This window comes from Hyperolius riggenbachi, chromosome 5, assembly GCF_040937935.1.
Source record: "Hyperolius riggenbachi isolate aHypRig1 chromosome 5, aHypRig1.pri, whole genome shotgun sequence".
Taxonomy (NCBI): domain Eukaryota; kingdom Metazoa; phylum Chordata; class Amphibia; order Anura; family Hyperoliidae; genus Hyperolius; species Hyperolius riggenbachi.
In genome coordinates this window covers 195,635,330-195,707,418 of record NC_090650.1, presented here as the reverse complement: position 1 = coordinate 195,707,418, position 72,089 = coordinate 195,635,330, and positions in this window count along the sequence as shown.

The following is a 72,089-nucleotide window of genomic DNA, read 5'->3' as shown; positions in this document are numbered from 1 at the left end:
CCCCCACCCTCTGGAATGCCCTTCCACCACCCATCAGACTTGCTCCCTCTTTCAACACATTCAAGCAAGCCCTTAAAACCTACCTCTTTAGGATGGCCTACCCACCTCCTACCGCACAGTAACTCTCTAATGAGTATTTAACAGCCCCACCTAGTGTTTCCACACCACCCTTTAGATTGTAAGCCTCTGGTAGGGTCCTCCACTCCCTAGTGTAATCTACAGGATTGTGTGCTCCTGTCCTATGACAGCCTGTACTTGTATTACTGGGCCTACCTAACCAGCCCATATCACATGATCATGTATTTTGAACAATTTGCATGTTTAACTTTGTTCTATGTTGTATAACCTTATGTCTGTCATCCTTGTATCATTGTATATATTTATTGTCCAGCGCTGCGTAATATGTTGGCGCTTTATAAATTCAATAAATAATAATAATAATTGTCTGATACGAACGCTTGCTGTAGGCTCGTAGTAGCAAGCGCTCGCGTTCTCTGTTTCATGTTTGGGTGGTGGGGGTTAGTTAGGCGTGCTTGTCTCTGTTGCGCTTAATGTGCGGAGATCGCGCTGTAAACGCGTTCGCTGTTGCGAATGAGTGCGGTGTTCGTGTTTAGTTAGCGTTTGTTATTTTCCTTATCTTCTTATTGTATGATTTGCTGTGCCTTTGTTACTCTCGTGCCCTGTCTTGCTTTAACCTTGTGTCACCTCTGGCAATCGCCTCTCTCGCGATTGCGTTCCTACTTCGTTTTTGCTGTTGTGTGTGCACTGTCGCGGGTTGGAGACTAGATTGGTGCACACACATAAATTCTGTCCCTGTGCTGATTCTCATTTGCAATCGCTTCTCTTGCGATTGCGTTCTCACTTGGTTTCCTCTGTTGTGTGTCCACCGTCACAGGTTGGCGACTAGATTGGTGGACATACATACATTCCTCCTCTGTGCTTATTCAGTCTTGTGTTGCTGTTAGCAATCGCCATCCCTTGCGATTGCCTTCTCACCTGATCTTCATGGTTGTGTGTTCATCGTTGCTGGGTGGCGACTAGATTGGTGGACACACATACACTCTGTCGCTTTACTCTCTCTCTTTAAGGGCTATCTTGCTCTGCGTTCTTCCCTTCGTACAATTCCTATCTGGCGTCTGTGGCAGGGCAGAGGATCTGTTCCTCTGCACTCCACAGCTCCATCTGCCGACAGGAATCTCTCTCTACAGGTGCGTTGCACCTTTTGCTGGGTTCTCTCAAATTATACGCTTGTGGAGGATTTCCGCAGTGTCAGCGCGCGTGCTGTGCGCTGACCACGGAGAGAATTCCGCAATCGTTACAAAAGGTGCATTTTTTCAGTTTTGTATCCATCCCTAATTACAAGCCCTTAATTTATAAAGTAACAGTTATATACCCTCTTGACATACATATTAAAAGAGTTAAGTCCCTAAGGTAACTATTTATGTATTTTTTTTATTGCATTTTTTTTTTTTTTTTTTTTTTTTACAAAAAAAATTGGTAACAATTGGGAAGTGTGGGAGGTAATGAGTTAATTTAAAATGTAAAAATATGTCTTTGTATATAAAAAAATGCTTTTAAATGTAGTTTTACTATTTGGCCACAAATAGAATGATCGCGCAGCTTCTCATAGAAGCTGCCGATCATTGCTGCAGGGATTTAGATCAATGAATAGGAACTGCGTTCCCATTCATTGATCTCCGGGCGATTAAGCGGCCGCGTGCACGAGCACATGGGTGCATGCAAGAGCGAGTGGGAGCACGGACAACGGCGGTGGTGGCAGGTGTAAGTATATTTATTCCCCCGGCACGGAAATAAAGTTTGAAGGTGCGTAGATATACTGTATATGGGCGGCGAAGTGGTTAATATACCCTTGTGATATACATATTTAAAATAAGTTTAGTCCCTAAGGTAGCTATTTATGTATTTTTTTATTTGTATTTTATTTTATTTATATGCATGTAATTTATTTAGGTAACTATGGGAGAGGGTGGGAATTTTTATTAAAATAAATGAGTGGAAGTGTAATTTTACTATTTGTCCACAATATAAGTACGCTAACAGAAAGTAATGCGTGGACATGTTACTTCGGAAGTTATAGATGATCTCATTGATGCCGTCAATCATTGACACAGGGACTTAGAGTAATGAATGGGAACTACATTCCCATTCATTCATCTCCCCTCTAACGGGCGGCGGTGAGTACCCACGCGGTGCACGCGCGGGAGTAAGCGGTGGCTATCCACCTCAATAGACGAATATCTTGGTCCCTGTGCAGGAATTGAAGTCCTGCGGGATGTAGATATACCATCTCCAACCACTTAAGTGGTTAAAACAACAGATAAACAGGCATATTTGAAGGAGAAAAAGCCATTTTTATTTTTGTTCTCATACATTCCATCAAATTCCACCAATAATGTACGCAGCTAAAATTTACAGCGCAGCCATCGAGGGAAACACTAATGGGGTGTAGTTTACAGAATAGTGACATTTTGCAGGGAGTTTTACAACTTCAGTACATCCCAACCTTACTAAATGTGGCGTACACTGCAAAAAAACAAACCTGTCCCATTTGCTCTTTCAAAACTTGAAGTGGGAACAATATTTTTTCTGGCCCCATTATTTACCACAGCAACAGCCTAGCCACACAAATGAGCTATCATTTTATTCAGAAGGGGTAACCAAATTATCTATGAGGTAAATTTCTACAGTACTTTATACAGTGTCTGTAAAACACTGGGGTGTAGTTTACTTAATGAGGTAATTTTTTTGTAGGAATTTGACAGCCTCAGACTTCACTGAAAGTGTCTATGCTGGAAAAGTATGTAATTTATGCACTGTGAAAGCTCATTTATTGACATCTTTTTCTGGACACTTTTCACAACAGAAACAATGTAGCCACACAATTATACAGTAATGTAATTTTATTTAGAAGGAATTACTGAATCATTTTAGGGGTGATTTTTTACAATACTCTAAATCACGTCTGTGCAAAAAAAAAAAAAAAACAGAAAACTAGCATATCTGAATACAAAAACTGAATTTTTCATCTTGTTGTTATACATTCCATCAAATTTCACCAATAATCTATGCAGCCAACATTATCAACACACCCAATGGATGTATACCTCATGGGGTCAATTTTACAGGAATTTTACTATCTCAGTAGCTCAGCGCTTCAAGAGAAGTGATGTACACTGCAGAAAATAAACACTGTCACTTTTGTTCACTGTAAAGCTAAATTACACATTTTTTCACAGTCCCTACAATGTACCTTACATGTAAATAATTTGCAATTTTAGCATATCTGCATAGGAAATATATGGAAGTACATTTTGAAAAGATTTCATGTTTCAATGCAAGATATTTACATATTCTTGGTTAAAAATCTCAGATAATATACATAGTTACATAGTTATTTTGGTTGAAAAAAGACATACGTCCATCGAGTTCAAACAGTACAAAGTACAACTCCAGCCTGCTCCCTCACATATCCCTGTTGATCCAGAGAAAGGCGAAATAACCCTTACAAGGCAGGTCCAATTAGCCCCAAAAGGGAAAAATTCCTTCCCGACTCCAGATGGCAATCAAATAAAATCCCTGGATCAACATCATTAGGCATTACCTAGTAATTGTAGCCATGGATGTCTTTCAACGCAAGGAAAGCATCTAAGCCCCCTTTAAATGCAGGTATAGAGTTTGCCATAACGACTTCCTGTGGCAATGCATTCCACATCTTAATCACTCTTACTGTAAAAAAACCTTTCCTAAATAAATGGCTAAAACGTTTTTCCTCCATGCGCAGATCATGTCCTCTAGTCCTTTGAGAAGGCCTAGGGACAAAAAGCTCATCCGCCAAGCTATTATATTTCCCTCTCATGCATTTATACATGTTAATTAGATCCCCTCTAAGGCGTCTTTTCTCTAGACTAAATAAACCCAGTTTATCCAACCTTTCTTGGTAAGCGAGACCTTCCATCCCACGCATCAATTTTGTTGCTCGTCTCTGCACCTGCTCTAAAACTGCAATATCTTTTTTGTAATGTGGTCCCCAGAACTGAATTCCATATTCCAGATGTTGCATTACTAGAGAGTTAAACAGGGGCAATATTATGCTAGCTTCTCGAGTTTTTATTTCCCTTTTAATGCATCCCAAAATTTTGTTAGCTTTAGCTGCAGCGGCTTGGTATTGAGTATGATTATTTAACTTGTTGTCGATGAGTACTCCTAAGTCCTTCTCCAAGTTTGATGTCCCCAACTGTATCCCATTTATTTTGCATGGTGCTAGACCATTGGTACGACCAAAATGCATGACTTTACATTTTTCAACATTGAATTTCATCTGCCATTTATGTGCCCATATATAGTATACAAAATTACTGCTGCGCTCTCCAGACCTGTGCCGTCTCCCAATGAATATAATAGCCTTGTCCTTCGAACCTGTAATAAAAAGCTCACATAGGGCAATAACGTTCTAAAATTAAGTCTCTCCACTATCACACTCAAAGTCCACCAAGTGAAAGACTCTCCCTTCTGTGTTCAGTGATATCACTCTGTGTTCAGTGGGTGCCACTCCCACAGCAATACATGCCAAACCGCTCACCAGATATTGCCCACCTCGAATTGCAGGTGGAAACTTCGCTTTGGCCCACTGCCAGTCACTGCCTCACACACCATATCACTGTAAATCTTCTTTTAATCCAATAAAAGCATCTCCATAAAAAACACATAAAAAATAACATAGCGTGATATTGTCAAAATCTGTCTCCGGGCGCTTTAACAATTGCACTTACGCATCCCGGTGTTGTATCAGCATGTAACAAATTGCTCTGCCAATGCCCATTCGCTTGTGTGCGGGGTGGACGTCCGTGGTGATACCACTCAGAATCCTCCCTTTAGCCGCAGGGTGTACGTCACTCGTCCGCGCTGTAGTTCCCAACCGGCCGGTCAGCTCACTTCCTCGTGTACGTGTTGACGTCCGCTGTTAGCTCCGCAGTGATATGGTGTGTGAGGCAGTGACTGGCAGTGGGCCAAAGCGAAGTTTCCACCTGCAATTCGAGGTGGGCAATATCTGGTGAGCGGTTTGGCATGTATTGCTGTGGGAGTGGCACCCACTGAGCACAGAGTGATATCACTGAACACGGAAGGGAGAGTCTTTCACTTGGTGGACTTTGAGTGTGATAGTGGAGAGACTTAATTTTAGAACGTTATTGCCCTATGTGAGCTTTTTATTACAGGTTGAAGGACAAGTCTATTATATTCATTGGGAGACGGCACAGGTCTGGAGAGCGCAGCAGTAATTTTGTATACTAAATATCCTGAACTGGACTTTGTGTAGCGATCCCGGACACTGGTGAAGTCATTACATGATAATTTTGAACTGTGGTGCAGTGTTTATTAATTGATATGTGCCCATATAGCCATCCTATCCAGATCCTGTTGCAATATGACACTATCTTCCTGAGAGTTGATGATTCTGCACAATTTTGTATCATCTGCAAAAATAGCAACATTGCTCACTACTGCATCTACTACTAGGTCATTAATAAATACATTGAAGAGCACTGGACCCAGTATAGACCCCTGTGGGACCCCACTGCTAACAGTCTCCCATTTTGAGTACGATCCATTGACCACAACTCTTTGTTTTCTGTCCATTAGCCAGTTCCCTATCCATGCACACAGACTCTTCCCCAGTCCTTGCATCCTCAACTTTTGCACCAGACTTTTGTGGGGAACAGTGTCGAAGGCCTTTGCAAACTCCAAGTATATCACATCTACAGCATTCCCAATATCCATATCAGCATTCACTACCTCATAAAAGTTGAGCATGTTAGTCAAACAGGACCTGTCTTTAGTAAACCCATGCTGATGCTGAGAAATAAGATTATTTTCTACTATGAAGTCATGTATAGTATCTCTTAGTAACCCCTCAAATAGTTTGCATACAACTGATGTTAAGCTTACAGGTCTATAATTTCCTGGATCTGATTTTTTTCCCTTCTTAAATAATGGGAAAACGTGGGCTGTACGCCAATCCACTGGGACTCTGCCAGTTGAAAGAGAGTCACAAAAGATAAGATAAAGGGGTTTATCTATAACTGAACTTAATTCCCTTAGGACCCGAGGATACATGCCATCCGGGCCAGGTGCCTTGTCTATTTTTAATTTATTTAGTCTTGCCTTCCCTTCTTCCTGCGTTAAGTATTTAATATTACAATTGGAAGATTGAGACTCTTCTGCCTCTGTAATTTGCAACAGTGCTGTTTCCTTTGTGAAGACAGAAGCAAAGAAAGCATTTAATAATACATTTTTTAACAGTTTTTTGCTTAATTTCTATTTAAAACAAAATAAAATCCCAGCATCAATATAATTAAAGAGACTCTGTAATAAAAAAAGAGTCCCCTGGGGGGTACTTACCTCGGGAGGGGGAAGCCTCAGGGTCCCAATGAGGCTTCCCCCATCCCTGTAGCTGCAGGCAATCCAGTGCTGGCTCCCCCGAAGCGTCCCGCAATCCTCACTCTACAAGCTTGACAAGGCTTGATATATTTACCTTCCCTAGCTCCAGCGGGTGGTGCTGTTGCGGCTCTCAGAACAGAAATAGACGGAGATAGCCGATTCCAGTCGGGTCCGATTTACTGCACAGGCGCAGTAAAGCGGACCCGACTGGGATCGGCTACTTCCAACTATTTCCGAGACCAGAGCAAGGTAAATATTTACATGTTCGACGATCCTGGACTCGCAGCGAGACCACCATGGGACAGAGGAGGACGGGGGAAGCCTCAATAGGATCCAGAGGCTTCCCCCTCCTGAGTTGAGTACCCCCCAGGGGCATATTTTTTAAATACAGATTCTCTTTAAGTGGTATAGAAAAGACTAAGAATCAGATATTTTAACTCAAAGAAAAGCATTTCAAAACTATGAAAAATACACTGGTCGGTAAGGGTTTTTTTATATGTCGGTCTTTAATGGGTTAAGTGTCATTGACACATACCTCCAGTTGAAGCCGGAAGTCCGGTCGAGGACGCATGTGCTGCGTCCCGACCTCCATTACCCTCCTACACGTGGACTCGTTTGAGCCTTGGAATCCATCTGGCCACCAGCACACCAGCTTGTGAACGCATGTGCTGAGTCCCGACTTCCATCAGTTCCCTGCATGCGGATTTGGCACAGCTCCTGGATTCTATAACAGCCGGGTACACCAGCTTGATTATACAGGGGAACCTATCATCGCCATCACGGGACAGCAAATCCTTGGAACACGTAAGCCACATGCTTTTGGAACACCGGCTAATATATATATATATATATCTGTCAACTTTCTGCCCGCATGCAAGCAGGATATACAGGTTGCTTCAATGTGAACTTTACTTATTGGCAAGTGTTATCTTCAAGGCTGAACTGTTGCTTGTACCTGATAGACGCTAACTTGGAACTCTTGCTTTGCTAATCTTGCTTTGCATGGAATTGTGCTTCTTTATGCTCTCTGCTGCTGGCGAATTAGACTGCTGTTGTACAGATCCACTTATATAGATGTGTGATCACTAGACCCGCTGTGGCTGTGCTATCTAGTGGCATTGATACAAACTTATGTGACCTGCCTGAGGATTGCTGTTGATCTATCTTCCCTTGAGTACTCGAGTCTCACATGGATTTATCTGTGCATGTACATGCTAAAATATTTTTTCAGCTCAGATCTGTGATAATTTTTGTACAGCCGGAACATCTTCCTGTTAGAGCCTTTTAGGTCCTATCCTTTATTATCAGTGGAAGTTAGCCCCAAACAGTGGGGTTTTGCTGAGGGGGTTGTGAGTCCAGGTTGGGGAGGGTATGGGGGTGCGGGGTGGGCACATTTTTAATGATGTTTTAATGTTGCATATATTTGGATTAACCACTTCCCGACCGCCTAACGCACAGGGGCGGCCGGGAAGTGGAGCCCGCAAGGACCAGCTCACCCACAGAGGCGGCGGTCCTTGTAAGGGCATGGGCGGAGCGATCGCGTCATCCGTGACGCGATCCTCCGCCGGCGCCTGTCTCCGCATACCCACCGTAACATCCCGCCGGCCATACGGAAGCGCCGGCGGGATGTTAACCCCGCGATCGCCGCATGCAAAGTGTATAATACACTTTGTAATGTTTACAAAGTGTATTATACAGGCTGCCTCCTGCCCTGGTGGTCCCAGTGTCCGAGGGACCACCAGGGCAGGCTGCAGCCACCCTGTGTCGCACCCAAGCACACTGATTTCCCCGCCCCCCTGCCCCAGATCACCCACAGCACCCCTCAGACCCCCCCCTGCCCACCCCCCAGACCCCTGTTTGCACCCAATCATCCCCCTAATCACCCATCAATCACTCCCTGTCACTATCTGTCAACGCTATTTTTTTTTATCCCCCCCCCCTGCCCCCTGCTCCCTCCTGATCCTGATCACCCCCCACCCCTCAGATTCTACCCAGACCCCCCCCCCCCCCGAGACTCCCCCCTGATCACCTGTCAATCACCTGTCAATCACTCATCAATCACCCCCTGTCACTGCCACCCATCAATCAGCCCCTAACCTGCCCCTTGCGGGCAATCTGATCACCCACCCACACCAATAGATCGCCCGCAGATCCGACGTCAGATCACCTCCCAAGTGCAGTGTTTACATCTGTTATCTACCCTAAACACCCACTAATTACCCATCGATCACCCCCTATCACCACCTGTCACTGTTACCCATCAGATCAGACCCTAATCTGCCCCTTGCGGGCACCCAATCACCCGCCTACACGTTCAGATTGCCCTCAAACCCCCCCTTATCAATTCGCCAGTGCATTAGTTACATCTGTTCTTCCCTGTAATAACCCACTGATCACCTGTCAATCACCTGTCAATCACCCATCAATCACCCCCTGTCACTGCCACCCATCAATCAACCCCTGGCACTGCCACTCATCAATCAGCCCCTAACCTGCCCCTTGCGGGCAATCTGATCACCCACCCACACCAATAGTTCGCCCGCAGATCCGACGTCAGATCACCTCCCAAGTGCAGTGTTTATATCTGTTCTCTACCCTAAACACCCACTAATTACCCATCAATCACCCCCTGTCACTGCTACCTATCAGATTAGACCCCTATCTGCCCCTAGGGCACTCAATCACCCGCCCACACCCTCAGAATGCCCTCAGGCCCCAGCCCTGATCACCTCGCCAGTGCATTGCTTGCATCTATTCCCCCCTCTAATCACACCTTGAGACACCCGTCAATCACCTCCTGTCACCCCCTAGCACACCTACCCATCAGATCAGGCCCTAATTTGCCCCGTGTGGGCTCCTGATCACTCGGCCAAACCCTCAGATCCCCCTCAGACCCCCTTCCGATCACCTCCCCAGTGCATTGATTGCATCTATTTTCCCCTCTAACCACCCACTGAGACACCCATCAATCACCTCCTGTCACCCCCCTAGCACTCCTATCCATCAGATCAGGCCCAATACAACCTGTCATCTAAAAGGCCACCCTGCATATGACCAGTTCCACAAAATTCGCCCCCTCATAGACCACCTGTCATCAAAATTTGCAGATGCTTATACCCCTGAACAGTCATTTTTAGACATTTGGTTTCCAGACTACTCACGGTTTTGGGCCCGTAAAATGCCAGAGCGGTATAGGAACCCCACAAACTGACCCCATTTTAGAAAAAAGACACCCCAATGTATTCTGTTAGGTGTATGACGAGTTCATAGAAGATTTTATTTTTTGTCAAAAGTTAGCGGAAATTGATTTTTTTTTTTTCCACAAAGTGTCAATTTTCACTAACTTGTGACAAAAAATAAAATCTTCTATGAACTCGCCATACACCTAACGGAATACCTTGGGGTGTCTGCTTTCTAAAATGGGGTCACTTGTGGGGTTCCTATACTGCCCTGGCATTTTAGGGGCCCTAAACCGTGAGGAGTAGTCTAGAAAACAAATGCCTCAAAATGACCTGTGATTAGGACGTTGGGCCCCTTAGCGCACCTAGGCTGCAAAAAAGTGTCACACATGTGGTATCGCCGTACTCAGGAGAAGTAGTATATTGTGTTTTGGGGTGTATTTTTACACATACCCATGCTGGGTGGGAGAAATCTCTCTGTAAATGGACAATTGTGTGTAAAAAAAATCAAACAATTGTTGTTTACAGCGATATTTCTCCCACCCAGCATAGGTATGTGTAAAAATACACACCAAAACACATTATACTACTTCTCCTGAGTACGGCAGTACCACATATGTGGCACTTTTTTACACCCTAAGTACGCTAAGGGGCCCAAAGTCCAATGAGTACCTTTAGGATTTCACAGGTCATTTTGCGACATTTGGTTTCAAGACTACTCCTCACGGTTTAGGGCCCCTAAAATGCCAGGGCAGTATAGGAACCCCACAAATGACCCCATTCTAGAAAGAAGACACCCAAACGTATTCCGTTAGGAGTATGGTGAGTTCATAGAAGATTTTATTTTTTGTCACAAGTTAGCGGAAAATGACACTTTGTGAAAAAAAAACAATTAAAATCAATTTCTGCTAACTTGTGACAAAAAATAAAAACTTCTATGAACTCACCATACTCCTAACGGAATACCTTGGGGTGTCTTCTTTCTAAAATTGGGTCATTAGTGGGGTTCCTATACTGCCCTGGCATTTTAGGGGCCCTAAACCGTGAGGCGTAGTCTTGAAACAAAAATGACCTGTGAAATCCTAAAGGTACTCATTGGACTTTGGGCCCCTTAGCGCAGTTAGGCTGCAAAAAAGTGCCAATTATGTGGTATCGCCGTACTCGGGAGAAGTAGTATAATGTGTTTTGGGGTGTATTTTTACACATACCCATGCTGGGTGGGAGAAATACCTCTGTAAATGACAATCTTTTGATTTTTTTTACACACAATTGTCCATTTACAGAGTTATTTCTCCCACCCAGCATGGGTATGTGTAAAAATACACCCCAAAACACATTGTACTACTTCTTCCGAGTACGGCGATACCACATGTGTGGCACTTTTTTGCACCCTAACTGCGCTAAGGGGCCCAAAGTCCAATGAGTACCTTTAGGATTTCACAGGTCATTTTGAGAAATTTTGTTTCAAGACTACTCCTCACGGTTTAGGGCCCCTAAAATGCCAGGACAGTATAGGAACCCCACAAATGACTCCATTTTAGAAAGAAGACACCCCAAGGTATTGTGTTAGTAGTACGGTGAGTTCATAGAAGATTTTATTTTTTGTCACAAGTTAGCGGAAATTGATTTGTATTGTTTTTTTTCACAAAGTGTCATTTTCCGCTAACTTGTGACAAAAAATAAAATCTTCTATGAACTCACTGTACTACTAACGGAATACCTTGGGGTGTCTTCTTTCTAAAATGGGGTCATTTGTGGGGTTCCTATACTGTCCTGGCATTTTAGGGGCCCTAAACCGTGAGGAGTAGTCTTGAAACGAAATTTCTCAAAATGACCTGTGAAATCCTAAAGGTACTCATTGGACTTTGGGCCCCTTAGCGCAGTTAGGGTGCAAAAAAGTGCCACACATGTGGTATCACCGTACTCAGGAGAAGTAGTATAATGTGTTTTGGGGTGTATTTTTACACATACCCATGCTGAGTGGGAGAAAGATCTCTGTAAATGGACAATTGTGTGTAAAAAAAATTAAAAAATTGTCATTTACAGAGATATTTCTCCCACCCAGCATTGGTATGTGTAAAAATACACCCCAAAACACATTATACTACTTCTCCTGAGTACGGCAATACCACATGTGTGGCACTTTTTTGCAGCCTAACTGCGCTAAGGGGCCCAAAGTCCAATGAGCACCTTTAGGTTTTACAGGGGTGCTTACAAATTAGCACCCCCCAAAATGCGAGGACAGTAAACACACCCCACAAATGACCCCATTTTGGAAAGTAGATACTTCAAGGTATTCAGAGAGGGGCATGGTAAGTCCGTGGCATATTTCATTTTTTTTTGTCGCAAGTTAGAAGAAATGGAAACTTTTTTTTTTTGTCACAAAGTGTCATTTTCCGCTTACTTGTGACAAAAATTAATATCTTCTATGAACTCACTATGCCTCTCAGTGAATACTTTGGGATGTCTTCTTTCCAAAATGGGGTCATTTGGGGGGTATTTATACTATCCTGGAATTCTAGCCCCTCATGAAACATGTCAGGTGGTCAGAAAAGTCATAGATGCTTGAAAATGGGAAAATTCACTTTTTGCACCATAGTTTGTAAACGCTATAACTTTTACCCAAACCAATAAATATACACTGAATGGGGTTTTTTTTAATCAAAAACATGTTTGTCCACATTTTTCGCGCTGCATGTATACAGAAATTTTACTTTATTTGAAAAATGTCAGCACAGAAAGTTAAAAAAATCATTTTTTTGCCAAAATTCATGTCTTTTTTGATGAATATAATAAAAAGTAAAAATCGCAGGAGCAATCAAATAGCACCAAAAGAAAGCTTTATTAGTGACAAGAAAAGGAGCCAAAATTCATTTAGATGGTGGGTTGTATGAGCGAGCAATAAACCGTGAAAGCTGCAGTGGTCTGAATGGAAAAAAAGTGGCCGGTCCTTAAGGGGGGTAAAGCCCGCGGTCCTCAAATGGTTAATAAAGTGTTCCTTTTTGACAATAGTAATTGATTAGCTGTGATTTGTGCTCAACCGGGTCATACCCACTCTTTTTTCCTATCTCACTATTTTATTTTATTTTTTATATGTCGGTCTAATGGGTTAAGTGTCATGCAAATTAAATATTTTGTTTTTCTATTAAGCTCATGGATGGTATTGTGTCTTAGGGCTCTTTTGATCCCTGAAGATATTGAAGATTTGTCCATTCATGTATAGTGATTGGCGTATTTCCGAGAACTTTAACTATATAAGTGATGCAACATATGACATCATTATGCCGCATGTAGGTGGGGCAAAATGTAAGAAGGCGGGGTGAAATGCATTGCCGCAAGTCACTGTTGTCATAAGACTTGATTCGTGTCAGCAAGCATTGGATGTGACTCCATGTGGTGGTGACAGAAACGGTGAGGCCTAGCTTTTGGGACTCTGTATTGGTGTACACTACCAGATTACCGCTGTAACTACCAAACCACCACAATCAGTTTGTCTTTGGACTGCAGGCTATTGGCCCATGAGGAACTGCATTGGCGGAAACATCCTATACCATTACTGTTCTGAGTTGCACGTGGGAGTGATCCACCCGGATGGACAATAACCACTTCTGCCTATCTGGACGAGTATACTTGTCCAGATAAGCAACCGCTCAAGTCTAACTGGATGCGTATCCACGTCCAGTCTTTAAGCGGCGGGTGCGTGTGTGACCGTCGGACCCATTGGCTTTTCTATTTGGGCAATTGGGGAAGTCGCAGTGCCTATAATAAATGAACATGACCCCAATCAGGGGCCATGTCCATTCATACTAAAGAACATGAATGAAAGTAAAAATAAAAAAAAAATTAAAAAAAATACAGAGTGTTTCTAGTGCTGAAAAGTTAAATTACACACACCACCGATTTTTAATTAAAAAAATAATATAATTAATCCCTTCCAAAGCCTCCCTCCCCAGTTACCAAGCAAATGGATTAAAAAAAACAGTAAAAAACAATTCATAAATAGTTGCCTTAGGGACCCAGCTTCTTTTTTTTTTTTCTTTTAATATGTATGTCATAAGGGTATATTACTGTTATTTTAGTACATCAGGGCTTACAGTTGATGGGACACAAAAAAAACTTAAAACAGAAAAAAATACACCTTTAATCCAGACGCCATATTGACGCCATACATTATACTAGGATCGTAATTTAAATGTTGTGATAGCCGGGACTAATGGGCAAACAAAATGGGTGGGTTTTATTTATAGTAGCATTTCTTATTTTAAAACTATAGGGGATGGAATTCGAGAAATAGTGTATTTTTTTTTTTTTCGTATTTACCTACAAAATGCATAGAAAATAAAGTAATTTCTGAAAACAAGTATTGCTCACAAAAAGCTTAATTTTTGGCAGAAAAAAAAGATATAGATCATTTACGTGTCATGAGTAGTGATAAAGTTATTGGCAAATGAATGGGAGGAGTGCTGACAGGAAAATTGCTTCCATCACAGAGGTAAAACACCCGTAGGCTGAACTGGTTAATTACAGATTAGGTTGTATTCTTCTATTTATTTGTGTTCAAGGCCTTGAAACTTTTTGCTGTTTGCACCAATCATTGTTATCTCTGCAGACATTATCAAGGATTACCCATAATACTTGCCACATAGCCGCCAAAACTGTGGAGGAACTGTTATATTATGCAGTTGTGGATTTGCCTCTTGTTTGTGAGCTTTAATTGGGATGGACTGTCTTTTGCCAGGGTTAGAGGATTTGAGTTTAAAGTCCCTGAACTGAGATGTATAATCATTGGTTGTATAATCATTTTCATCTTGAACTGGTTAATCCATTATATCGGGTATGCTAAGTGTTAGGTGCTGGTTTTAAATGATCTTTTCTCTGTTTTAAATGTATGCAAGTACACACTTATTTTTGGGTTACTGTTCATCTGACCAGGTGTAATGATTGTGGAACTTTCTCCGTGATCAGCGCACAACGCCTGCGCTGATACGGCGGAAATCCTCCACAAGCGTATATTTGCAGGCACACAGCAAAAGGTGCTACGCACCTGTCGAGGGAAATTCCTGTCGGCAGATGGCGCTGGAGAGTGCAGAGGAACCAATCCTCTGTACCTCCACAAATGCCAGACAGGAATTGTACGAAGCGCAGAACGCAATCGCAAGAGAGGCGATTGCGAATGAGAACGAGCAAAGGGACAGGTTGTATGTGTGTGCGCCAATCCAGTCGCCACCCCGCGACCGCGCACACACAACAGCAGATATGAAATAGGAACGCGATCGCGAGAAGTGCGATCGCCAGACGTGACACAAGGCAGATCAGGACAGAATACGAGGTAGCAAAGGCACAGCAAATAATACAATGAGAAGATACGGAAAATAACAAACGCTAGCTAACCGTGAACACCGCACTCATTCGCAACAGTGCACGCGGTTATGCGCGGTCTCCACGTGTTAAGCACAATAGAGACAAGCACGCCTAACTACCATTAACAGACAAACATGAAACAGAGGACACGAGCGCTTGCTTAACGGTTACCTCACCGAGCCTCCAGCAAGCGTAGCAGACAAGACAGACACACGAAAACAGGGACAAGCGAGAGATAGGATCCACAGCACTAGCGAAAAGTGGCTAGCGCGATCCAGGTACAGAGTAGCAGAACAGAAGGATCCCCAACGCTAGCGAAAAGTAGCTAGCGCGATCCCAGGTGTCACGTACCTGGAGTTATGGAGACCGTTATGCTGAGGGCAGCAACTCCTGCAACTTACCAACCGAAGGCCCTGAGCTGGGAACAGGGTACTCCGGTTGGCACGGGGCAGAAGTGCTCGCAGAACCAGTAGTTGGAATAAACCGGAACTGGAGACTTCCGCAGGACGGGTCTGGTACTGCAATGACCCGTACACCAGTGTTGGTCTTGACACGCAGATCCTGTAGTTGGTAGGCAGGAGAGCAGATCCGTGAACAGGCCGGGGTCGGTAACAGAGTGGGTAGTCAGAGAAGCAAGGTTCGGCAACAAAGCGGGTTCTCAGACGGGCAAGGTTCGGCAGCAGAGCGGGTAGTCGTACGTAGCAAGGGTCAAAGCCAGAGCGGATAGTCAGACAAGCCAAGGTCAGCATGGAGCAGGATCAGGATACAGGCAGACAGAATGTCAGGTCACGGGAACCAAACTAGCTGCAATACTACAGCACAGAGGTCTGGGCTCACCAGGCTTAAATAGGCCTTTTGGCGCGCACCGCGCAATGCGCGCACGGCGTAGCGCGTCACGCACGGTGCGATGTGCTGCGCGCGCATGCGCACACACGAACGCGCGCATGCGCAAACACACGCACGCGCCCGCGCACGCGCAAACGCGCACAAACAAGAAAGATGCATAAAACAGACGTCCCTGCGCGCGCGCGTAGACGGCCCTTACACCAACGCCTTTCAGCGCCAATGCTCACGCCGCACAACGCAACACGCACTGGCGAGCACCGACAGACCACCCTGCAAGGAGGCCCGCCGGGACCCCCCAGGACGCCTGCCAGCATCCGCATGTGCCAGCCGCCTCGCCTGGACAGGTAACTGACCGTGACACCAGGAGACAGAACAGAAGGATCCCCAGCGCTAGCGAAAAGTAGCTAGCACAATCCCAGGAGACAGAACAGAAGAGATAGCTGGTAGCAACCGCTGCACCAGCTATACTCCAAGAACAGAGATCAGAACCATTTCCTGTCGACCACCATTGGGACAGGACAATGGCAACAGGCAAGACAAGACAGAACAGACAATACAGATAATACAACCTGACTGGGCTAGAAGGGGAGCCTAAAGCAACCCCCAGGAATTAACTATACTAGATAGCAATGGCTGACACTCCAGCAGTGTCCATCAGGAACAGACCATGGAAGGGAAATGACCAGCAAAGCCTTCTGGGAAACAGAAAGCTCTTATAGTGCCAGTCATCAAAGAAGGCAGGTAGGGGATTTGCATAACGAATGTATGCAAATTCCCCAGCAAGAGAACAGACCAGAAACTTGCAATGGAAAGACAGGTCTCTGTTCCAGAGACCTGCAGCCCACAGACTAGAGGAATGGACAAACAGCTGTCTGCCTGTGCAGCCAGCTGAGCGGATCATCACACCAGGCATTCATGCATATTGTTGCAATAAAAATTGGTTCTTTGAGTGCAGCTATACTGGTTGGTTCTCTTCTTTTTCTTGATGTTTATATTTGCCAGTGCTAGCACAAAGAAGCTTAGTCTGCGCATTGCATGAACAGTATTTAATTGTATTTAAATATTCATAATAAATATGACTATCTGTAGGAGGTTTGTTTAGTAACATTCAGCGTTTGACATATGGTGGAGTTTCCCTGCAGCAAAAAAAGTCGAGACTGAGCATGGCCGCACTCAGATGCGCCTGTCCACTGCCCATGCCAAGCACTAACAAGCAACCGGACAGTGCGTGAGAGCAGCTGACAGGTGGTGAATTCATCGCCTTCAGCTGCCCATCTAAAACAGGCCTAACTGGGAAGCTTCAGTTCTCTATCCTATAAGCAGCACCAGGTTAGTATAATCACAATGGAGTAGCAGTCTATTTCATTCTTATTTTATATGTGCTTGTGAAGGATTTCTTTTAACTAGCAACTAGATTGTATTTTCCTTTTCTATTTCCATTAATGCATGCTCGAAATATCATTGCCACAATATACAGCACCTTTCCAGATACTGCTGATGCCTGTATATCCTGTCCCAAAACAAATACGTATGTTGATGCTACACTTTACTACTTACCAAACAATGACATACAGTACTTGTATGGATGGCACACCTTAGAAACAACACCATGTATGATTGCCCTGTTTATGAATGGCAGCTGTTTTTCATATTTGGGCCTTAGACAGTTACATTTTTATGGAATTGTATGGCTGCCAAAATGTATGTGATTCCCATATCAGTGCCACATGTTATGGCAGGGTATCACTCCCAAAGTTCCAGCCTCTATCAGTGCAGAATCGCATGCCTGTTTATCTTTGTCACAGTTGTGGTTTATGTGGCTGCTACAGAAGATGGCACATTATCACTCATTTTGCATTTTTGTTCTTATGACAGATTACACGTATGGAAACTTCTTGATGAATATTGTCACATGAGCCATGACCAAATGGATTGGGGGACATTTGGGGGTCCCCAAAGTATACAGCATTTCTCTGATTCACTGGCCAACCCATGCGTTGGAGAAGCATGCATGGGTTGGAAATAATAGACTTCTACATTACAAACAGTGGCTCCGGGCTGTCTTGGACTTACTTAGCCCTGTGATGTCACAGGCCCTTGGAAGGTGCCCACATGGCTGGAGACAGCTAACACCTTTAGAGACAGTGTGTCCTCAAAAGACTATAGGTCCAGGAATATCATCACCTGATTTAATTATCTCTGTGGGGAGCCATTGTAATGTGTACAGCAGTGTATTCCAGGTGCTGGACCTTATTGTGTACAGATAGATAAGATAAACTGTTTAACCTTGTATAGGGAGTACCACATGTTTGGGATGGGCAATCCTTCCCAAAGGTGGGGGCTCTGCTGTTGTTAAGTGTATAAATTGTCTTGTTCAATTAAATAAAGTGAGTTACTGTTTGGACACAGAAGTTCAGAGTGCTGTCTCTTGCTTCTGTGCGTGCTTGCTTAATGACATTGGTTCTGCCCAATGCAAAGGCTTATCCCAGTACCGTCCTGCAGCTGAGTTAGATCCTGAGGTTCTGGAAGCGTTGACTTGACGGAGTGACCCAGGTCGGGGTCTAGCAAGCGGTTCCGTCACAAATATTATTATATTTATAATATCTAATGTGAAATAAAATATCTGGCAATTTTTCTTAAGCTATCAACATGAGCTATTGCACTTACTATGGATAGAAGTCATACGGTGTTCTCATTTAGCAGAATGCAGAAATCACAGCCACTGCTCCAGAAAACAAACTTCACCTCCCCCCCCCCCCCCCCTCATTGCATCCACTCATGCTTCATGTTAAAGTAGTAACTATTACCCCGTGTTTATTAATTCTTCCCTTCTTTGTGCTCATGCTGCTGGTAAGCAGGTCCTGGTGAGTAAAGGTGGCCACTCACTGTTCAGTTTTTAGTGAAGTATTGTTCGAGCGATCAGATGAATGTGTTCAGAAATAACATGTCATAATACATTGATTATTTCACCATCAATGAACCAATCAGCGCCACAGAATATGTTGGCTCTTTATAAATCAATAGTAATAATAATAATCTGTACTTTCTATTTATCACAACCAATTATAAAAAAAAATATATATATATTTTTCTGATTGACAAAACTGTCATCGAACAATCTCTTTAAGAATCGTTCACAGTTGATTGGGAACATAAACAGAGTTTATTTTCTGCTAATCCAATCACAATTATCTGATCACTTGAACAATTGTTCGCTCAAAATTAGACTGTTAGTGGCCATCTTAAAGTGAACCTGAGGTGAGAAGTATTTCCTTTTAAGAAATGCTTGACTGTCCTGCTGATCCTCTGCCTCTAATACTTTCAGTCAAAGACCCTGAACAAGCATGCAGCAGATCAGGAGTTTCTGACAATATTGTCAGAACTGACAAGATCAGCCGTGTGTTTATTTCTGGTGTGATTTAGACAATACTGCGCCAAATAGACTAGCAGGGCTGCCAGGCAACTGGTATTATGTAAAAGGAAATAAATATGGCAGCCTCCATTTAACTTTCCCCTCGGGTTCATTTTAAGTAAACACAAGGCTAGTTTGAATACCTCAGTGTAAAAATGCATGTGTGCTTGTGTGGTTGTGGGAATGATAAAGGAAACCTTAGTAAAATTTTCACTTGGGTGAGAGCTGTGTAGCTATGTCTTTACAGGCCACTTAAGTAAAAGTGTTGAGATGGAGAAATATTGAAAGAGCTACTGCTGAAACTTTTATTAAGGTGAAGACTCCTGTTCTATGCTTCACTATAATTTGAGAAAAACAATCCAAGATTTGAAAAAAAAGTCTGTCACTATAGATTTAATAAATAGCTAACAATAAGGTGCAAAATGCCAGTGCATGTAGCAATCTTGATACAAACAATACATGGGTATACTTATTATTTGTGCTCTGCTGGGGCGGAGGAGGCAGCTGTGGGTGCAAGAGGGTGCACAGCCTCGGAAGAAGCACACCACGTGAAACGGTCATAAGGCCGTGCACCCTCTGGCGCCCACAGCTGCCTCCTCCTCCCCAGTAGAGTCCACATATACATGAATTGTTTGTATCAAAATGTGTACTTCCACTGGATTTGCACCTTATTGTTTGTATCAAGCTATTTATTAAAGCTATAGTGCCAGACATTTTTTTGAATATCTCTCTTTTTTCTGGACTTATACTTCATGAATCGTGAGCATATAGCTACCTACTAAAAAGTATTGTTACGGCATGTTTTTGGATTTATCCATGATTATAGCAACTGTTGTCTGAGTGGCTGCCACACTCTTTATAGGAATTCACTATAATTTGAAATGTTTGTGAGCAAGTCTGCAGACAGTAGTTTGATAAAAGGAACTTCCCAACCTGCTATGTGCAGGTTTATATTGAATGTTCGGAGATACCTTTTGGGATAGGTGGCAGTGGTGCAGCAATAGGTGATGCAGAAGTTGCGGTCACACAGGGGCCCCTGGACCAGAGGGGCTCACTAGGGGCCCTCCTCCACCCACCTTATTCGATTGCATTGGTGATATGCTGGTAATGAACACCTCTACTAACAGTGCAGTTTGTTAGTAGTAATCCTTAACAAACTGCACTGTCATTGGTAGGTTTGGGGGCTCCATATCAATAGAGTTCTTGGGGCCCCATGTAAAACTTGCACTGGGGCCCAAGTTTCTTAGTTACGCCACTAATAGGAGGGTTCGATGATTAGGCACATTTTCAGGGTTTTATGCAGGGTAATGTTTGTAAAGGGGTGTTACAAGGGTTAGTTTAGGATCCTAAACCACCTGAACCTGAATAACCTGCCAGTTGCTTGGCTTCTGTGCTGATGCCCTGCCTCTATTAGTAGAAGTCACTGGCCCAGGATGAGCATGCAGATCAGGTGCTTTGCTTTTGTTGCAGATGTGTGACTTAAAACCAACTAATGCCAAATGCTCAGCATAAGGCAACTGAGTTTTGTTATAAGAGAATGGGGATGGCATCATACAGATTCCTCTCACTTCAGGTTAACTTAAAGGTAAACTCATAAGACCTGTGTGAAGTTAATGGAAATATAGGAAGCATAAAAAACATTACAAAAATAATGAGTACCAGCCACAAACATTAATGTGTCAACATAATGATTCTAGCTGTGTTGTTAACGTCTGGCATGGGATTCACACTGCACACTAAATATACTTGCTTTCCTAGAACAGAACACGGCCACAAATATTCAGCTGCGTTACTAGCGCCAGAATTACTCCCAAATACATCACTGCAAGCCAATGAGTAAATATGCAAATATTTCATCTTTGTCCCCAAAAGCCAAACATGCATCCTGACAGGAAAGTTGGGAATATGCAAATCCCTGAAAACTATCATGTAACCAGAACCAAATAAAATATCAAAAACAATCAGAAAGCATGCATAAGATTATCATGGAAACAGTAGAAGATGGTTTGAACAAGAACTCTAACTTCTTGTGCTAGTACAATGGGTTTTAAATGCCATAATTCTTTTTATTTTTTCTATCTTTTCATTTGTTTGTTTCATATGCTGGTAAGATGGTGTTTATTCATTTTATTTTCTTTCATGTGCTGGGAAGAGGGTTTTAAATGCCACAATTCTCTTTAGCTTAGAATTAATGGTGCATGTAGTCAGCCCAGTCACAATTTGAACTCAGAATTTACCATGTCTCCCCATCACCGGAGTCTGTTTTATGTTACAGTATGTTATGTTGTAGGAAACTGTTGATCTTTTTATCTAGGATGCCTGTGAAAGCCTCCTGAAGTGACAGTTAAAGGGACTCCGAGCAGTGCAGAAACTATGGAAAGAGGCATACCATTTTGAAACTCTCTTTCTCCTAGTTCCAACGATATATAAACCACCACCCTACGCCTTTTAATTTTCGCTATTTTCGCTATTGAAATTGCGACAAATGCGATTTTGATCGTGAAAATAACGAAAACTAAAAGGTGTAGGGCGGCGGTTTATGTGTCGTTGGAAAGAGGAGAAAGAGAGCTTCAAAATGGTATGCATCTTTCCATAGTTGCTTGTATTACACAGGACGACTTTTCCCCAAAGTCGGCAGCTGAATGGAGCTGGGGAAAAGTCGTCCTGTGTAATACAAGTAACTATGGAAAGATGCATATCATTTTGAAGCATTCTTTCTCCTCTTTCCAATGACACATAAACCGCCGCCCTACGCCTTTTAGTTTTCGTCAATTTCTCGATCAAAATCGCGTTTGCCGCGATTTCGATCACAAAAATTGTGAAAACTAAAAGGCGTAGGGTGGCGGTTTATATATCGTTGGAAAGAGGAAAAAGAGAGCTTCAAAATGGTATGCATCTTTCCATAGTTACTGCACTGCTCGGAGTCCCTTTAAGGCATCTAATTACATTTATTTATGTTAACTAAAGAATGTTTCTCCTCTGTATGTCAGTATATATAAGCTGTGTTTTTCACATTTTGTCAGGAACCAAGTCCGACGAAGGCTTATTACTGAAAGCTTATTGTTTATTCATCTCTAAGTTAGCCAATAAATGGTATCATCCTGATTTAAAACTGCTCGGTGATTAAAGAAAACCGAGAAGCTGTTTAAATAATTATATCAAACAAACCACCCTCTAGGTCTGTAAAGGTGCGGACACACGCTGTGCTGACGTTCTGCCAACAGTAGGACATGTGTACAGTCTGTCGGCAGATTGATAAGACTGTTTTCAACAGAGCAGGTCTTATCAGTCTGCCGACAGACTGTACACACGTCCTACAGTCGGCAGAACATCCGCCCAGCGGGAGGGTCTGATGGACCCGACGTTTATTACAATAGTGCGTGTGTACACACCTTAAATGGTGTGGGCTCACTGGGCTGTTGAAGGATGGAAAGCATGTACTTACCTTCCAGCATCTGCTCCCTAGCCCACCCCTCTGCATGCGTTTCGCTACCTTCTCTCTCCCAGCAGCTGCAGGAATTAAAAGTGGCAGCGGTGACATCAAAGAAGAAACAATGTATGCCAGGAGGTGGAGTCCATTAATTTGACTACACCTCCTGGCCTGAAGATGTAAACAAAATAATGGATTACATCTTCTGGCATGCAATGCGAAGGTCAGAGCCGTGTTATATCACTGCACACACTTCAAATTGCAAGAGCTGGGACAGAGAAGATGGCAGATGGCATATAGACAGGGGGTTAGGGAGCAGTCCCTTGAAGCAGTGGCATGACAAGGGAGTGCAAGCCACATCAGGTATCACCACAGAGTGGGTGACACTCGAGTAGAGGGCAGGCCGGAAGGTTTTTTAACGCCTGGGGTGAAGGTGGATTCTGTAGAGGTAAGCTCTTTACCTCTCTGCTGCATGGAGATGGGGGTGCCATCTCTAGCCACCGATACTGGGAGTGGTCATGTGGCCAGGGGCGGTTTGCCCATGACGCCAGGTGATGCAGGTTCATTAGACGGCATGGGCCTTGAAGTGGCATTCCGCCCCTTCCCTCCTTCCTTTATATCGCCGTTACCAGGGGAACCACTGTCCTGCTTCCTTCTTCTTCACAGCAGCCTTGTGCCGTGCTGCTGTCACAGAGGTTTATAACGGAGGAGAGGGGCTCATTAGGGACTATCAGAGGAAGCAGCTGCCAGTTTAGTAACACAAGCATCAGCCATGGAAAGGGAGGGGGGAGCAGGCACTGGGGGCAGCTATACTACCTATACTGCGGCAACTATACTACCTATACTGGGGCACCTATACTACCTATACTGGGACAACTATACTACCTATACTGGGGGAAAGTATATTACCTATACTGGGGCAACAATACTAGCTACCTATACTGGGGCAACTATACTACCTATACGGGGCAACTATACCAGCTACCTACCTATACTGGAACAACTATACTACCTATACTAGGGGCAACTATACTACCTATACTAGGGTAACTATACTAGCTACCTACACTGGGGCAACTATACTACCTATACTGGGGGCAACTGTGCTAGCTACTGTACCTATACTGGGGCAATTATACTACATATACTGGGGCAACTATGCTAGCTACCCAGGGGCGTTTCTAGGGTCCTTGGAGATCGGGGGCACCTGTGGGCACCAGGCGGGGAGGTATATGCGCGCGCCGCGGCAAAAAAAATGGGCGTGGCCATGCGGTGAGTGGGCGTGGCCATGGGTGGGGCCAAATGTACATAAACTTAGCAGCGGTGTAAGCTACAGATAACGGGCCTGCCCATCAAAATATTGGATGGAGCCCCCTGTCCTTTATTTGGATAATTTACAATCAGTATAGGCATAGATCAAAGATGTATACGCACATACAATTTTGATTGGTCCATCACTGACCCCTAATTTCCCACCCCCGTGCAGTAAGTGGGCCAACAGACAATGAATTTTATGAACAGAGCTAAAATTGGCTAATCAAAATTGTATGTGTGTACCAGGCTTTACAGCTAATACTGTACATACTGAAAGTAGCAGGGATCAGCATACAATATAGCTGGTTTACAATCAGTAAAGGCACAGAGTAACACCTTACACTGTACACACTGGAGGTAAATCCGCACACAGTGCAGGCACTAGAGAACAGCGTATACTGTACATACTGTAGGCAGCAGAATTCAGCACACTGCAGCTAGCTAGATCACGTTGTGCGGCGTGCTTATCGTGCCGCACCGAAAAATGGGTGGGCCATGGACCAGAATATAGGTGTGGTAACGGCCGGGTGGAGACAAATTTACATGAACCTAGCAATGGTGGGACATTAGATTATGACAGTGGTGGCGAACCTTTTGGAGGCCGAGTGCCCAAACTGCAATCCAAAAGTCACTTATCTATCGCAAAGTGGCAACCGCAATTTAAACTAAATACTGTACAAACGTTTTAACTCATACATGAACATTATGGAAAATCCAAGTTGAAAATAAACTGTGAAGATAAACAATTTCATCCATCCTACTCCTGAAAAATGTATTCATTTTTTTAGAACCTCCCAGTTTTATTTTCTGTTTTAAAAAGCTAAAAAAGTAGGTTTAATGCTATTGTCTCATATGATAAGGATTCAGCTTTTCCCATAGTCTCGCATTTAGCAATCATGTGACCCCCAACAAGACAAATTCAGCAATCATGAGGCCCCCAACAAATCATGAGGCCCCCAACAAGACAAATTCAGCAATCATGAGGCCTCCAACAAATCATGAGGCCCCCAACAAGACAAATTCAGCAATCATGAGGCCCCCAACAAATCATGAGGCCCCCAACAAGACAAATTCAGCAATCATGAGGCCCCCAACAAATCATGAGGCCCCCAACAAGACAAATTCAGCAATCCTTGAGGCCCCCAACAAATCATAAGGCTCCCAACAAGACAAATTCAGCAGTCATGAGGCACATAAATAGACAGCATTTCACATAAATAGGCAGAATGCCCCCTTAATATGGTAGCCCCCCAAGTTAGGTAGTGAGTGACAGGGACCCCCAGGTTAGGTAGTGAGTGACAGGCGCCTCCAGTTAGGTAGTGAGTGACAGGGAGCCCCTTTAGGTAGTGAGTGAGTGCCAGGGAGCCCCTTCAGGCAGTGAGTGAGTGCCAGGGAGCCCCTCCCGGCAGTGAGTGAGTGCCAGGGAGCCCCTTCAGGCAGTGAGTGAGTGCCAGGGAGCCCCTTAAGGCAGTGAGTGAGTGCCAGGGAGCCCCTTCAGGCAGTGAGTGAGTGCCAGGGAGCCCCTTCAGGCAGTGAGTGAGTGCCAGGGAGCCCCTTTAGGCAGTGAGTGAGTGCCAGGGAGCCCCTTCAGGCAGTGAGTGAGTGCCAGGGAGCCCCTTCAGGCAGTGAGTGAGTGCCAGGGAGCCCCTTCAGGCAGTGAGCGAGTGCCAGGGAGCCCCTTTAGGCAGTGAGTGAGTGCCAGGGAGCCCCTTTAGGCAGTGAGTGAGTGCCAGGGAGCCCTTTAGGGAGTGAGTGAGTGCCAGGGAGCCCCTTTAGGGAGTGAGTGAGTGCCAGGGAGCCCCTTTGCCAGTGAGTGCCAGGGAGCCCCTTTAGGGAGTGAGTGAGTGCCAGGGAGCCCCTTTAGGGAGTGAGTGAGTGACAGGGAGCCCCTTTAGGGAGTGAGTGAGTGCCAGGGAGCCCCTTTAGGGAGTGAGTGAGTGACAGGGAGCCCCTTTAGGGAGTAAGTGAGTGCCAGGGAGCCCCTTTAGGGAGTGAGTGAGTGCCAGGGAGCCCCTTTAGGGAGTGAGTGCCAGGGAGCCCCTTTAGGGAGTGAGTGAGTGCCAGGGGGAGCCCCTTTAGGGAGTGAGTGAGTGCCAGGGAGCCCCTTTAGGGAGTGAGTGAGTGCCAGGGGGAGCCCCTTTAGGGAGTGAGTGAGTGCCAGGAAGCCCCTTTAGGGAGTGAGTGAGTGCCAGGGAGCCCCTTTAGGGAGTGAGTGAGTGCCAGGGGGAGCCCCTTTAGGGAGTGAGTGAGTGCTAGGTAGCCCCTTTAGGGAGTGAGTGAGTGCCAGGGAGCCCCTTTAGGGAGTGAGTGAGTGCCAGGGAGCCCCTTTGGGGAGTGAGTGAGTCCCAGGGGGAGCCCCTTTAGGGAGTGAGTGCCAGGGGGAGCCCCTTTAGGGAGTGAGTGAGTGCCAGGGAGCCCCTTTAGGGAGTGAGTGAGTGAGTGCCAGGGAGCCCCTTTAGGGAGTGAGTGAGTGCCAGGGAGCCCCTTTAGGGAGTGAGTGAGTGCCAGGGGGAGCCCCTTTAGGGAGTGAGTGAGTGCCAGGGAGCCCCTTTAGGGAGTGAGTGAGTGCCAGGGAGGCCCCCCCCCGCTGCCGCCGCCGCTCCCCCCACCCCCTTACCTCGTAGCAGACCTCAGGATCAGCGGCGACCCGACCAGTAAGAGCGGGCGCTGGACGCACCCGCTCGATATGCGGAAGTGATGTCACTTCCGCATATCAGTGCGGGCGCTGGGTCCTAGCGCCCGCATGATTGGTCGCCGGCTCGCCGCCTGATCCTGAGGTCTGAGTGACGCGGTGGCGGCGGCTGGAGGGAGCCGCTGCTAGAGGGGGCGGCCGGGCGGAGATCCGTGGCACCCCAGGACAGATTGGGGGCACGTGCCCCCCAAAATAGGGCTAGCGATGCCCCTGTAGCTACCTATACTGGGGCAACTAAACTACTTATACTGGGGGCAACTATACTAGCTACCTATACTGGGGCAACTACGCTACATATACTGGGGGCAACTCTACTAGCTACCTATACCGGGGAAACTATGCTACCTGTACTGGGACAACTATACTAGCTACCTATCATGGATAAATTATACTGGCTACCTATACAGGGGGCAGCAATACTGGCTACCTATATGGGGGCAACTATAGTAGCTACTTATACTGGGGTAACTATACTGGCTACCTATACTGGGGTACTGGGGCAACTATACCTGGCTACCATATACAGGGGGCACCTATACCTGGTTACCTACCTACCTATACTGAGGGTGAACATTTTTGGGTGCTGTGCAATCATTCCAAATAAGGGGAGGGGAGGCGCATCCTCACAAGCTTGCTTCAGGCAGCAAAAAGTTTAGAATCGGGCCGGCATGTGGCTAACTATGGGGGGGGGGACATCTTGCTACCTATATTGGGGGGCATGTGATCATTTGGTTACCTATACTGGGGGGGGGATCATTTGGCTACCTATACTGGGGGATGTCTGGCTGCCTTTACTTTTTACGCTTCCATTTTACTCTTCATGCAATGATCGTATAACACTTTTTTTTAGTCTGCAGGTAAGCTAGCTTCCAAATTACACTGCATACTTGCTCCCAAAATGTTGTAAAACAGTAGGGGCTTGATTCAGGTTAATGTGCAGGAGCGCGTGCTATGCAAGCCTTACATAGCAGCGTTCGCTGCCATGTATCACATCTAGGCGGGCAGCGGTAAGTCAGGCGGCGGCAGGCCAGGCACACTCTTCACTTCCTGTCTCTGCCTGGCGCCGCCCCCACACTTTCACCGCCTGAGAAAGCTGCGTCACCCCGAGGCATGAGCGGGAATGCCCTGAATAATTTTAACGAACAACAGTGATTATTTTTTTTTTTCTTTTAATCTTTTCTTTTTTCCAACTCAGCTCTTGTAATATATACCCAACCATCTGATACAAGCTTCACTGGAACCCTCTTAGGTTAGGTAATTATTTTGCATCATTGTTGGTTTATCAACTCAAAATAAAATAATTATCTTAGCTTTATTTATAACTCCAACAACTCCTATGCAAAGGAAAAGCAAGACAAAGAAATAAGATAGGAGATAAAAAAGATAAACGATAAGGAAAAACAGAGGAGGAGAGATAGAAAGGGAGGTAAGAAGAAGAATAACACAAAACTAGACCATATCAGCTCTAGTTACCCCCCTGACGGTACTACTTATATAAAAATCTTTTTTTGCTTTTAGTACTCGATTTACTATACTTGATTCTTTAAGTACAAGAGCCTACTTTAAAATTAACAGTATACATCATACTCCTGTACATACATTCATACATCCATTCTTCTCAAAACTTCCTTACTCATACTAAACCATATACTACCATTCATAACCTCATAATTTCACTCACCAACTCCTCTATTTTGTGCCACCACCGGTCTACCTGGTCTATATTTTACTTATCACTATTTTGTTAGCAATTCCTCCCAGGAAGCTCTTATGCTTATTTTCATCCCTGAAAGTTTCTCCTGTCTATTCTCACCCTGCTCTTCAATGGTATATGACATGGCTTTCATCCATTCCTCTATAGATGGAATAGTAGGCTCGCACCATTTTAGTAAGATCATTTTCTTAGCAGTTAGAACCCCAATATTAGTCAAAGGACTTGTAATGCTGCCCGATTTTAGGCCCAGTATTACAGATTGTGCGTCTAGATCCTTAAATGGCATACAATTAGTACTTCCAAATGATTGTATTTTTAACCAAAATTTATGTATCTCGGGGCAGCCCCACGCCACATGCGACAAATTTGCACCAACCTCCCCACATTTCCAACATTTACCTCTATGTCGATTTCCTATTTTTGCCAACCTTTCAGGTGAGAGGTACCATCTATTCAGCAACTTATATTGGATCAGTTGTAATTGATTGTTGGGAATTCTCCAAATATTATTAAAGGCTTTTTTCCATAATATTTTCTGTAAAGTGAGACCCAATTATTTTTCCCATTGTTTAATACTGGTTGGTTTTTCTCCCCCCTCCAGCTCTGTTAAGAAGGCATACAAATAGGAGAGGTTTTTTTAGGTCTCTGTCATATTGATTTTTCAAACTTATTAATAGTTTTTCTTAACTTCTCCCCCTTATTAACTAACCTGTTTAGATAGCTTTGTCAATATACTGTTAATATTTACTTCAGTATTTCCATCCAAGTGTATAATTCGTATATCAGTCTCAAAATTATTATTTTTAAACCATGATTTAGCTTGTGCTGGAGGGAAGTCAGGATTCTGACCCACCGTGGTCAGCATAGACAGACCACCTTCCTTATGCCAATCTTTTATTAGTTGCACAAATATGCGTATAGAGGGGTTGATTAGTGGATGGCACACAGAAGATAGAACGGCCTCCATACTAGTTAGAATCCATGAAAATAGGCTTTCACTATTAAACTGCGCTTTTTCCAATTTAATCCAAGGCCTTTCTTTTTCATCCATCCTCCAATCTAAAATCCTGGTCAGATGGATACTCTTGGATAATATCTCAATATATCAGGTGCCGCTAATACACCTAGTATTTTGCTCCTAGAAATTACCCTGTATGCCAGTCTCCTTTTTGTTCTTGCCCATATAAAGCCCTGAAAGAGCCTGTTACAATCTGCAATCCAGCTTTTTGGAAGGGTCATTGGCAAACATTGTAGCAAAAACAAGATTTTGGGCAGCACCATCATTTTCAATATAGCAACTAGTGTTGGGCGAACATCTAGATGTTCGGGTTCGGGCCGAACAGGCCGAACATGGCCGCGATGTTCGGGTGTTCGACCCGAACTCCGAACATAATGGAAGTCAATGGGGACCCGAACTTTTGTGGTTTGTAAAGCCTCCTTACATGCTACATACCCCAATTTTACAGGGTATGTGCACCTTGGGAGTGGGTACAAGAGGAAAAAAAAATTAGCAAAAAGAGCTTATAGTTTTTGAGAAAATCGATTTTAAAGTTTCAAAGGGAAAACTGTCTTTTAAATGCGGGAAATGTCTGTTTTCTTTGCACAGGTAACATGTTTTTTGTCGGCATGCAGTCATAAATGTAATACATATAAGAGGTTCCAGGAAAAGGGACCGGTAACGCTAACCCAGCAGCAGCACACGTGATGGAACAGGAGGAGGGTGGCGCAGGAGGAGAAGAAGGCCACGCTTTGTGAGACACAACAACCCAGGCCTTGCATGAGGGCAAGAAGCGTGCGGATAGCATGCTTTGTACCGCCATGCAGTCATAAATGTAATAAAGATAAGTGGTTCAATAAACAGGGACCACGCGGCAACGCTAACCCAGCAGCAGCAGACGTGATGGAACAGGAGCAGGCGCAGGAGGAGAAGGCCACGCTTTGTGAGACACAACAACCCAGGCCTTGCATGTGGACAAAAAGCGTGCGGATATAGCAGCAATGCTTTTTGCCGCCATGCAGTCATAAATGTAATACAGATGAGAGGTTCAATAAACAGGGCCCGGAAACGCAACACCATCCCAGATGTTCATTGGTCATGTTACTTGGTTGGGGTCCTGGAGTGTTGCGTAGTCATTTCCAATCCAGGATTGATTCATTTTAATTTGAGTCAGACGGTCTGCATTTTCTGTAGAGAGGCGGATACGCCGATCTGTGACGATGCCTCCGGCAGCACTGAAACAGCGTTCCGACATAACGCTGGCTGCCGGGCAAGCCAGCACCTCTATTGCGTACATTGCCAGTTCGTGCCAGGTGTCTAGCTTCGATACCCAATAGTTGAAGGGTGCAGATGGATGGTTCGACACAGCTACGCCATCTGACATGTAGTCCTTGACCATCTTCTCCAGGCGATCGGTGTTGGAGGTGGATCTGCACGCTTGCTGTTCAGTGGGCTGCGGCTGCATGGGTGTCAGAAAATTTTCCCACTCCAAGGACACTGCCGATACCATTCCCTTTTGGGTACTAGCTGCGGCTTGCGTTGTTTGCTGCCCTCCTGGTCGTCCTGGGTTTGCGGAAGTCAGTCTGTCTGCGTACAACTGGCTAGAGGAGGGGGAGGATGTCAATCTCCTCTCTAAAGTCTCCACAAGGGCCTGCTGGTATTCTTCCATTTTGACCTGTCTGACTCTTTCTTCAAGCAGTTTTGGAACATTGTGTTTGTACCGTGGATCCAGAAGGGTATAAACCCAGTAATTGGTGTTGTCCAGAATGCGCACAATGCGTGGGTCACGTTCAATGCAGTCTAGCATGAATTGAGCCATGTGTGCCAGAGTCCTACCAGAATCCTCATCATCCTCTTGTGAGCGTTGTGATAGTTGTTGTGATGCATCATAGTCGTCACCTTCCTCCTGGTCTGCTTCTGCTGACCATTTGCGTTGAATTGTGGAAGTCCAACGTGCACCGCTCTGGCCCTCGTCAGTGGTGGCATGAAATTCCTGCTCCAACTCCAGCTGTTCCTCCTCCTCTTCTTCGTCATAGCTGCTGGGGCCAGCGTTCCCTGAGGCGGATGGCCTGATGTTGGTACCATCACGCTGATCGTTTTCTCCTTCAGATTCCCCCAGTTGCATCATGACAGCTGTTTCCTTGATTTTTAACATCGACCTCTTCAGTAAACACAGCAGTGGTATGGTAATGCTGACTGAAGAGTTGTCACTGCTCACAAGCAACGTGGATTGCTCAAAATTTTGGAGGACTTGGCAGAGGTCCAACATGTTGGCCCAATCGGATCCACAGAAGCTTGGCAGCTGGCCGGATGCGCCTCGGTACTGCGCCGTCATGTACTGGACCACTGCACTCTTCTGCTCGCAAAAGCGGGCTAGCATGTGCAGCGTAGAATTCCAGCGCGTAGGGACATCACACAGCAAGCGATGGTGGGGGAGATTGAAGCGCTCCTGCATCTTGGCGAGTGCCCCCGAAGCAGTACTGGAATTTCTACAATGTTTGGACACTCGACGCACCTTCAACAGCAGATCGGGCACGCCTGGGTATGTCCTCAGGAACCGCTGAACTACTAGGTTCATCACGTGCGCCAGGCAAGGGATGTGTGTCAGCTTAGCCAACCTTAAAGCGCGAATGAGATTACTCCCATTATCACACACAACCATGCCCGGTTTCAGGTCCAGCGGTGCCAGCCACAAATCCGTCTGTTCCTTTATTCCCCTCCAAATTTCCTCCCCTGTGTGCTGCTTATCCCCAAGGCAGATTAGCTTCAGCAACGCTTGCTGACGCATGCCAACAGCTGTGCTGCACTGCTTCCACGATCCTACTGCTGCTGGGTTAGCGTTTCCGGATGAGGTACAGCTTTGAGATGCGTTGGAGGAGAAGGAGTCAGAGAGGTAGGTGCTGCTGTTATCCAGTGGGAGGGACGGCGGTGCAGCTGTTTGTGGCGTGGGCAACACCCGTGCCGTAGCAGGTGAGGAATCGCTGCCAGGCTCCACAAGGTTCACCCAGTGCGCGGTAAGGGAGATGTATCGACCCTGGCCGAACGCACTCGTCCAGGTGTCAGTGGTGAGGTGAACCTTGCAGGCAACGGCATTCTTCAAGCTTCGGGTTATTTTGCTGACCACGTGCTCATGCAACTCAGGCACTGCAGAGCGTGCAAAGTGGTAGCGGCTGGGAACCACGTAACGTGGGATGGCCACTGACATCATGCCCTTGAAGCTGTTTGTCTCCACCAATCGATATGGCAGCATTTCGCAGGCCAGAAGCTTGGCTATGCTGGCTGTTACTGCCACGGCCCGGGGGTCATTTGCTGGCAATTTCCTCTTGCGCTCAAACATCTCCGACACAGACAACTGAACCGTAGCGCTGCACACGGAAGGGCTGTTGGTTGTTGTGTTTGATGAACACTGGGAGACCTCAAGAGCACTACTCCGGAAAGTGACAGTGTCAGCGTCGTCTGATGTTTGTGAATGTTGTGAACCACGCAATGGCTGGGCTACTGCTGCTGCTGAGGCGGGTCTGGTGAACCCAAGGGAGGCAGTGTTGTTTCTGGTACCCTGTCCTGACGCGTTTGCCCAAAGAGTGGGATGTTTGGATAGCATGTGACGGCTCATGCTGGTGGTGGAGAGGTTGTTAATATTTTTCCCCCTGCTCAGGCGGGTCTTGCACACCTTGCAAATCGCCATGGTAACATCCTCAGTGCAGTCTTCAAAGAAAGCCCAGACTTTGGAGCACCTGCCTCCTTGCTGGCGATTTCTGTTTGCTCCTCTTTTGCCTCTCACTTGAACTTCCACGCTTGTGGTGCCTGAAATTGCGCGCCGCCTACCTTGTGGCACAAGGCGAACTCGTGCAGCAGTGTGTTCTTCAACAGACTCATCTGTGCTGCTGCTACGACGGCGATGTTCTCGTTCACAAACAAAATCTGGGTCTCTGTCCACATTGTCCATACCCTCCTCTTCCATCTCCTCAAACTCGTCATATGTCATTGTGGGCCACCGCCGTGGAGTAGAGCTCCCCACAACAACCTCTGCGCAGCACACTCCAACGTCGTCTTCCAGATCTTGTCGGCCGACCTCCTGCAATTGCAACCCCTCCTGCCCAAATTGCTCTGGGATTTGGGTTTCCGAGTCCTCTTCGGACTCGCCTTGTATTTCAGTGCGCGGTGCATTTCCCACAGTTAACGGTTGTGAATCCAGGCACAACATTTCTGGCTGTTCCTCCATTGACCTTTGAAAGGTGGAAGTTTGTTGGGCTGGGAATAGCTCCTGCGAATACCCCATTGTGTCCTGAGGTAATTCATCGGACTGGTTATCTGGCAGTTGTGTGCGTGGTGTCGCTGCCGGTTGTGTCAGCTTTGTGCCCACTGGCTCCTTGTAACTGGCTGAGGACTCGGACCTCGTGCGTGATGTGCTGGTGCTGCTTAACCCACTGCTGGACGCTTGAGAGGTCATCCAAGTAATTATCTGGTCCTGTTCTTTTGGATTTGTGAGGGTTGTTGTCCTGGACAACATGGGCGGTATTGAGTGGGTTTTCTTGGGTGCTCCCCTGTGGCCTGTACGTGAACCGTCAGGGGAAACACCTCTTCCCTTGCCCCTCCCTCTTTCACCGGATTTCTTCCTCATTTCACTTATCCTTACAGTACACGCTGACTGGCAGCAGTACAGTGGCAGTACAGAAATGCTATACAGTACCACTATTCCCAGCAGCGACACAGAGCACAATGCTATACAGTGACGGGTGAGCGGTGTACCACTATTCCCAGCAGCGACACAGAGCACAATGCTATACAGTGACGGGTGAGCGGTGTACCACTATTCCCAGCAGCGACACAGAGCACAATGCTATACAGTGACGGGTGAGCGGTGTACCACTATTCCCAGCAGCGACACAGAGCACAATGCTATACAGTGGCGAACGAGCGGTGTACCACTATTCCCAGCAGACACAGAACAGTACACAGAATGCTATATAGTGTGGCTGAACGAGCGGTGTACCACTATTCCCAGCAGACACAGAACAGTACACAGAATGCTATATAGTGTGGCTGAACGAGCGGTGTACTACTGTTCCCAGCAGACACAGAACAGTACACAGAATGCTATATAGTGTGGCTGAACGAGCGGTGTACTACTGTTCCCAGCAGACACAGAACAGTACACAGAATGCTATATAGTGTGGCTGAACGAGCGGTGTACCACTGTTCCCAGCAGACACAGAACAGTACACAGAATGCTATATAGTGTGGCTGAACGAGCGGTGTACCACTATTCCCAGCAGACACAGAACAGTACACAGAATGCTATATAGTGTGGCTGAACGAGCGGTGTACCACTATTCCCAGCAGACACAGAACAGTACACAGAATGCTATATAGTGTGGCTGAACGAGCGGTGTACTACTGTTCCCAGCAGACACAGAACAGTACACAGAATGCTATATAGTGTGGCTGAACGAGCGGTGTACTACTGTTCCCAGCAGACACAGAACAGTACACAGAATGCTATATAGTGTGGCTGAACGAGCGGTGTACTACTGTTCCCAGCAGACACAGAACAGTACACAGAATGCTATATAGTGTGGCTGAACGAGCGGTGTACTACTGTTCCCAGCAGACACAGAACAGTACACAGAATGCTATATAGTGTGGCTGAACGAGCGGTGTACTACTGTTCCCAGCAGACACAGAACAGTACACAGAATGCTATATAGTGTGGCTGAACGAGCGGTGTACTACTGTTCCCAGCAGACACAGAACAGTACACAGAATGCTATATAGTGTGGCTGAACGAGCGGTGTACTACTGTTCCCAGCAGACACAGAACAGTACACAGAATGCTATATAGTGTGGCTGAACGAGCGGTGTACTACTGTTCCCAGCAGACACAGAACAGTACACAGAATGCTATATAGTGTGGCTGAACGAGCGGTGTACTACTGTTCCCAGCAGACACAGAACAGTACACAGAATGCTATATAGTGTGGCTGAACGAGCGGTGTACTACTGTTCCCAGCAGACACAGAACAGTACACAGAATGCTATATAGTGTGGCTGAACGAGCGGTGTACTACTGTTCCCAGCAGACACAGAACAGTACACAGAATGCTATATAGTGTGGCTGAACGAGCGGTGTACTACTGTTCCCAGCAGACACAGAACAGTACACAGAATGCTATATAGTGTGGCTGAACGAGCGGTGTACCACTGTTCCCAGCAGACACAGAACAGTACACAGAATGCTATATAGTGTGGCTGAACGAGCGGTGTACTACTGTTCCCAGCAGACACAGAACAGTACACAGAATGCTATATAGTGTGGCTGAACGAGCGGTGTACTACTGTTCCCAGCAGACACAGAACAGTACACAGAATGCTATATAGTGTGGCTGAACGAGCGGTGTACTACTGTTCCCAGCAGACACAGAACAGTACACAGAATGCTATATAGTGTGGCTGAACGAGCGGTGTACCACTGTTCCCAGCAGACACAGAACAGTACACAGAATGCTATATAGTGTGGCTGAACGAGCGGTGTACTACTGTTCCCAGCAGTGACACACAATGACTGGGGGGGACCCTGGCTAGCGTGGCTGGAGCGCGAACTACCCTGCCTGCCTACCCAAAGCTAAACCCACAGACAAATGGCGGAGATATGACGTGGTTCGGGTATTTATTTACCCGAACCACGTGACAGTTCGGCCAATCAGAGCGCGTTCGGGTCCGAACCACGTGACCCGTTCGGCCAATCACAGCGCTAGCCGAACATTCGGGGAACGTTCGGCCATGCGCTCTTAGTTCGGCCATATGGCCGAATGGTTTGGCCGAGCACCGTCAGGTGTTCGGCCGAACTCGAACATCACCCGAACAGGGTGATGTTCTGCAGAACCCGAACAGTGGCGAACACTGTTCGCCCAACACTAATAGCAACCCTACCAAGAATATTAAAACAACCTCTATCCCATTCTTGTAGGGCCTTTCTACACTCGGCTAATGTATGTTTATAATTATACATACGTAACAGTTCTACCTTTGAGGAATTGTTAACCCCTAAATATTTTATTGCTGATTGGCACCACTGAAAGGTGGAAAATTATTTTATTGATGAGATAGTCTGAAGAGAGCAGCCTATATCCAGCACTATTGATTTTGTTTCATTAATTTTATCATTTGTCATTGTTACATAGAGGTTCAGCCATGACAGGCAAGACTTCAGTGAGACGACTGGATCTGTTAATGTAAAGAGAATATCGTCTGCAAAGGCTAAGACTTTTAGTTCTTCTCCCTTGTTCTTAAGCCCTTTAATCGTAGGGTCACTTTGAATCGCTTGAATTAGGGGTTCGAGGTATATATTGAATAGTATAGGGGATAAGGGACACCCCTGTCTAACCCCATTAGTAATCTTAAATGTATTTGATGTGCAACCATTTATTCTCACTCGAGCAGATTGATTACTGTAAAGACTAACAATTCTCTTAATAAAAGTGTCGTTGATTCCTATTTTCTTTAATATTAGGAACAGAATAGGTCTATATACACGGTCGAAGGCTTTCTCAGCATCGATCGTGACTACCATACCCTCTTGCCCTGTGGATCTGCAACTATGGATAAAGTTGATGGCCGCATATATATTATCTTTGATGTGTCTATTCTTTCTGAAGCCAATCTGTTGTTCCCCAAGAACTAATTCAGAGATAGTATCCAGCCGGACTGCTAATATCTTTGTATATATTTTAATATCGTGGTTTATGATAGTAATCGGCCAAAATTCTGAACACTGATTAAGTGATTTCCCTTCCTTGGGTATTACACTAATTAAAGATTCATTAGATAGATTTGAGAAGGTTTCTCCCTCTATCTTTTCATTTGTCATCGCACAAAAGGAAGATGACAGTTCTTCCTTAAAGCAGTTAAAGAATTCCACCGGAAATCCGTCCGGTCCCGGGCATTTCCCAATTGCCATCTTTCCCACAGCTGATTTGAATTCTATCTAATTAATCGGTTTCTCTATTTCTTTTGTCCTTCAATGATGGTAGGTAATTTTACCTTTTCCAAGAATTTTTGTATTATATCTCGTCCAGGGCACGATTTTAAATTATATAGTTTATTATAAAAAGATAAAAATGTATCACATATCTCCTGGGTTGCATAATTTACATTACCTTCTTCATCAGTAATTTTTTATATATATCTGGCACATCTATCTTTCGTAAGTAGTGATGTCAAGACCTTTCCAGAACGATTCTTTCCTAGTTGGTATCGTCTCCTTAGTAATTTATATGCTTTTGTACAAGATTCATTAAGTATCTCATTCAATTCTCTATGTTTCTTACATAACTTTGTATAATAGGGCTGTCTCATTTTCTTTATGTCTTGATTCCAAAATTGTCAATTCCTCTAGCAGAACGTCTACCCTCTTACTATTTTTCTTTTTAATTCTGGACTTAATTTTTATAAATACACCCCTTAGTACCCACTTTAGTGTATCCCAAAGGGTCTGTTCACTTACATCTGGAGTTCTATTGCGTTTGAAATCTCTTCTCTTATATTTTGTTCTTTCAATAAATCTGTATCTAGTATCCACAACCTGTTTTGAGATTCTACCCTTGAGATTTGAATTGTTAATTGGACAGGAGCGTGGTCAGATAAGGTGATATTACCAATATTAACATCTATTACTTCTAAAATCTGATCTTGTGGGATCAAAAAAAAATCAATTCTAGAGTATATTTTATGTGCTGGTGAATAAAAGGAGAAATCCTTCATCCCCTGATTATGAACTCTCCAGATATCGACAAGTTTGTGATATTTAATAGATTCATTAAACTTGATCATGTCACTTTTAGAAATTATTTTTGACCCACTAGAAGAGTCTCTCCCAGGATCAGGTGCTATGTTAAAATCGCCCCCTATTATAATTTGACCCCTACTTGTGTTCATTACTTCATTCAAAAACTTCTGAATTAAATTTACTTGACTTTTATTTGGTGCGTATATATTTGCCAGTGTAATTGCTCTGCCATTGACCCTTCCCAACACTATCAAGGACCTGCTCTCCTCATCTCGATGGATCATATCTGCCTCGAATGCCAACCTACTACTGATGAGGATCGCCACCCCACATTTTTTCCTATTTGGATTAGCACTATTAATCCAGAGCTTATATTTCTTATCCCAGATAGAGGGCATATTTCCTCTTTTAAAATGAGTTTCTTGTAGAAAGCCTATATCAATCTTGTACTTTATTAGGTCTTCTATAATTCTGCCTCTTTTTATTCCCGAATTGGCTCCTTTTACGTCAATTATTTCAATTCTTAACATTCTATATTTATTTATTGATAGTAAAAAAGAGAAGGAGAAAAAAAAAAGAAGTCATCAACCAAACCTGTAAATGGAGGCTCGGCACTACAAGGCCAGTAGAGGAGTCATTAACACACCACACCCATACCACATAAATACCATTCTCAACCTGAATGTCTACAACCCTTGAGGTCAATCTAAGTATTTTTGGTTGAAAAAAATTGATTGACCAGTGTCCCTCGGACACCATTAACCTCATGAAAAACATCACAAGGTCAAAAAAAAAACTTGAGGGTTCCGAAAAAATGGGGATCCGGGCAGTCAAGGGGGGAGCGAAGGAGGGTCCCAGGTGGCCGGATAGTTATTGTATAATTGTTTAATTACAGCGTTGGTGCATCCCATCCATCTATTTTTGCTTCAGGGATCTTCAGCAAACCACAAATAGGTGACAGAGATTCACCATCCCTTACCACCACAGATTAATTGTCAAATGACACTATTAGTGATAGTGGGAAACCCCATATATATCGGCCACCTTTCTCTCTAATCTGATCTGTTAAAGGTTTCAAAAGTCTCCTCCTCTGTATGGTTCTGTTTGACACATCTTGAAATAATTCAAATTTAAAATTTTAAAATCTTCGATTAATTTTGTACGTGCACATGCAAGGATTTTTTCCTTTATTTTATAAAAATGGATTCTGCAAAGGATGTCAGTGTGGCGTCCTTCATTGGAGGTCTTCTCCCTTCCCACGCTATGCGTTCTGTCAATTTCGATACTCGCTGGAGCGTCTTCTCCTAGCACTTCTTTAAAAAGATTTTCTGCCAGTGCTGGTAATTCTTTATGCGGAATTCTACTTGGTACCCCTCTGATCTTAATATTATTTCTTCTGCTCGTCTAGTTTTATCGTTAGATCTCATATCTGTTTTCCATATGTAGCAAGAGTTTTGGCCTGTATTTTTGTTTGAGATCCATAAGTTTCTACTTCTGTCTCTAAACACTCTATTCTTTCCGTAAGGGCTATAATTGCCTCTTTTATGGGTCTAATTTCTTTCTCTCTTTTATGGTAGTTTGTACTGCCTCAATCATAGTAGCTTGCAGGCCGGCAGTAACCTCACCTAAAATTTCTCTTAATTTGTTATCTGTGACTATTGCCGATGTCTCTACCTCCTTTTTCTGCCCCTTTATATCTTGTGTAGCCTTTGAACCTGAATCAGGCTGTCTAGGAGTAGATTTTTTCATGTAATTCTTCTGCCTCTTTCAATTTTGATCCCTCCCTTCTTTCTTCACCTTCCACATTTTGACCCTGCCAATTTACAGTATTCATTCATTTTTTGTATACTATAATTAATCTCTGATGGAGTTATGGCTCCTAGGGCTTCTAGGTATTAATTTTTTGTTTTAGTGTCATTAAATTATCAGATTCCATCGTAAGGGTCTTGGCAGGAGTATTTCCTTGTGTATTGGTCTTAAATCCATAGCAGCCTAGATCCCCCTCCTTATTTTGAGTGCCATATTTAGTTCTATTTCTTGTGACAGATGACATATCTGGGCTGCCAAAGAAAAATCCCTAGCACCCCGAGGTGTTTGGCTGAAAGACGGGGTTATGCTACCATGTAGTTATACAAAACAATCAAGATCTCAGAACCCTTTAGTTGGCAGTGATTCTAATAGACATCAAAAGTAAACCATTCAACAGTACACTCCCGTGAGAAAGAGAGAGAGAAAAAAAAAGGGAAGGTTTCTTGACCAAAAGCAGTTAATAGTTGTTAATTAGCAAGTATCAGCTCACTTTGTGAATCAAAATAGGACATTCAATACTTCACAGATCAGAAGTCATACATTAGCAATTAGCAGTAGGCCTTTCAATCAGTATTACCTACTAGGGCTATCAAAAGACACAGTACTAAAAAGTATACTTAGCTCTGTCTCTTTCTGAAGTGATGTAGGGGTGAAGTAGTAGAGTGTGTAGTGGAGCGAGATAATATTATTTTAAAAGCGAAATGAGCTTCAAACCATACATGCAAGTGATTGATTGCTTCTCGTTTATCGGGCTGCGAGGCTGTAAAAATAAAGGAGGTTAGTTGTAAGTTCAAACAACAAAGCAGCTCACAGCCTCACAGCTGATATATATAGGGTTCCTAGGGCGAAGTATAGTATAGCCTTGCCTGATGTTACTACATATAATCAGTAAAGTCACTTAATTTAACTTAGTTCCAGTTGGCTCATATATTGCACAGCAGCACCGCAGCAATAGCCCCTTATATCTCAATGATTATATTGGCGGTTTTATTAGTGAGCAAACTATGAGGAAACTGTGAGGAAAAAATATCAATCCTGCACAGATGGCCATCACAATATCAATATCACAGGTAGCCCTGACAGTATCAAGCCTTCAGATAGCCTTCACAGATAACCATTTAACCTTAAGCTTAACAGAATGTGGCACCATGCATCTGCATATAGTGTACAGGGCTTATATCGGTGTGTACAGTGTGCATATAGAGCACTAAAGTATGTCCCAAGCTATCACACTTCAGTAGATTTACAATCTGCAGACCTGCAGAGCGGCAGCCTGTAGCCAGTTTGCATAGGTCACACATAGGTCACACGGAAGCGGGAAAAAAGGGCGCAGGCTGCTAGTGGACAAAAAGGGCGCCGCCATTCACTCTCATAATAAATAACGTTTAATGGGCGCCGAGCAGGAAAAAAGGGCGCAGGACATAAATAACATTTACAAACGGCGCCAGGAGATTTTTAATGATTTATAAGTGTGCTTGTGGTTATTTATGTTTATAAAATGCACCCGTGCCGAATAACGTTTATAAAAATACTAAACATATTAATCTTATTTAACTAATTAAAACATTATTTAAAGTTTTATCCCTTACTGTTTGTATAACATTATTATTCACAAAATAAAGCGATCAGTACGTAACGTAAATTGCAAAATATTTTTTGCATCCACAATTAGTAAAACATTATTATCCACATAATAAAGGGGGGTCTTAGGTTTAGGCACCACCAGGGGGGTCTTAGGTTTAGGCACCAACAGGGGGGTCTTAGGTTTAGGCATCAACAGGGGGGTCTTAGGTTTAGGCACCAACAGGGGGGTCTTAGGTTTAGGCACCAACAGGGGGGTCTTAGGTTTAGGCACCAACAGGGGGGTCTAGGGGTTAGGGGTAGGTACAGGGAGGGTTACTTAGGCACCAACAGGGGGGGTCTTAGGTTTAGGCACCAACAGGGGGGGGTCTTAGGTTTAGGCACCAACAGGGGGGTCTTAGGTTTAGGCACCAACAGGGGGGTCTAGGGGTTAGGGGTAGGTACAGGGAGGGTTACTTAGGCACCAACAGGGGGGGGTCTTAGGTTTAGGCACCAACACGGGGGTCTTAGGTTTAGGCACCAACAGGGGGGTCTAGGGGTTAGGGATAGGTACAGGGAGGGTTCTGTGTAAGAGTAGGCTTAGGTATAGTTTTAGTAAAATTTTAGTAATAATTACTAATGTTTTACAACACTTATTAAGAACGTAGTTATATTTATATCATCGTTATAAAGAATATTTTCAGATTTTATTATAAGAACAAACCGTAAATGAAGGTTATTCACAATAATATAGAATTATAACAATTAAACATATATTATTGTTTTTTTAATAAACGTAATTATACGTTTAACTTTAGAAACAGGGAAGATTAACGTTTTCACAATTTCCGATTTCATAAACATTATTTAATGATTTATAATTTTGTTAAACATTATTTGTAAACGAAATATAGCACACTATTTTTATAAACCCTATTAATAATTAATTATTATTTAGAGTTTACACCCCGCACCCTTTTTGTCCGGGCGCCCTTTTTGTACGTACGCAGGTCACACACCACCGCTTCAATTCCCCTTCTCCCTGTGTTTACACTGTACTACAAGTGCCCTCCACAAATGTCCTCAGCAATTTTTCCACCTCACTCCACTGACCTCAGCTCCCTCCCTTCTTTCTTCACCTTCCACATTCCCCCTTTCCCCGAGATCTCCGCTCATACACACGCTGGCTGTTCTCAGCACAGCTCAGCTTTGCTTGTTTCAGCTCCTCGCTCTCAGCTCACACCCTCAGCTCACGTCACCAGCCTACTGCTCCGTATTCCGTACCCGCATCACCAGCTCAGTTCAGCTCAGCACACTGCTCCTCCTCTCTCCTCCACACAGATCCACCCCTCTGAACCCTCAGCTGTCAGACATTCCTCCCTCAGCTGTCAGACACTATACAGGGGGCACCTATACCTGGTTACCTACCTACCTATACTGAGGGTGAACATTTTTGAGTGCTGTGCAATCATTCCAAATAAGGGGAGGGGAGGCGTATCCTCACAAGCTTGCTTCAGGCAGCAAAAAGTTTAGAATCGGGCCGGCATGTGGGTATCTATGGGTGGGGGATGGGACATCTTGCTACCTATACTGGTGGGCATGTGATCATTTGGTTACCTATACTGGGGGGAATCATTTGGCAACCTATACTGGGGGATAAAAACACACGATTGGTTCACACAATGGCCAGGGGCCCCGGACATCTCCCACTGGCCGGGGCCCCAAGGCCAACACGTGATACTTGCAGGGGAGTGCAGGTGGGCCTGGACCTCTCACACCCAGGCTCTGGACCTCTCACATCCAGAAAACCCACCAACACCGCCTCCATACTGAATGCTAAATTCAACAAACACAAGCAATAAAACACAGCAGTACATGCATCCAGCTACATTTGAAATTGGTCAGCAGGTGCTCATCAGCCAATCAGGATGCACTGTCATACACCCTTTACCTGCCATACCACATCTAGCAGCCATTAGCATTCAGGTGGGAGGCTTCAGTTGGACGCAATCGCAAGATTGCGTCGCTAGCAGGACCGCCCCGTGCAGGCATCCCTCCCACAGGGGTCCCTCCCTAACCGCTCACCTGTCCGCCATGTCCTAGAGCTGAAAGAAAACGTTTAAAAACACACGATTGGTTCACACAATGGCCAGGGGCCCCGGACCTCTCTCACTGGCCGGGGCCCCAAGGCCAACACGTGATACCTGGAGGGGAGTGCAGGTGGGCCTGGACCTCTCACACCCAGGCTCTGGACCTCTCACATCCAGAAAACCCACCAACACTGCCTCCATACTGAATGCTAAATTCAACAAACACAAGCAATAAAACACAGCAGTACATGCATCCAGCTACATTTGAAATTGGTCAGTAGGTGCTCGTCAGCCAATCAGGATGCACTGTCATACACCCTTTACCTGCCATACCACATCTAGCAGCCATTAGCATTCAGGTGGGAGGCTTCAGTTGGACGCAATCGCAAGATTGCGTCGCTAGCAGGACCGCCCCGTGCAGGCATCCCTCCCACAGGGGTCCCTCCCTAACCGCTCACCTGTCCGCCATGTCCTAGAGCTGAAAGAAAACGTTTAAAAACACACGATTGGTTCACACAATGGCCAGGGGCCCCGGACCTCTCTCACTGGCCGGGGCCCCAAGGCCAACACGTGATACCTGGAGGGGAGTGCAGGTGGGCCTGGACCTCTCACACCCAGGCTCTGGACCTCTCACATCCAGAAAACCCACCAACACTGCCTCCATACTGAATGCTAAATTCAACAAACACAAGCAATAAAACACAGCAGTACATGCATCCAGCTACATTTGAAATTGGTCAGCAGGTGCTCGTCAGCCAATCAGGATGCACTGTCATACACCCTTTACCTGCCATACCACATCTAGCAGCCATTAGCATTCAGGTGGGAAGCTTCAGTTGGACGCAATCGCAAGATTGCGTCGCTAGCAGGACCGCCCCGTGCAGGCATCCCTCCCACAGGGGTCCCTCCCTAACCGCTCACCTGTCCGCCATGTCCTAGAGCTGAAAGAAAACGTTTAAAAACACACGATTGGTTCACACAATGGCCAGGGGCCCCGGACCTCTCTCACTGGCCGGGGCCCCAAGGCCAACACGTGATACCTGGAGGGGAGTGCAGGTGGGCCTGGACCTCTCACACCCAGGCTCTGGACCTCTCACATCCAGAAAACCCACCAACACTGCCTCCATACTGAATGCTAAATTCAACAAACACAAGCAATAAAACACAGCAGTACATGCATCCAGCTACATTTGAAATTGGTCAGCAGGTGCTCGTCAGCCAATCAGGATGCACTGTCATACACCCTTTACCTGCCATACCACATCTAGCAGCCATTAGCATTCAGGTGGGAGGCTTCAGTTGGACGCAATCGCAAGATTGCGTCGCTATCAGGACCGCCCCGTGCAGGCATCCCTCCCACAGGGGTCCCTCCCTAACCGCTCACCTGTCCGCCATGTCCTAGAGCTGAAAGAAAACGTTTAAAAACACACGATTGGTTCACACAATGGCCAGGGGCCCCAGACCTCTCTCACTGGCCGGGGCCCCAAGGCCAACACGTGATACCTGGAGGGGAGTGCAGGTGGGCCTGGACCTCTCACACCCAGGCTCTGGACCTCTCACATCCAGAAAACCCACCAACACTGCCTCCATACTGAATGCTAAATTCAACAAACACAAGCAATAAAACACAGCAGTACATGCATCCAGCTACATTTGAAATTGGTCAGCAGGTGCTCGTCAGCCAATCAGGATGCACTGTCATACACCCTTTACCTGCCATACCACATCTAGCAGCCATTAGCATTCAGGTGGGAGGCTTCAGTTGGACGCAATCGCAAGATTGCGTCGCTAGCAGGACCGCCCCGTGCAGGCATCCCTCCCACAGGGGTCCCTCCCTAACCGCTCACCTGTCCGCCATGTCCTAGAGCTGAAAGAAAACGTTTAAAAACACACGATTGGTTCACACAATGGCCAGGGGCCCCGGACCTCTCTCACTGGCCGGGGCCCCAAGGCCAACACGTGATACCTGGAGGGGAGTGCAGGTGGGCCTGGACCTCTCACACCCAGGCTCTGGACCTCTCACATCCAGAAAACCCACCAACACTGCCTCCATACTGAATGCTAAATTCAACAAACACAAGCAATAAAACACAGCAGTACATGCATCCAGCTACATTTGAAATTGGTCAGCAGGTGCTCGTCAGCCAATCAGGATGCACTGTCATACACCCTTTACCTGCCATACCACATCTAGCAGCCATTAGCATTCAGGTGGGAGGCTTCAGTTGGACGCAATCGCAAGATTGCGTCGCTAGCAGGACCGCCCCGTGCAGGCATCCCTCCCACAGGGGTCCCTCCCTAACCGCTCACCTGTCCGCCATGTCCTAGAGCTGAAAGAAAACGTTTAAAAACACACGATTGGTTCACACAATGGCCAGGGGCCCCGGACCTCTCTCACTGGCCGGGGCCCCAAGGCCAACACGTGATACCTGGAGGGGAGTGCAGGTGGGCCTGGACCTCTCACACCCAGGCTCTGGACCACTCACATCCAGAAAACCCACCAACACTGCCTCCATACTGAATGCTAAATTCAACAAACACAAGCAATAAAACACAGCAGTACATGCATCCAGCTACATTTGAAATTGGTCAGCAGGTGCTCGTCAGCCAATCAGGATGCACTGTCATACACCCTTTACCTGCCATACCACATCTAGCAGCCATTAGCATTCAGGTGGGAGGCTTCAGTTGGACGCAATCGCAAGATTACGTCGCAAGCAGGACCGCCCCGTGCAGGCATCCGTCCCACAGGGGTCCCTCCCTAACCGCTCACCTGTCCGCCATGTCCTAGAGCTGAAAGAAAACGTTTAAAAACACACGATTGGTTCACACAATGGCCAGGGGCCCCGGACCTTTCTCACTGGCCGGGGCCCCAAGGCCAACACGTGATACCTGGAGGGGAGTGCAGGTGGGCCTGGACCTCTCACACCCAGGCTCTGGACCTCTCACATCCAGAAAACCCACCAACACTGCCTCCATACTGAATGCTAAATTCAACAAACACAAGCAATAAAACACAGCAGTACATGCATCCAGCTACATTTGAAATTGGTCAGCAGGTGCTCGTCAGCCAATCAGGATGCACTGTCATACACCCTTTACCTGCCATACCACATCTAGCAGCCATTAGCATTCAGGTGGGAGGCTTCAGTTGGACGCAATCGCAAGATTGCGTCGCTAGCAGGACCGCCCCGTGCAGGCATCCCTCCCACAGGGGTCCCTCCCTAACCGCTCACCTGTCCGCCATGTCCTAGAGCTGAAAGAAAACGTTTAAAAACACACGATTGGTTCACACAATGGCCAGGGGCCCCGGACCTCTCTCACTGGCCGGGGCCCCAAGGCCAACACGTGATACCTGGAGGGGAGTGCAGGTGGGCCTGGACCTCTCACACCCAGGCTCTGGACCTCTCACATCCAGAAAACCCACCAACACTGCCTCCATACTGAATGCTAAATTCAACAAACACAAGCAATAAAACACAGCAGTACATGCATCCAGCTACATTTGAAATTGGTCAGCAGGTGCTCGTCAGCCAATCAGGATGCACTGTCATACACCCTTTACCTGCCATACCACATCTAGCAGCCATTAGCATTCAGGTGGGAGGCTTCCGTTGGACGCAATCGCAAGATTGCGTCGCTAGCAGGACCGCCCCGTGCAGGCATCCCTCCCACAGGGGTCCCTCCCTAACCGCTCACCTGTCCGCCATGTCCTAGAGCTGAAAGAAAACGTTTAAAAACACACGATTGGTTCACACAATGGCCAGGGGCCCCGGACCTCTCTCACTGGCCGGGGCCCCAAGGCCAACACGTGATACCTGGAGGGGAGTGCAGGTGGGCCTGGACCTCTCACACCCAGGCTCTGGACCTCTCACATCCAGAAAACCCACCAACACTGCCTCCATACTGAATGCTAAATTCAACAAACACAAGCAATAAAACACAGCAGTACATGCATCCAGCTACATTTGAAATTGGTCAGCAGGTGCTCGTCAGCCAATCAGGATGCACTGTCATACACCCTTTACCTGCCATACCACATCTAGCAGCCATTAGCATTTAGGTGGGAGGCTTCAGTTGGACGCAATCGCAAGATTGCGTCGCTAGCAGGACCGCCCCGTGCAGGCATCCCTCCCACAGGGGTCCCTCCCTAACCGCTCACCTGTCCGCCATGTCCTAGAGCTGAAAGAAAACATTTAAAAACACACGATTGGTTCACACAATGGCCAGGGGCCCCGGACCTCTCTCACTGGCCGGGGCCCCAAGGCCAACACGTGATACCTGGAGGGGAGTGCAGGTGGGCCTGGACCTCTCACACCCAGGCTCTGGACCTCTCACATCCAGAAAACCCACCAACACTGCCTCCATACTGAATGCTAAATTCAACAAACACAAGCAATAAAACACAGCAGTACATGCATCCAGCTACATTTGAAATTGGTCAGCAGGTGCTCGTCAGCCAATCAGGATGCACTGTCATACACCCTTTACCTGCCATACCACATCTAGCAGCCAATAGCATTCAGGTGGGAGGCTTCAGTTGGACGCAATCGCAAGATTGCGTCGCTAGCAGGACCGCCCCGTGCAGGCATCCCTCCCACAGGGGTCCCTCCCTAACCGCTCACCTGTCCGCCATGTCCTAGAGCTGAAAGAAAATGTTTAAAAACACACGATTGGTTCACACAATGGCCAGGGGCCCCGGACCTCTCTCACTGGCCGGGGCCCCAAGGCAAACACGTGATACCTGGAGGGGAGTGCAGGTGGGCCTGGACCTCTCAGACCCAGGCTCTGGACCTCTCACATCCAGAAAACCCACCAACACTGCCTCCATACTGAATGCTACATTCAACAAACACAAGCAATAAAACACAGCAGTACATGCATCCAGCTACATTTGAAATTGGTCAGCAGGTGCTCGTCAGCCAATCAGGATGCACTGTCATACACCCTTTACCTGCCATACCACATCTAGCAGCCATTAGCATTCAGGTGGGAGGCTTCAGTTGGACGCAATCGCAAGATTGCGTCGCTAGCAGGACCGCCCCGTGCAGGCATCCCTCCCACAGGGGTCCCTCCCTAACCGCTCACCTGTCCGCCATGTCCTAGAGCTGAAAGAAAACGTTTAAAAACACACGATTGGTTCACACAATGGCCAGGGGCCCCGGACCTCTCTCACTGGCCGGGGCCCCAAGGCCAACACGTGATACCTGGAGGGGAGTGCAGGTGGGCCTGGACCTCTCACACCCAGGCTCTGGACCTCTCACATCCAGAAAACCCACCAACACTGCCTCCATACTGAATGCTAAATTCAACAAACACAAGCAATAAAACACAGCAGTACATGCATCCAGCTACATTTGAAATTGGTCAGCAGGTGCTCGTCAGCCAATCAGGATGCACTGTCATACACCCTTTACCTGCCATACCACATCTAGCAGCCATTAGCATTCAGGTGGGAGGCTTCAGTTGGGCGCAATCGCAAGATTGCGTCGCTAGCAGGACCGCCCCGTGCAGGCATCCCTCCCACAGGGGTCCCTCCCTAACCGCTCACCTGTCCGCCATGTCCTAGAGCTGAAAGAAAACGTTTAAAAACACACGATTGGTTCACACAATGGCCAGGGGCCCCGGACCTCTCTCACTGGCCGGGGCCCCCAAGGCCAACACGTGATACCTGGAGGGGAGTGCAGGTGGGCCTGGACCTCTCACACCCAGGCTCTGGACCTCTCACATCCAGAAAACCCACCAACACTGCCTCCATACTGAATGCTAAATTCAACAAACACAAGCAATAATCGTGTGTTTTTAAACGTTTTCTTTCAGCTCTAGGACATGGCGGACAGGTGAGCGGTTAGGGAGGGACACCTGTGGGAGGGATGCCTGCACGGGGCGGTCCTGCTAGCGACGCAATCTTGCGATTGCGTCCAACTGAAGCCTCCCACCTGAATGCTAATGGCTGCTAGATGTGGTATGGCAGGTAAAGGGTGTATGACAGTGCATCCTGATTGGCTGACGAGCACCTGCTGACCAATTTCAAATGTAGCTGGATGCATATACTGGGGGATGTCTGTCTGCCTTTACTTTTTACGTTTTCATTTTACTCTTCATGCAATGATCGTATAACACTTTTTTTTAGTCTGCAGGTAAGCTAGCTTCCAAATTACACTGTATACTTGCTCCTTGTAAAACAGTAGGGGCTTGATTCAGGTTAATGTGCAGGAGCGCGTGCTATGCAAGCCTTACATAGCAGCGTTCGATGCGGTGTGTCACATCCAGGCGGGCAGCGGTAAGGCAGGCGGCGGCAGGCCAGGCACACTCTTCACTTCCTGTTTCTGCCTGGTGCCGCCCCCACACTTTCACTACCTGAGGAAGCTGTGTCACCCCGAGGCATGAGCGGGAATGCCCTGAATAATTTCAAAGAGCAACATTGATTATTATACCCTGTTTCCCCCCAAAATAAGACTGTGTCTTATATTAATGTCTTATATTATTTTTTTTTCCATAAAGTGTACTAGGGCTTATTTTCAGATGATGTCTTATATTTCTATGAACACCATGAACAACAAACTACAAATTTTCTTGAACAAAAAATGAAAATGTATTTCAAACTTTATCCCTTTCTGGAACATCATGTCGAAACTCAAATGTTTTTACGTTATAGGACATGCTCAGCACTGTCCAAACTCAAGTGTTATCACATTGTAGAACATCCTCATCACTTTCTAAACTTTATCACACTGTAGAACATCCTAACTCTCAAAACTCAAAAGTTATCACATTGTAGAACATCCTCATAACTCTCCAAACGCAAATCTTACACTACGGTATCACATTCTGGAACATGATCCAAACTTTGAATTCCATTAGGAATGTCTTGCAATTCCATTTAATGTAAGCAAGAAGTTTTAAATCAGGATGATACCATTTATTGGCTAACTAAAAATGAATAAGGATAAGCATTTAATTTATTCATATACAGTCATTTCATCACATTCTGGAACATCAGCATAACTCTCCAATTGCTGAATTCCATCAGGTATTTCTTGCAACTCCATTTGCTGTAAAATCATTGGCTCATACTTCTCATGGCTACCAATAGCGCTTTCCTTAAATGAGCACGTCTAATCCATGTAGCCTGCTTTTAGTGCATTGGCAATGCAAGGATCAGTGATTTTATCCCACAAATTCTGACCAAAGTCACAACCTCTTGCAGTTTAGGCTTCACAAAGTTTCCATGTTGATTTCTCTCCATCCTGTGTTCAATGTAGTCATTAACTTCCATGCAAAAACTTGCCCTTGAATGGCTTGTTTATGGCAAATTGGCAATATCAAGAGTCTGAAGATAGGCAGTCATTCCTGCAGGGATCATTACTTGATCTACTCTTCTGTCTTGAAGGAAGTTCTTCATGTCTTTAGTGTGGTGTGTGCTGGCTGAATACCAGATTAGCAAACCTCTTTGGCCACCTCGCAAAAAAAATGGTTTCAAGAAAATAAATGCCAGAAAAGCGTTCCATTTTTTCCTTTTTTCCCTTCGCAATAATTAGAGGTGGACCTTTAGTTCCATCCAGGCGGATTGCCAAAATTATATGTGACACTTGTACTTTCATAACCAGTGGAGGGAATGTAGATTGAGGAGGCACCCTGCTAATCAATTGTCGTTTAAGACCCTTGGCCTAGCTACATTGCAGTTTCATCCATAGCAATCATGTTGGTTGCTTCCCTGTAATAACCCACTGATCACCTGTCAATCACCTGTCAATCACCCATCAATCACTCCCTGTCACTGCCATCCATCAATCACCCCCTGGCACTGCCACCCATCAATCACCCCCTGTCACTGCCACTCATCAATCAGCCCCTAACCTGTCCCTTGCGGGCAATCTGATCACCCACCCACACCAATAGTTCGCCCGCAGATCCGACGTCAGATCACCTCCCAAGGGCAGTGTTTATATCTGTTCTCTACCCTAAACACCCACTAATTACCCATCAATCACCCCCTGTCACTGCTACCTATCAGATTAGACCCCTATCTGCCCCTAGGGCACTCAATCACCCGCCCACACCCTCAGAATGCCCTCAGGCCCCAGCCCTGATCACCTCGCCAGTGCATTGCTTGCATCTATTCCCCCCTCTAATCACACCTTAAGACACCCATCAATCACCTCCTGTCACCCCCTAGCACACCTACCCATCAGATCAGGCCCTAATTTGCCCCGTGTGGGCTCCTGATCACTCGGCCAAACCCTCAGATCCCCCTCAGACCCCCTTCCGATCACCTCCCCAGTGCATTTATTGCATCTATTTTCCCCTCTAACCACCCCCTGAGACACCCATCAATCACCTCCTGTCACCCCCCTAGCACTCCTATCCATCAGATCAGGCCCAATACAACCTGTCATCTAAAAGGCCACCCTGCATATGACCGGTTCCACAAAATTTGCCCCCTCATAGACCACCTGTCATCAAAATTTGCAGATGCTTATACCCCTGAACAGTAATTTTGAGACATTTGGTTTCCAGACTACTCACGGTTTTGGGCCCGTAAAATGCCAGGGCGGTATAGGAACCCCAGAAACGGACCCCATTTTGGAAAAAAGACACCTCAATGTATTCTGTTAGGTGTATGACGAGTTCATAGAAGATTTTATTTTTTGTCAAAAGTTAGCGGAAATTGATTTTTGTTTTTTTTTCACAAAGTGTCATTTTTCACTAACTTGTGACAAAAAATAAAATCTTTTATGAACTCGCCATACACCTAACGGAATACCTTGGGGTGTCTTCTTTCTAAAATGGGGTCATTTGTGGGGTTCCTATACTGCCCTGGCATTTTAGGGGCCCTAAACCATGAGGAGTAGTCTAGAAAACAAATGCCTCAAAATGACCTGTTATTAGGACGTTGGGCCCCTTAGCGCACCTAGGCTGCAAAAAAGTGTCACACATGTGGTATCGCCGTACTCAGGAGAAGTAGTATAATGTGTTTTGGGGTGTATTTTTACACATACCCATGCTGGGTGGGAGAAATATCTCTGTAAATGGACAATTGTGTGTAAAAAAAATCAAACAATTGTCATTTACAGAGGTATTTCTCCCACCCAGCATGGGTATGTGTAAAAATACACCCCAAAACACATTATACTACTTCTCCCGAGTACGGCGATACCACATGATTGGCACTTTTTTGCAGCCTAACTGCGCTAAGGGGCCCAAAGTCCAATGAGTACCTTTAGGATTTCACAGGTCATTTTTGTTTCAAGACTACTCCTCACGGTTTAGGGCCCCTAAAATGCCAGGGCAGTATAGGAACCCCACAAATGACCCCATTCTAGAAAGAAGACACCCAAACTTATTCCGTTAGGAGTATGGTGAGTTCATAGAAGATTTTATTTTTTGTCACAAGTTAGCGGAAAATGACCCTTTGTGAAAAAAAACAATTAAAATCAATTTCCGCTAACTTGTGACAAAAAAATAAAAACTTCTATGAACTCACCATACTCCTAACGGAATACCTTGGGGTGTCTTCTTTCTAAAATGGGGTCATTAGTGGGGTTCCTATACTGCCCTGGCATTTTAGGGGCCCTAAACCGTGAGGAGTAGTCTTGAAACAAAAATGACCTGTGAAATCCTAAAGGTACTCATTGGACTTTGGGCCCCTTAGCGCAGTTAGGGTGCAAAAAAGTGCCACACATGTGGTATCGCCGTACTCGGGAGAAGTAGTACAATGTGTTTTGGGGTGTATTTTTACACATACCCATGCTGGGTGGGAGAAATTGTGTGTAAAAAAATCAAAAGATTGTCATTTACAGAGGTGTTTCTCCCACCCAGCATGGGTATGTGTCAAAATACACCCCAAAACACATTGTACTACTTCTCCCGAGTACGGCGATACCACATGTGTGGCACTTTTTTGCACCCTAACTGCGCTAAAGGGCCCAAAGTCCAATGAGTACCTTTAGGATTTCACAGGTCATTTTGAGAAATTTCGTTTCAAGACTACTCCTCACGGTTTAGGGCCCCTAAAATGCCAGGGCAGTATAGGAACCCCACAAATGACCCCATTTTAGAAAGAAGACACCCCAAGGTATTCCGTTAGTAGTATTGCGGGTTCATAGAAGTTTTTTTTTTTGTTACAAGTTAGCGGAAATTGATTTTAATTGTGTTTTTTCACAAAGTGTCATTTTCCGCTAACTTGTGACAAAAAATAAAATCTTCTATGAACTCACCATACTCCTAACGGAATACCTTGGGGTGTCTTCTTTCTAAAATGGGGTCATTTGTGGGGTTCCTATACTGCCCTGGAATTTTAGGGGCCCCAAACCGTGAGGAGTAGTCTTGAAACGAAATTTCTCAAAATGACCTGTGAAATCCTAAAGGTACTCATTGGACTTTGGGCCCTTTAGCGCAGTTAGGGTGCAAAAAAGTGCCACACATGTGGTATCGCCGTACTCAGGAGAAGTAGTATAATGTGTTTTGGGGTGTATTTTTCACATACCCATGCTGAGTGGGAGAAATCTCTCTGTAAATGGACAATTGTGTGTAAAAAAATCAAAAGATTGTCATTTACAGAGGTGTTTCTCCCACCCAGCATGGGTATGTGTAAAAATACACCCCAAAACACATTGTACTACTTCTCCCGAGTACGGCGATACCACATGTGTGGCACTTTTTTGCACCCTAACTGCGCTAAAGGGCCCAAAGTCCAATGAGTACCTTTAGGATTTCACAGGTCATTTTGAGAAATTTCGTTTCAAGACTACTCCTCACGGTTTAGGGCCCCTAAAATGCCAAGGCAGTATAGGAACCCCACAAATGACCCCATTTTAGAAAGAAGACACCCCAAGGTATTCTGTTAGTAGTATGGCGAGTTCATAGAAGATTTTATTTTTTGTCACAAGTTAGCGGAAATTGATTTTAATTGTGTTTTTTCACAAAGTGTCATTTTCCGCTAACTTGTGACAAAAAATAAAATCTTCTATGAACTCACCATACTCCTAACGGAATACCTTGGGGTGTCTTCTTTCTAAAATGGGGTCATTTGTGGGGTTCCTATACTGCCCTGGAATTTTAGGGGCCCTAAACCGTGAGGAGTAGTCTTGAAACGAAATTTCTCAAAATGACCTGTGAAATCCTAAAGGTACTCATTGGACTTTGGGCCCTTTAGCGCAGTTAGGGTGCAAAAAAGTGCCACACATGTGGTATCGCCGTACTCAGGAGAAGTAGTATAATGTGTTTTGGGGTGTATTTTTACACATACCCATGCTGAGTGGGAGAAATCTCTCTGTAAATGGACAATTGTGTGTAAAAAAAATTAACAAATTGTCATTTACAGAGATATTTCTCCCACCCAGCATGGGTATGTGTAAAAATACACCCCAAAACACATTATACTACTTCTCCTGAGTACGGCAATACCACATGTGTGGCACTTTTTTGCAGCCTAACTGCGCTAAGGGGTCCAAAGTCCAATGAGCACCTTTAGGCTTTACAGGGGTGCTTACAATTTAGCACCCCCCAAAATGTCAGGACAGTAAACACACCCCACAAATGACCCCATTTTGGAAAGTAGACCCTTCAAGGTATTCAGAGAGGGGCATGGTGAGTCCGTGGCAGATTTCATTTTTTTTGTTGCAAGTTAGAAGAAATGGAAACTTTTTTTTTTTTTGTCACAAAGTGTCATTTTCCGCTTACTTGTGACAAAAAATAATATCTTCTATGAACTCACTATGCCTCTCAGTGAATACTTTGGGATGTCTTCTTTCCAAAATGGGGTCATTTGGGGGGTATTTATACTATTCTGGAATTCTAGCCCCTCATGAAACATGACAGGGGATCAGAAAAGTCATAGATGCTTGAAAATGGGAAAATTCACTTTTTGCACCATAGTTTGTAAACGCTATAACTTTTACCCAAACCAATAAATATACACTGAATGGGGTTTTTTTTATCAAAAACATGTTTGTCCACATTTTTCGCGCTGCATGTATACAGAAATTTTACTTTATTTGAAAAATGTCAGCACAGAAAGTGAAAAAAATCATTTTTTTTGCCAAAATTCATGTCTTTTTTGATGAATATAATAAAAAGTAAAAATCGCAGGAGCAATCAAATAGCACCAAAAGAAAGCTTTATTAGTGACAAGAAAAGGAGCCAAAATTCATTTAGGTGGTAGGTTGTATGAGCGAGCAATAAACCGTGAAAGCTGCAGTGGTCTGAATGGAAAAAAAGTGGCCGGTCCTTAAGGGGTAGAAAGCCCTAGGTCCTCAAGTGGTTAACTGTCCCTTCTTTGACCCAAGAGCCATACTGCCTTACTGTGCTGCCTCAGTACAGTACTGATCAGGCACCAGCCCTGTGATCCCTGCACACAGCTGATAAACTTGCTGTATGCCAGGATGACATGACAGGTGCCTGATCGGCACTGCACGATGTGTCCCCACACTGGCCGCCTGTGTGTGAAGCCGCTGTACAGTTTTAATTATCGGTAGTTTAAGTGTTCTAATTGGATCAAGCAATCTGATGGCTCAGTTATTGGGCCAATCATTGTACTCTCTGAGTAGCAGTAGTAAAACCATGCTGTCGAACTGAAATAAGATTATTCTGTGCTACATAATTTTGTATAGCATTCCTTAGGATACCTTTGAACAATTTACACACAACTGATGTTAAACTGTACCAGAGACGGCACACTACAACTTTTTTTTACTTACTCGGGGCTTCCTCCAGCCCTTTAAGCATGGATGCGTACCTTGCCGTCCTCCCGCGTTCCTCTGTTTAGCAGCAATCAGCCCCGCTATCTGGCTCAGTGATGTCAGCCGGGGTCTTCTGCACATGTGCAGGAGGTCCACGCATGCGCAGAAGACTCCGGCTGACTCGACTGAGCCAGTTACCGGGGCTGATTGCAGACGAATGGAAGACAACGGGGGGGTGGCGAGTGACACATCCATGCTTACGGGGCTGGAGGAAGCTCCGGATAAGTAAATAAAGTTCAATTGCGAGGTCTCTGGATTTCTTTAAGGTTACATGACCATAGTTTCCTGGCTTTTTTCCCTTCTTTAATAAGGGGAAAACATCAACTGTAAGTCAGTCATAAGGAACTGACCCACCTGAAAAAGAATCACAGAAAATAAGTGGCTTATCGATAACTGAACTCAACTCCTTTAATACCTGGGGGTGGATGCCATCTGGGCCAGGTGCCTTGTCTATCTTAATTTTATTTAATCTTATTTGATCATGCCTGCATACCTTCCTGTGTTAGGCAATTCATGTTGAATGAGGAAGATTAGGAACAACCCAGGGCCATATTATGAGCTAAAGGCATCACTTTGATTAAGACAGAAGCAAAGCAAGCATTTAAAATTTCCGCTTTAGCTTAGTCCTCCACAATCAAGTTTCCCGCCTGATCTTGTAATAGTCCTATATTCTCTACCTTCTTTCTTTTAGAGTTAATATATTTGTAAAACTTTTTACCACTTAGGCACTTAGCTTTTTAAATATGTACCTCCTGTAAACTTCCTGTACTTCCAGAATGCAGTAAAGATGGGGGTAGATTCACATTTAGAGGGTGACTGGCGCCTGATTTAACCACCTGAAAAATGTTGTCAATTGCATTGCATGATAAAAACTTGTATGCCACCTTAGTAATGCAGTATGAGTAGAGGTGGTCCATGAAAAGCTTATTATTTCCAGCTTCCATGCAGATTTACGGTTTCAAAAGGTTTTTATTGAGGCAGCTTACATAAAAAATGCACAATGCACTCATTACGTAGAAAATTAGAACATAGTGTATCCAAGAGTACAATTAAAGGGGAACTTCAGCCTAAACAAACATACTGTCATCAAGTTACATTAGTTATGTTAATTAGAATAGATAGGTAATATAATCTCATACCCACCCTGTTTTAAAAGAACAGGCAAATGTTTGTGATTCATGGGGGCTGCCATCTTTGTCATGGAGGTAGCCATCTTTTTGGTTGAAAGGAGGTGACAAGGAGCAGAAGACACAGTTCCAACTGTCCTGTGTCCTGACTCCTGATCACCCCTCCCAGCTGCACACGCTAGGCTTCAAATGTCAAATTCAAAATGTAAAAAAAAAAAAAAAATTGCACCAAAACAGCAGAACGAGAACAACATCATCAGAAATCCCATCATGCTTTGCACAGCATCAGGGGAAAAAAGCCCGGGCAGTTTTCTTCTGTGCAGCTCAAAATGAGGCTTGTATAAGAGAAACAAAGTTCTGATGCTGTGAAACTGTTAAAGAAACACCAAGCCTTTTCATTGCTGCTGAGTCGATTTTTAGTCCGGAGGTTCACTTTAAGATAAATGCATAGAAAAGTGGCAATCTTAATAATTAAGAACAATAAGAACAAAAAGACAAAATAATAATAAAACAACAACAAAACAGGACATTTCTGTGGCTATGTTTGAGAGACTAGATGGTCCAATGAAGGACTTCTAGTATCTAGAATAGTGAACATGTAGACCTATCAAGCGGATAAAATAAATTCAATTGAAGTATATCAAATAGCTAAGACCTCTAGCATCAGCATATTCCAGCCATGGGTCCCAGGGTTTTTGAAACTAGTCCATTTGGTCATAGATAATTGCTAGCATCCCGGCTGTTATCATAAGTCTATGGACTCTTTGGATTACTGGTTCAAGCACCAGTCTGGGCTGTCTCCATTGAGAGGCTAGGTAAGATTTAGCCGCTATAGCAATAAATTGGATGAGTCTATGGGTGGGAAATTTAGTAAAAGATCTCTTATATCCTAGGAGAAGGATAGCGGGGTGTTTAGAGAATGGACGCTTGATAACCTTAGTAATAAGAGTACAGACTTTAGTCCAAAAAGATATTGCTCTAGGGCATGTCCACCAAATGTGATAAAGAGTCCCATCTTCGGGACACCCCCTAAAGCAAGCTTTACTGTTGGAGGGAGAGATCATATGGAGCCTAACTGAGGTCATATATGTGCGGTGGAGAAGTTTGCCATTAGTTTCTATCGTGGAGTAAAAAAGACTTCCCCTAAATAAAGTTTCAAAACAAGATGACCAAGTTGAAGGAGTATATGATGGCGTCAGGTCCGTACTCCAGGCAGACAAAGTGGCTAAAGTAGGATTTAAGCCCATTATTGAAAGCTCACCATAAAGGTATGAAATGGCCCCACCTTCTAAGGGTCTATTCATGCCCCAATCTTCAAAGTATGTAATACTTCTATCAATTTTACCCGAGGGGACCAATGATCTAACATAGTGATAGGCCTGGGCAAGCTGAAATTGCTGGTTAATGCTGAGTGATCTTGGGGGATAAATAGCATTTAAAGGTAAGAGTCTGTCTCTTGATAGAAAGTGCTTCAGATAGTAATGTTGGGACTCATATAACCACTTAAAAGAAAGGTCCAGGGCAGGAGTAAAGTCAGGGGAACCTCTAAAGTCAGTATGCAATGAGAGATTTGCTTGTAGGGAAATTTTATAATAAAAGGCTTTCCAGATGGATAAGGTAAGTTTAGTGCATGGAGAAGCATGGGATATTAACTGAGGCTTAATTAACCACTTCCCGACCGCCTAACGCACAGAGGTGGCCGGGAAGTGGACCCCACAAGGACCAGCTCATGCCCAAAGGCGGCGGTCCTTGTAGGGGCATGGGCGGAGCGATCGCGTCATCCGTGACGCTATCCTCCGCCTCCGCCTGGCGCCGCTCACCCGCCGCAACATCCCGCCGGCCATACGGAAGCGCCGGCGGGATGTTAACATAACGATCGCCGCATGCAAAGTGTATAATACACTTTGTAATGTTTACAAAGTGTATTATACAGGCTGCCTCCTGCCCTGGTGGTCCCAGTGTCCAAGGGACCACCAGGGCAGGCTGCAGCCACCCTAGTCTGCACCCAAGCACACTGATTCCCCCCCCCGCCCCGGATCGCCCACAGCACCCATCAGGACCCCCCCTGCCCACCCCCCAGACCCCTGTTTGCACCCAATCACCCCCCTAATCACCCATCAATCACTCCCTGTCACTATCTGTCAACGCTATTATTTTTTATCCCCCCCCCCTCCCCCCTGCCCCCTCCTGATCACCCCCCCACCCCTCAGATTCTCCCCAGACCCCCCCCCCCCAGACCCCCCCCTGTGTACTGTATGCATCTATCCCCCTGATCACCTGTCAACCACCCGTCAATCACCCGTCAATCACCCATCAATCACCCATCAATCACCCCCTGTCACTGCCACCCATCAATCAGCCCCTAACCTGCCCCTTGCGGGCAATCTGATCACCCACCCACACCCACGCCCGCAGATCCGACATCAGATCACCACCCAAGCGCAGTGTTTACATCTATTCTCTACCCTAAACACCCACTAATTACCCATCAATCACCCATCAATCACCGCCTATCACCACCTGTCACTGTTACCCATCAGATTAGACCCTAATCTGCCCCTTGCGGGCACCCAATCACCCGCCCACACGCTCAGATTGCCCTCAGACCTCCCCTTATCAATTTGCCAGCGCATTACTTACATCTGTTCTTCCCTGTAATAACCCACTGATCACCTGTCAATCACCTGTCAATCACCCATCAATCACCCCCTGTCACTGCCACCCATCAATCACCCCTGTCACTGCCACCCATCAATTAGCTCCTAACGTGCCCCTTGCGGGCAATCTGATCACCCACCCACACCAATAGATCACCCGCAGATCCGACGTCCGATCACCTCCCAAGTGCAGTGTTTACATCTATTCTCTACCCTAAACACCCACTAATTACCCATCAATCACCCCCTATCACCACCTGTCACTGTTACCCATCAGATCAGACCCTAATCTGCCTCTTGCGGGCACCCAATCACCCGCCTACACGCTCAGATTGCCCTTAGACCCCCCCTTATCAATTCGCCAGTGCAATATTTACATCTGTTCTCCCCTTAATAACCCACTAATTACCTGTCAATCACCTGTCAATCACCTATCAATCACCCATCAATCACCCCCTGTCACTGCCACCCATCAATCACCCCCTGTCACTGCCACCCATCAATCAGCCCCTAACCTGCCCCTTGCGGGCAATCTGATCACCCACCCACACCAATAGATCGCCCGCAGATCCAACGTCCGATCACCTCCTAAGTGCAGTGTTTACATCTGTTCTCCATCCTAAACACCCACTAATTACCTATCAATCACCCCCTGTCACTGCTACCTATCAGATTAGACCCCTATCTGCCCCTAGGGCACTCAATCACCCGCCCACACCCTCAGAACGCCCTCAGACCCCAGTCCTGATCACCTCGCCAGTGCATTGCTTGCATCTATTCCCCCCTCTAATCACACCTTGAGACACCCATCAATCACCTCCTGTCACCCCCTAGCACACCTACCCATCAGATCAGGCCCTAATTTGCCCCGTGTGGGCTCCTGATCACTCGGCCAAACCCTCAGATCCCCCTCAGACCCCCTTCCGATCACCTCCCCAGTGCATTGATTGCATCTATTTTCCCCTCTAACCACCCCCTGAGACACCCATCAATTACCTCCTGTCACCCCCCTAGCACTCCTATTCATCAGATCAGCCCAATACAACCTGTCATCTAAAAGGCCACCCTGCTTATGACCGGTTCCACAAAATTCGCCCCCTCATAGACCACCTGTCATCAAAATTTGCAGATGCTTATACCCCTGAACAGTCATTTTGAGACATTTGGTTTCCAGACTACTCACGGTTTTGGGCCCGTAAAATGCCAGGGCGGTATAGGAACCCCACAAGTGACCCCATTTTAGAAAAAAAGACACCCCAAGGTATTCTGTTAGGTGTATGACGAGTTCATAGAAGATTTTATTTTTTGTCAAAAGTTAGCGGAAATTGATTTTTATTGTTTTTTTTTCACAAAGTGTCATTTTTCACTAACTTGTGACAAAAAATAAAATCTTCTATGAACTCGCCATACACCAAACGGAATACCTTGGGGTGTCTTCTTTCTAAAATGGGGTCACTTGTGGGGTTCCTATACTGCCCTGGCATTTTAGGGGCCCTAAACCGCGAGGAGTAGTCTAGAAAACAAATGCCTCAAAATGACCTGTGAATAGGACGTTGGGCCCCTTAGCGCACCTAGGCTGCAAAAAAGTGTCACACATGTGGTACCGCCGTACTCAGGAGAAGTAGTATAATGTGTTTTGGGGTGTATTTTTACACATACCCATGCTGGGTGGGAGAATTCTCTCTGTAAATGGACAATTGTGTGTAAAAAAAAATCAAACAATTGTCATTTACAGAGATATTTCTCCCACCCAGCATGGGTATGTGTAAAAATACACCCCAAAACACATTATACTACTTCTCCTGAGTACGACGGTACCACATGTGTGGCACTTTTTTACACCCTAAGTATGCTAAGGGGCCCAAAGTCCAATGAGTACCTTTAGGATTTCACAGGTCATTTTGCGACATTTGGTTTCAAGACTACTCCTTACGGTTTAGGGCCCCTAAAATGCCAGGGCAGTATAGGAATCCCACAAATGGCCCCATTTTAGAAAGAAGACACCCCAAGGTATTCTGTTAGTAGTACGGTGAGTTCATAGAAGATTTTATTTTTTGTCACAAGTTAGCGGAAATTGATTTTTATTGGTTTTTTTCAGAAAGTGTCATTTTCCGCTAACTTGTGACAAAAAATAAAATCTTCTATGAACTCACCGTACTACTAACGGAATACCTTGGGGTGTCTTCTTTCTAAAATGGGGTCATTTGTGGGGTTCCTATACTGTCCTGGCATTTTAGGGGCCCTAAACCGTGAGGAGTAGTCTTGAAAACAAATGTCTGAAAATGACCTGTGAAATCCTAAAGGTACTCATTGGACTTTGGGCCCCTGAGCGCAGTTAGGGTGCAAAAAAGTGCCACACATGTGGTATCGCCGTACTCAGGAGAAGTAGTATAATGTGTTTTGGGGTGTATTTTTACACATACCCATGCTGAGTGGGAGAATGATCTCTGTAAATGGACAATTGTGTGTAAAAAAAATTAAAAAATTGTCATTTACAGAGATATTTCTCCCACCCAGCATCGGTATGTGTAAAAATACACCCCAAAACACATTATACTACTTCTACTGAGTACGGCAATACCACATGTGTGGCACTTTTTTGCACCCTAACTGCGCTAAGTGGCCCAAAGTCCAATGAGCACCTTTAGGCTTTACAGGGGTGCTTACAAATTAGCACCCCCCAAAATGTGAGGACAGTAAACACACCCCACAAATGACCCCATTTTGGAAAGTAGACACTTCAAGGTATTCAGAGAGGGGCATGGTGAGTCCATGGCAGATTTCATTTTTTTTTTTTGGTGCAAGTTAGAAGAAATGGAAACTTTTTTTTTTTTTTTTTTTGTCACAAAGTGTCATTTTCCACTTACTTGTGACAAAAAATAATATCTTCTATGAACTCACTATGCCTTTCAGTGAATACTTTGGGATGTCTTCTTTCCAAAATGGGGTCATTTGGGAGGTATTTATACTATCCTGGAATTCTAGCCCCTCATGAAACATGACAGGCGGTCAGAAAAGTCATAGATGCTTGAAAATGGGAAAATTCACTTTTTGCACCATAGTTTGTAAACGCTATAACTTTTACCCAAACCAATAAATATAGGCTGAATGGATTTTTTTTATCAAAAACATGTTTGTCCACATTTTTCGCGCTGCATGTATACAGAAATTTTACTTTATTTGAAAAATGTCAGCACAGAAAGTTAAAAAAATCATTTTTTTGCCAAAATTCATGTCTTTTTTGATGAATATAATAAAAAGTAAAAATCGCAGGAGCAATCAAATAGCACCAAAAGAAAGCTTTATTAGTGACAAGAAAAGGAGCCAAAATTCATTTAGGTGGTAGGTTGTATGAGCGAGCAATAAACCGTGAAAGCTGCAGTGGTCTGAATGGAAAAAAAGTGGCCGGTCCTTAAGAAGGGTAAAGCCCTAGGTCCTCAAGTGGTTAAGGAGGACCAAATAGTCGTGGTGAGGCTATAAGGAGACAAATGTTCCCGCTCCATGCAGACCCAGACCGGTACCTGAAATTCAGTAAACATGGGAGGTACTTGTGCTAATTGGGCAGCCCTAAAATAGTTAATCAAAAGAGGGACCGAGAGTCCTCCCCTAGAACGGTTTGTAATAAACATTTTCTAGAAATAATTGGCCTTTTGGATCTCCAAATGAAATCATAAATAGCTAATTGTAACGTTTTCAGTTTGGATGTCGTGACTGCCACCAGGAAAACTCGAAAATAATATAATATTTTTGGTAGTAGGGTCATTCTGACAGCATGACTCCTTCAACTCCATGAGATAGGAAAAGAGGTCCAAGTACGCAGTAATTGTATGAGTTGGGGAATTAAAGAGCCATAATTCGTATCATAAAGTGCCTTGAAGGACTTAGTAATTTTTATACAGAGATATTTAATATGAGTTCTATGCTGAAACCCGGTGGAAGCCACGACAGCCCCCTGAATAGTTAATGGCGTATGACAGAAAAGGATTTCTGATTTAGAGACATTAAGAGTAAGGCCTGATATAGAGCCAAATAGTTCCAGAAGGCGCAGGAGACTAGGAATTGAAACAATTGGGTTTGTAAGAGTAAGGGCTAAATCGTCAGCAAACAGACAGGCCTTGTATGACTTACCATGGATAGTGTAGCCCTGAATGTCCAAACTGTCTCTTATTTTAATTGCCAATGGCTCCATTGCAAGAGCAAGCAGGGCTGGGGAAAGGGGACAGCCCTGGCGGGTACCCCTGTAGATAGGGATCAGGGTAGAGTTATTTATAGGGAGCTTAAGAGTAGTAGTGGGGTTAGAGTAAAACATTTTAATAACATGGGCAAAGTCTCCCGTAATGCCAAATTTAGCAAGGGCCATGTGCATGTAGGACCAGGACAGGCTGTCAAAAGCCTTCTCAATGTCAAGGGCGCTAGTATGGATAAAGGATTATTATGTAGATTAGCATGATGTACTATGTTAACCAGGCGACGTACGTTGTCGAAAGCTTGTCTGGAAGGGACAAAGCCCACCTGGTCCCAATGCACCAAGGCCCCCAGCACTTTATTAAGCCTTTGAGCTAATATAGAGGTCAAAATGTTATAATCATAGTTCAAACGGGAAATAGGTCGGTAATTTTTGGGAAGGAGTGGGTCTCATTCTGGTTTAGGAATAACTGTGAGGAATGAGGATAAGAGTTCCGAATGGACCTCCTTGCCCTTGAGAATAGAGTTATAAAGAGATTTAAGATGGGGAGAAGGATATATCTAAATTTTTTATAATAAAGAGCAGTTAGACCATCCGGCCCAGGGATTTATTGTTTTTTAATTCTTTAATTGTAGATAGAATTTCTTCACCAAAGACAGGGACACTCAGGGTTTTAGCCGATTCTGTAGTAAGGACTGGAGTCTTGACAGAGCCCAAGAATTCCTCCACTCCTCCTGCACCCTCCGGATTAGGCTCATTGTAGAGAGATTGATAGAAAGTATGAAATGCCTGATAAATTTTGGACGGTTTGCTGGTGACGGACCCATCAGAAAGTTTAATCTTTTGTACATGGTTAAGCAATTGTTGTTGTCTGAGTCCCTGAGCAAACCATCTATCTGGCTCATTCATAAATTTGTGGAACCTGGACTGAGTCCATCTTCCATGCAGATTTAATGCAAAATGTATGCAACTTGGAATTGGGACAGTCAAAATCGTCAGGAAGTCCATTTACTTGGCCCAGTTCCAAGCTGCCCACAATTTGTTTTAAATCTGCATGCAAACCAGAATTATTGGCATCTCACTGACCATCTGAAGCTATGAAAGTAACATCTCGCTCATTTGAAGTTGCATCCTTACATATAGCTTTTGGCCCTCTACAAAACTCCTAGTTGTTGTGCTTCTCCGTAACATCACTGGGCACTTCAATACACAGAACAAAATAACATATTATCTTGAATTAAATTATTGGCCCTTAAAGGGAATCTGTACTGTCTGATTTGTACAATAAAAAACATACCAGTCAAGTCACTGTGATGTACTGGATCCCTCTTTGCCATTTCCGCCGCTCCCCGTCACGATCCTGACTTTTAATCAACAGCTTTAGGCAATATTTACAAACAAAAAAAAATGGCCGCTAACCATAAACTAATATGTGTGTGATGTATATGTGTATATATATATATATATATATATATATACTGTATGTATATATATATATATATATATATATATATATATATATATATATATATATATATATATACACAGTATATCATGTTACAGTATATTACTAGTTTTTATTACATAGTGAATTATCTGCACTCCAGTCTGGGAATCTCACAGTTTCTCAGCATGTGACAGGCAGCTCCCTCCCCCCTCAGCCTCACAAACTGCATCACAGACGAGCTGAAACTGAGAGCAGAGACGCTGTTTGTGAGGAGTAAAAAATGCACACAGAGCCTGCAGGGGGCGTGCATAACTTGTATTCATTACAACAGAGGCAGCCCATTCCTCCCTGGGTCAACAAAGCTTGACAAAGAAAAGAAGATTAAATGTATTACAGAGACAGTGAAACTAGAAAAGGCTGCAGTAATTCAGACCACATTAGAACAGGTATAGGAACTTATAGGATAGAAGAAATAAGGCTGGAAATGTTGTTACAGGGTCTCTTTAATTCATTTTTTATGGAGTCAGAAAGTTTGCAACTAAGTAATCCACCACTTGAATGCATCACTAGCTCAACTGGCAATGCAATCATAGTTAATGTACTTCAGAGGTTTAAATGATTATTGGATTGATTAATGTTTAATATGTGAAGACTAACACATTAAACAATACTCCTGCTGATGTTGAAAATTTTTTGCTTTTATCAATGGATTTTTCCTTCATGGTGAAACATAGACAAAATTTACAAAGAGTGAAATGTAAATATAGAATTATGTCTCTAGGTGAAACTCATGATTTATATTATATTGCACAATCTTATGTAATGCAATTAACCACTTTACCCCCACGTGTACGGATTTCTCCGTCCCTTTTTTCCCCCCTAAAAAACCAGGGACGGAGAAATCCGTACCTTCCGCGCTACCGCCGCTGTCCGCGCTCCCGCCGCTCGTGTGCGCGCACCCGCCGCTCGTGTATGCCGCCGCCCGCTCGCCCGGAGATCAATGAACGGGAAAATCCATTCCCGTTCGTTGATCTAAGCCCCCGCAATGATCTGCTGCTTCTTTCAGAAACAGCGAGATCATTGTGAGTCTCCCAGCCTCCTACTGCTTCCTGTAAGCGTCCTTCCGGACGCTTACAGGTCGCATGTAAACAAACACTCTGTGGCCATCTTGTGGCCAAATAGTAAACTACACCCTAAAAGCATTTTACATATACAAACATTACATTTACACAATAAATTAACTCATTACCTCCCACACTCCCCAATTTTTATTTTTTTTTTGTAATTGAAAAAAAAAAATACAATAAAAAAACAAAACATAAATAGTTACCTTAGGGACTGAACTTTTTAAATATTTATGTCAAGAGGGCATAACACTGTTACTTTATAAACTGTGGGCTTGTAATTAGGGATGGATGCAAAACTGAAAAAAATGCACCTTTATTTCCAAATAAAATATTGTCGCCAAACATTGTGATAGGGACATAATTTAAATGGTTTTATAACCGGGACAAATGGGTTAATACATTTCATGGGTTTTAATTACAGTAGCATGCTTTATTTAAAAACTATAATGGCCGAAAACTGAAAAATAATAATTTTTTCCCACATTTTTTCCTATTTCCCCATTAAAACACATTTAGAATAAAATAATTCTTGGCATAATGTCCCACCTAAAGAAAGCCTAATTGGTGGCGAAAAAAAAACAAGATATAGTTCATTTCATTGGGATAAGTAATAATAAAGTTATAGACGAATGAATGGAAGGAGCGCTGAAAGGTGAAAATTGCTCTGGTGGTCAGGGGGTAAAACCCCTCAGTGGTGAAGTGGTTAAAAGATTAGAAGACTACATATACCGTATATATTTGTGTATAAGCCAAATCTCCCCCAACTTTTTCCTTAAAAAAAGGGGAAAATGGTTGACCCGAGTATAAGCTGGGGGTGGCAAAAGCCAGAACCACAACACCACTCACAGCCATGGTCGGCCATAACCATATATTAGAAAATCAGCATAAATTGAGCAGATTGCAATAATAAGCCAGACCATAGGCCTACAATGGAGATGGACATGCAAAGAACTCCTTGTCACGATCCACATGTGCTGGTGACTTTATGGACTGCTTGCATGAACTGCCTCCTTTCCACCAGCAGATATAATTGTTCTCCTCTGAAGATATCACTTCAAGAACTTCTAACTGCCCACCAGCAGAGGGCTCTGCTCTCAGCACTGTGTGTGTTACAGACTGTGACGCCGTCGATATGACATATCAAATGCGTCATGGAGTTACCAACGCTAGTTCTTCGCAAACCACCCAAACTGACAGTTTTTGGTTTAAATACACTTTTTTTTCCCTTCACCAAAGGGCTGGAGAAATCTTTTCATGGTCAGTTAATTAGCCTCCTGTTGAAAAGATTCTCTGCCAGCACAGGGGACCCCCTGAGGTGTTTATGACCTCATCCATCAGGTGAAGGGTAGATATCAGTTGACAGAAGCTCATAAATTGTAGCTTTCTCCAGCCTGATCGGCACCGACCCACCAGGAGTCCGACACCTAGCTGCCTTGTGGCCTGAGTTGAAAGGAGACAGGAATGATCCTTATCACGCCATCTGGGCACTCAAAGATTTAACCAAACTGTAGAAACTGTATTTAATAAATAGGCACAATTTGGTAATATTTCTGGTGTTCCCAAGATCGCAGTTCCCTCAAATTCACGGAGTTTATTTGATTCCACATGACACTGGTCCTGAGAGATTTTCAGCCCTCTGGATCTTTCGGAACCAGTGCCAGTAAGGTGAAAGGGGGGGACGGTGCTATTAGCGATCCAGACTCCTCGTGTTTGGTATTAGCAGATTCACACACTTACGCTGATTGTGAATATTCATTCGGGTTCTTGATATTACCTACGGGCATGCTGAGAGCGGGCAAAATATGAATTGGCCCAAAACCTCTCCCTGCCTAAGGGGGCATTGCCTTATTCAAATTGCAAGGCTGGACTTGTATGTGTCATAACTCCTCCCACCTACAGTGAGGAACAAAACTGACATGATCCAAAAGTCCAGCGTCCTTTACCTTCAATCTGATGCCTAGTAACATCCTGGCAGCCCGCAGGGACACGGGCCAACCTCCATCTTTGAACTTTCTAACAAAGGCCTGTTGGCCGCATGGCAACCGCCATTTTGGGACTTTCGCCAAAGACTTGCGATTGCCGCATGGACTACCAATAACGGTATTTGAACTGTATATAATCAGACATCCTGTTCCTTTTCTTGCCTTCTCTCTGTCAATCAATCTGTTCTAAAATAAGCTGTGTGTATGTAGTTTAGAAATAAACTAACGATTTTATCGTTCAGTCTTGTGCCTGTTCTGGTCATCTGATTGCTGCTATAACGAATCTGCCCTCTGAAGAGTCAGTCATACTACCGCATTGTTTATGATTTGCTTATAAATTGTTGATTTGCTAGCTAGGTTGTAAATAACCGTTTCTTCCTTCTAGGATTAGCTAGTATCAGATTTCCTGTGCGAAATCGATAACTTTCGTTCCTCGATTGTAAATACAATTCGAGATTGCATCATATAGGGACCCAGCAACCTTTCTTTAACGTCACATTGCTCACAGTCTTTAAGCCGTCGGAAGTGACTATTCCCCGAACGGTGACTTGAGCGTGTTGAACGTGATTGGGCTGGCTACCGTATTATGATAGCGGGAGTCTCTTTCCTCCCTGAACTTGAGAGAGTGGTGGCAGTTTACTTTATTTACCCGATTTCCAGCGCGAAATCGATATTTTTAGTTTACCGATTGTATATACAATCAGAATGGTACATGTATGGGCAACTCCAACCAATCTTAACCGTTTACTACGCACACAGTGAATTTGCCTCCAGCAGTCTCTAGTGCATGAGACCTGCATGGCAACAGTGGCCTAGTAATACGGGATTGGTGGATGTTTGTCCCATTACATATTGTCGGCAGCTGCGCGACCAATCCTTATTGTCAGTCTGTTCACCGTACTTCCTGCGTATGCTAACGGGAGCAGATTAGACGGGATTGGCACGCTCTGTAGCCCTCCTTTTTCTTCCCTCTGACGATCCAGCAACCGGTCTCGTTGTCCGTCTGCGCCCGTACTTCCTGCGTACGCTAACGGGAGCAGATCTCGACGGGATCGCGGGGCTGGATTGTCACATTGGTGGGCAGTGGTGGTGATAGCACACCCCAAAACCAGGCATAGCCAGCTTTTGGGAAATCAGAGCGCAAAGATCTGACAAACTCAGTCTTTGCAACCAGAACAATAAGACAGTGGTCATTAAGTATCCTGTCTTGCAGAACCGAAGTTCTGGGCACAAAACGGTACACATTGATAGCAATAGATTGGTCTACATTTCCTAACTTTTTCTTTGCTATATCCTACTCTTTCTTGTACTCTTCTCTTCTGAATGTCTGATTCAGTTCAGTTTCACCAAAATTGGTCAGTTCCTGACGTGCAAGCCCTCTGCGAATCGCACGGCATTGCTGCTTGCAGCACAGACAAGGCTGAGCTGGTGGCATAACCCCAGAGATGGAATCCTTGTCGCCACCTAGCTTAATGCCTCCATACACCGCAGTCCTGATACCCCCGGAGTGGTTGGCAAACCTGACCGGCGAGGATCTGCGCATATACCAGGAGTTCCGAGAACGGATGCTCCAGCGTGAAGCAGAGCACCAAGCGCGCTGGCGCCAGTGGGATCTCCAGATCAAAGAGCTACGGCTCCAGCGTGAATTGGCGTTGGCCCAGCTAACCCAATCAAATCAGCACTCTTCACTATGTGTTTCGGTGGAGAGATGCGAACCTCTACCCGTGACCCCCACAGCTAAACTTCCTGCCATGGAAGAGGGCACGGAACGAGACTTTCCTGTATGCACCTCTGAGAGGGCGTACCATCAGGTTCCTGTACCTGACAGCCAGAGAACCCTGGTGCTGGACAGTCACAGAACACTGTCCCAAGACTTGGAAGGAGGTAAGCCTACTGCATTCGCTCCTCCTGGTCCGGCGAGCTTTGTGCCACTGAGACCTGCAGCTGCTGCTATTGCTGCACCCCAGTCTGACACACCTGCCATTCGCATGTGTAATCTTTGTGGCTCGACCGGCCACATAAAGTTCTTCTGTCCCAAGAGGAAGAGAACGACCGTCCCTAGCCCGAAGATGGCTAGCAACCCTGATCCGTCACCTGCATCACCCTCTGCACAGCCTGTCAGCGTGTCAGAGATGCTCTACGGTTCCGGAAATCTTCACAGTGCTCCAGTGGACGACCAGATCATCTTTTGCTCCAGTGCTCCAGAAGCAGATGTTTCCTTGGTCTGTTCCGACCTTGCCACAGAGGAAGATATTCTCCCACAAAAGCTCCTCACCCTGACTGAAGTCAGGCCCAACCACCACAACCCTGTTATCCCAGGTCCCGAGAAGGCCGGATGGGGGGTGGGTTTTCCAGAGCGGGCTGTTGCTGAGTTTCCCTCTCCTCCTGTGCTTGGCACTGATCTAGGCACGCTTGTGTGCCCTTCGGAATTTTCTGCTGATATGCAGGAGTTCCCAGCAGGACTCCCTGACCACCAGGTACTGTACAAGCCTATGGGAAAACAGGGAGATGTCAACCCCTTACCTGCTATTGCTACTGTACCTAACGCCACTGGGCGGGAGGTACCCTCAGATTTATATGTACAAGCAACTGACTGTCTTTTATCTCTTTCTGCACCTGTTATTACTAATGAAATTGCATGTGTCAGTGATAATTGTGATAGAAACGCTGTACATTCTTTGGCCATTACAGGCTCTATGGCCAGTCGCATGAACTCAGAGCTGACAGCAGGGATTCCCTCTGACAATTCTGACTTTCAGGCGGGTGACACGCATGCTAAAAATGACATATCATGTTATGCAAAGGCTTTTGATAATGTTGTGCATGTTTGTGAGAGTACGCTGGGTGACGTTTTCAGTGTCACCGGTAGTCCGGACTCAGGACTATCTGGAGGAGTCTCGACTTCCCCTGATATCTCTGACCCCCGGACCAATGTCAATATTGACGTGATTTTGATTTACCCAAAAGGTGATGTTTATTGTGGTATACCTGTGCAGACAGACACACACAGTACTGTTGGTAACCTGAGCTCAGAGCCTGCAGGCATTCCTGTCAGCTCTGACCCCCGAGAGTTTGATTTTCAGCAGCTGACCTCAGATCACACTAGGCAGCTGGCTGAGACTTGTAGTCCCACATCCGTGAGGATACTACAGAGCGACTCCAACCTGCGTGCGCT